We start from the raw sequence: 72,089 nt of genomic DNA, 5'->3' as shown, positions 1-72,089 counted from the left end.
TTATAAATGAGGCAGTAGATCTAGCTGGTCTGTCATAATACAATAGAGACAGTAGATCTAGCTGGTCTATCATAATATAATAGAGACAGTAGATCTAGCTGGTCTGTCATAATATTATAGAGACAGTAGATCTAGCTGGTCTGTCATAACATAATAGAGACAGTATATCTTGCTGGTCTGTCATAATATAATAGAGACAGTAGATCTAGCTGGTCTGTCATATTATAATTGAGGCAGTAGATCTAGCTGGTCTGTCATAATATAATAGAGACAGTAGATATAGCTGGTCTATCATAATATAATAGAGACAGTATATCTAGCTGGTCTGTCATAATATAATAGAGACAGTAGATCTATCTGGTCTGTCATAATATAATAGAGACAGTAGATCTAGCTGCTCTGTCAAAATATAATAGAGACAGGAGATCTAGCTGGTCTGTCATAATATAATAGAGACAGTAGATCTAGCTGGTCTGTCATAATATAATAGAGACAGTATATTGAGCTGGTTTGTCATTCTATAACAGAGACAGTAGATCTAGCTGGTCTGTCATAATATAATATAGACAGTATATTGAGCTGGTCTGTCATACTATAACAGAGACAGTAGATCTAGCTGGTCTGTTATATTATAATTGAGGCAGTAGATCTAGCTGGTCTCTCATAATATAATAGAGACAGGAGATCTAGCTGGTCTGTTATATTATAATTGAGGCAGTAGATCTAGCTGGTCTCTCATAATATAATAGAGACAGGAGATCTAGCTGGTCTGTCATAATATAATAGAGACAGTATATCTTGCTGGTCTGTCATAATATAATAGAGACAGTAGATCTAGTTGGTCTGCCATAAAATAATAGAGACAGTAGATATAGCTGCTCTGTCATAATATAATAGAGACAGGAGATCTAGCTGGTCTGTCATAATATAATAAAGACAGTAGATCTAGCTGGTCTGTCATAACATAATAGAGACAGTATATCTTGCTGGTCTGTCATAATATAATAGAGACAGTAAATCTAGCTAGTCTGTCATATTATAATTGAGGCAGTAGATAAAACTGGTCTGTCATAATATAATAGAGACAGTAGATCTAGATGGTCTGTCATAATGTAATAGAGACATAGAGACAGTAGATCTAGCTGGTCTGTCATAATATAATAGAGACAGTTGATCTTGCTGGTCACATCATAATATAATAGAGACAGTAGATCTAGCTGGTATGTCATAATATAATAGAGACAGTAGATCTAGCTGGTCTATCATAATATAATAGAGACAGTAGATATAGCTGGTCTGTCATAATAGAATAGAGACAGTAGATCTGGCTGGTCTGTCATATTATAATTGAGACAGTAGATCTAGCTGGTCTGTCATAATATAACCAGAGAGGTAGCACTCCTCACAACTTTACAGGGAGACCACCGGAAAGGCAGCATTTCGCTCCACACACCCAACCAGGACTACATTCAAGGCAAGTAAATTACATAGTACACCCTACTGTACATGTAGATATATATACATACATTTTTACTACTTTTTGCACCTATTATTTCAATTTGATTTTTATATTCTCCTCCCTGCTACCTGATGAGTAAGGCAGAAATGCGTTGTGGCTGGGACTCCTCTAGATCTGTAGTGTTGCTGTAAGGAAGGCAGGTTCCACACAGACGTCGGAGGAGTCTCCTTTTGGCTACTATTTTATTTGTTCACTTTTCTTTCCTTAAAAACTTCTTAAGCTTCCCCCCTACTTTTTCTGAAATTCTGTTAAAAATCGCGCAACATTTTGGCGTCCTGCTACTCAGGCCAGGAATATAGTATATGCATATGATTAGTATGTGTGGATAGAAAACACTCAGACGTTTCCAAAACTGTTTAAATCACGGCTGTGACTATAACAGAACGTCTGTTTCATCGAAAAGCGCAGGAAAATCTGATCACTGGAGATGGAAAAAAGTATCCATGCGCCACTCCCATGAATTGTTAAAGGTGAACCGTAATATATTTGGCCAAGCTTGCAGTACCTACAGCTACCACAGGATCTATAGAGTCTCCTCATTTGAATCTGAATTGATTCTTGGTAGATCCGCCCAAAGGGAACCGATTCTCTCCGACCACCGACCCGAGGCATTGTCTGCCTTTTTCTCCGGACATTTTTCCACACGGCAGGCTATCGAATTTACATCGCCTCCTGATGATTTTTATAGCTTATTAACGTGTAGTTATACCTAAAGTTGCATTAGAAAGGTATTTCGAAGTGTTTTGTAAAAGTTTATCGTCGAATTTTTAACTTTTAAAAAATGACGTTACGTTATGAAACGCTCTTTTTTTCCGTTTTCCACACAGTCTTCATAGATCGATATCTAGGCTATATATGGACCGATTTAATCCAAAAAAGACCCAGTATTGATTATGGGACATCAAGGTGTGCAAAGAAAGAAGATGGTCAAAGGTAATTAATGTTTTATATTTTATTGTGCGGTTTGTGTAGCGCCGACTATGCTAATTCTTTTGTTTACATGCCCTACGGGTCTTTTGGGGTGTTGCATGCTATCAGATAATAGCTTCTCATGCTTTCGCCGAAAAGCATTTTAAAAATCTGAAACGGTGGCTAGATTCACAATGACTGTAGCTTTATTTTAATACCAAACATGTGTATTTTAATGAACGTTTGCGTTTTAACTAATACCATTAGCATATAGCGTCGCGCATGTGCATTTCTAGAGCTCTAGGTGAGACGTCTGCGTCTCAAGTAAGCTCAAGAGGTTAATTTTTACACAGCTCTCATATATATGCACACACTAGGATGTAGTGGAGTGTGACGTTGTATGCTATTCCTCACACCACTTGTGGGGTTGTATTTGTATGCTTTTGTATATGTAAAAAATATGTGTATAGGCACATCCCCCTTTATGTTCATGTGTGTATGCATGTGTACCCCCACCCCATCCTTGGTCCCAACCCTACTGACAGACAGACACCAATACTTAGCCATCGCACCATAGGGCCTTTTTACCAGTATGCTCCCCTAAAAATATAAAGGTGGCCATTTGGACCGTAAAATAGATATTTTATAGTATTCCAGAGCTACAGTGACTACGGACTTTAAAATTCACTATATATTTATCCTTAATGATCCCTTGGATCTTGTAACAATAATCACTAGGGAACCAATTTATATTTAACAAAATATCAATATATTTTCTTCTCTTGGGGATACCATGACCATGGAGCCTTGATCGATAGGAAACAACTCAATTTAAAAATAAAAAAATAAAAGAATACAATAAAAAATAAAATTAAAAAATCATGCACATAAATATATATATTATTTTATTTTTTTAAAGTCTCTTGAACTCAGGGTTACCATGACCATGGTATAATAAAATAAAACACAAATAGACCAAATTTTTAACAAAAAACTTCACCAACCCACCATCCTTCTAAAACACTTTTTTGAAGATACCCACCAGCACCCCCAACGGACGACAACCTTTTTTCTCCAACTACTCTGGGGACCCCGACCTTGGCGACTCCCCCGCAGCGATTACACCCTAAGCAATTAGGCCCTTCCATACACCAAGCAAGAAGACAGGAGGATATGGATAGACCGGACTCCTTCGGGACCTCTCGGGGTTCTGTTGGCAGACCAATCGGCTCAACCCTCCCAGCCCCACAAAAACAGGAGACTCGTGTACCGCGCTGGACGACTATCTACCCCAGTTTAGAATTGGATTGGCAGTATGCTCAGTAGCGCGTGTTTCATCCTAGCGGGTTGGGGCAGTTAAGTCCTTGAAAAGTGGGGCTTTTGGGTCAGGCGCTGCGGCTGGAGGACTCGCATCAGCCGTGTAATTCCTGGGGTGCCCAGATAATGTTTGGCGGAGAATTGGATCCCACAGAACAATTTTTCACTGGGGGACCCCTTACCCCGACGTACTAAGTCTGGACAAACGAACCACTTTTTTACCTAGACTACGAAAAAAATTCACTGTCTTGGGTTGACATACCACTGAAACACTACGATCCTGGAAGGGAGTAGCTCCACGGGTCACTATCACCCAAACCACTGAATTACCTACGACTGAGATGGTTGGTATGGACACATGGCAATCAACTTCTACTACTGGCAGACGTATGATGCGAAAACCAGAGAAGATTTGCCTGATCCTAAACCCTCCATACACCTACCAAAACACAGGACGGAACTCCAAGGGCGGATGCATGACAACCGTAGAGAGGGCTCGCCTTCTGGGTTTTTGTCTGCTCAAACCACTGGTAGTTTAAAGACTAACCACTTGACAGGGACACATGGCAACCAACTGAGGTCCGGACCTGCACAAGGTACGCAACTCGATGGTTTTGCCTGATCCTACGCCGAGTATACCCATACAGACCAGCTGGATTCGACTAGACATGGGTTAATTCAGAGTTAGGATCCTGGAAGGGAATAACTCCTAATTACACACATGATTAAAAACATCCAGGACAAAAAGACTGACGAACACGGAAGTAAATATATAGACAACGTGGAGCTAAAAAAGAAGGATCCGAAAGAGAGTAAACTCATAGGTTGCACTATGCTTTCCACTTCCGTTGAAGTGCGGACCTAGACATCATGACCATACCACTCGACATGGACACATGGCAACCAACCGAGGACCAGACCTGCATAACGTACGCAACTCAAGGGTTTTGCCTGATCCTACGTCGAGTTGACAGGCCTACCTAAACCTAACCTTAACCATTCTAAAAAACTATACCTTACCCTAAACCTAACCCTAAGCTTAACCATTCTAAAAAACTATACCTTACCCTAACCTTAACCCTAACCAAATCAAATCAAATTTTATTTGTCACATACACATGGTTAGCAGATGTTAATGCGAGTGTAGCGAAATGCTTGTGCTTCTAGTTCCGACAATGCAGTAATAACCAACAAGTAATCTAACTAACAATTCCAAAAAACTACTGTCTTATACACAGTGTAAGGAGATAAAGAATATGTACATAAAGATATATGAATGGGTGATGGTACAGAGGAGCATAGGCAAGATACAGTAGATGGTATCGAGTACAGTATATACATATGAGATGAGTATGTAAACAAAGTGGCATAGTTAAAGTGGCTAGTCATACATGTATTACATAAGGATTGCAAACTCTCCTTCCAGACTCATATCAAACATCTCCAATCGAAAATCAAATCAAGAGTCGGCTTTCTATTCCGCAACAAAGCCTCCTTCACTCACGCCGCCAAGCTTACCCTAGTAAAACTGACTATCCTTCCGATCCTCGACTTCGGCGATGTCATCTACAAAATGGCTTCCAACACTCTACTCAGCAAACTGGATGCAGTCTATCACAGTGCCATCCGTTTTGTCACTAAAGCACCTTATACCACCCACCACTGCGACCTGTATGCTCTGGTCGGCTGGCCCTCGTTACATATTCGTCGCCAGACCCACTGGCCCTAAATTTTATCAGCATATTGATTGCGCAACCAGGGGTGGAAAGACCCTGGATCATTGTTACTCTAACTTCCGCGACGCATATAAGGCCCTGCCCCGCCCCCCTTTCGGAAAAGCTGACCACGACTCCATTTTGTTGATCCCTGCCTACAGACAGAAACTAAAACAAGTAGCTCCCACGCTGAGGTCTGTCCAACGCTGGTCCGACCAAGCTGACTCCACACTCCAAGACTGCTTCCATCACGTGGACTGGGAGATGTTTCGTATTGCGTCAGACAACAACATTGACGAATACGCTGATACGGTGTGCGAGTTCATTAGAACGTGCGTTGAAGATGTCGTTCCCATAGCAACGATTAAAACATTCCCTAACCAGAAACCATGGATTGATGGCAGCATTCGTGTGAAACTGAAGGCACGAACCACTGCTTTTAATCAGGGCAAGGTGTCTGGTAACATGACTGAATACAAACAGTGCAGCTATTCCCTCCGCAAGGCTATCAAACAAGCTAAGCGCCAGTACAGAGACAAAGTAGAATCTCAATTCAACGGCTCAGACACAAGAGGTATGTGGCAGGGTCTACAGTCAATCACGGACTACAGGAAGAAACCCAGCCCAGTCACGGACCAGGATGTCTTGCTCCCAGGCAGACTAAATAACTTTTTTGCCCGCTTTGAGGACAATACAGTGCCACTGACACGGCCTGCAACGGAATCATGCGGTCTCTCCTTCACTGCAGCCGAAGTGAGTAAGACATTTAAACGTGTTAACCCTCGCAAGGCTGCAGGCCCAGACGGCATCCCCAGCCGCGCCCTCAGAGCATGCGCAGACCAGCTGGCCGGTGTGTTTACGGACATATTCAACCAATCCCTATACCAGTCTGCTGTTCCCACATGCTTCAAGAGGGCCACCATTGTTCCTGTTCCCAAGAAAGCTAAGGTAACTGAGCTAAACGACTACCGCCCGTAGCACTCACATCCGTCATCATGAAGTGCTTTGAGAGACTAGTCAAGGACCATATCACCTCCACCCTACCTGACACCCTTGACCCACTCCAATTTGCTTACCGCCCAAATAGGTCCACAGACGATGCAATCTCAACCACACTGCACACTGCCCTAACCCATCTGGACAAGAGGAATACCTATGTGAGAATGCTGTTCATCGACTACAGCTCGGCATTCAACACCATAGTACCCTCCAAGCTCGTCATCAAGCTCGAGACCCTGGGTCTCGACCCCGCCCTGTGCAACTGGGTACTGGACTTCCTGACGGGCCGCCCCCAGGTGGTGAGGGTAGGCAACAACATCTCCTCCCCGCTGATCCTCAACACTGGGGCCCCACAAGGGTGCGTTCTGAGCCCCCTCCTGTACTCCCTGTTCACCCACGACTGCGTGGCCATGCACGCCTCCAACTCAATCATCAAGTTTGCGGACGACACAACAGTGGTAGGCTTGATCACCAACAACGACGAGACGGCCTACAGGGAGGAGGTGAGGGCCCTCGGAGTGTGGTGTCAGGAAAATAACCTCACACTCAACGTCAACAAAACTAAGGAGATGATTGTGGACTTCAGGAAACAGCAGAGGGAACACCCCCATCCACATCGATGGAACAGTAGTGGAGAGGGTAGCAAGTTTTAAGTTCCTCGGCATACACATCACAGACAAACTGAATTGGTCCACTCACACAGACAGCATCGTGAGGAAGGCGCAGCAGCGCCTCTTCAACCTCAGGAGGCTGAAGAAATTCGGCTTGTCACCAAAAGCACTCACAAACTTCTACAGATGCACAATCGAGAGCATCCTGGCGGGCTGTATCACCGCCTGGTATGGCAACTGCACCGCCCTCAACCGTAAGGCTCTCCAGAGGGTAGTGAGGTCTGCACAACGCATCACCGGGGCAAACTACCTGCCCTCCAGGACACCTACACCACCCGATGCTACAGGATGGCCATAAAGATCATCAAGGACATCAACCACCGAGCCACTGCCTGTTCACCCCGCTGTCATCCAGAAGGCGAGGTCAGTACAGGTGCATCAAAGCTGGGACCGAGAGACTGAAAAACAGCTTCTATCTCAAGGCCATCAGACTGTTAAACAGCCACCACTAACATTGAGTGGCTACTGCCAACACACTGTCAATGACACTGACTCTACTCCAGCCACTTTAATCATGGGAATTGATGGGAAATTATGTAAATATATCACTAGCCACTTTAAACAATGCTACCTTATATAATGTTACTTACCCTACATTGTTCATCTCATATGCATACGTTGATACTGTACTCTATATCATCGACTGCATCCTTATGTAATACATGTATCACTAGCCACTTTAACTATGCCACTTGGTTTACATACTTATCTCATATGTATATACTGTACTCGATATCATCTACTGTATCTTGCCTATGCTGCTCTGTACCATCACTCATTCATATATCCTTATGTACATATTCTTTATCCCCTTACACTGTGTATAAGACAGTAGTTTTTTTTTGGAATTGTTAGTTAGATTACTTGCTCGTTATTACTGCATTGTCGGAACTAGAAGCACAAGCATTTCGCTACACTCGCATTAACATCTGCTAACCATGTGTATGTGACAAATAAAATTTGATTTGATTTGATTTGATTTGATTTGATTTGATTTGATTTGATTTGAAGTCCATGCTAGGTAAAGCTCCGCCTTATCTCAGCTCACTGGTCACGATGGCAACACCCATCCGTAGCACGCGCTCCAGCAGGTGTATCTCACTGATCATCCCTAAAGCCAACACCTCATTTGGCCGCCTTTCGTTCCAGTACTCTGCTGCCTGTGACTGGAACGAATTGCAAAAATCGCTGAAGTTGGAGACTTTTATCTCCCTCACCAACTTCAAACATCAGCTATCTGAGCAGCTAACCGATCGCTGCTGCTGTACATAGTCTATTGGTAAATAGCCCACCCATTTTCACCTACCTCATCCCCATACTGTTTTTATTTATTTACTTGCTCTTTTGCACACCAATATCTCTACCTGTACATGACCATCTGATCATTTATCACTCCAGTGTTAATCTGCAAAATTGTAATTATTCGCCTACCTCCTCATGCCTTTTGCACACATTGTATATAGACTCCCCCCTTTGTTTTCTACTGTGTTATTGACTTGTTAATTGTTTATTCCATGTGTAACTCTGTGTTGTCTGCTCACACTGCTATGCTTTATCTTGGCCAGGTCGCAGTTGCAAATGAGAACTTGTTCTCGACTGGCCTACCTGGTTAAATAAAGGTGAAATAAAAAAATAAAAAAATAAAAAAGGATGCAGTCGATGATATAGAGTACAGTATATACGTATGCATATGAGATGAATAATGTAGGGTAAGTAACATTATATAAGGTAGCATTGTTTAAAGTGGCTAGTGATATATTTACATCATTTCCCATCAATTCCCATTATTAAAGTGGCTGGAGTTGAGTCAGTGTCAGTGTCAGTGTGTTGGCAGCAGCCACTCAATGTTAGTGGTGGCTGTTTAACAGTCTGATGGCCTTGAGATAGAAGCTGTTTTTCAGTCTCTCGGTCCCAGCTTTGATGCACCTGTACTGGCCTCGCCTTCTGGATGATAGCGGGGTGAACAGGCAGTGGCTCGGGTGGTTGATGTCCTTGATGATCTTTATGGCCTTCCTGTAACGTCGGGTGGTGTAGGTGTCCTGGAGGGCAGGTAGTTTGCCCCCGGTGATGCGTTGTGCAGACCTCACTACCCTCTGGAGAGCCTTACGGTTGTGGGCGGAGCAGTTGCCGTACCAGGCGGTGATACAGCCCGCCAGGATGCTCTCGATTGTGCATCTGTAGAAGTTTGTGAGTGCTTTTGGTGACAAGCCAAATTTCTTCAGCCTCCTGAGGTTGAAGAGGCGCTGCTGCGCCTTTTTCACGATGCTGTCTGTGTGGGTGGACCAATTCAGTTTGTCTGTGATGTGTATGCCGAGGAACTTAAAACTTGCTACCCTCTCCACTACTGTTCCATCGATGTGGATAGGGGGGTGTTCCCTCTGCTGTTTCCTGAAGTCCACAATCATCTCCTTAGTTTTGTTGACGTTGAGTGTGAGGTTATTTTCCTGACACCACACTCCGAGGGCCCTCACCTCCTCCCTGTAGGCCGTCTCGTCGTTGTTGGTATTCAAGCCTACCACTGTTGTGTCGTCCGCAAACTTGATGATTGAGTTGGAGGCGTGCGTGGCCACGCAGTCGTGGGTGAACAGGGAGTACAGGAGAGGGCTCAGAACGCACCCTTGTGTGGCCCCAGTGTTGAGGATCAGCGGGGTGGAGATGTTGTTGCCTACCCTCACCACCTGGGGGCGGCCCGTCAGGAAGTCCAGTACCCAGTGTCACAGGGCGGGGTCGAGAACAAGGGTCTCTAGCTTGATGATGAGCTTGGAGGGTACTATGGTGTTGAATGCCGGGGTGTAGTCGATGAACAGCATTCTCACATAGGTATTCCTCTTGTCCAGATGGGTTAGGGCAGTGTGCAGTGTGGTTGAGATTGCATCGTCTGTGGACCTATTTGGGCGGTAAGCAAATTGGAGTGGGTCTAGGGTGTCAGGTAGGGTGGAGGTGATATGGTCCTTGACTAGTCTCTCAAAGCACTTCATGATGACGGAAGTGAGTGCTACGGGGCGGTAGTCGTTTAGCTCAGTTACCTTAGCTTTCTTGGGAACAGGAACAATGGTGGCCCTCTTGAAGCATGTGCAAACAGCAGACTGGTATAGGGATTGATTGAATATGTCCGTAAACACACCGGCCAGCTGGTCTGCGCATGCTCTGAGGGCGCGGCTGGGGATGCCGTCTGGGCCTGCAGCCTTGCGAGGGTTAACACGTTTAAATGTCTTTACTCACCTCGGCTGGAGTGAAGGAGAGACCGCATGTTTTCGTTGCAGGCCGTGTCAGTGGCACTGTATTGTCCTCAAAGCGGGCAAAAAAGTTATTTAGTCTGCCTGGGAGCAAGACATCCTGGTCCGTGACTGGGCTGGATTTCTTCTTGTAGTCCGTGATTGACTGTAGACCCTGCCACATGCCTCTTGTGTCTGAGCCGTTGAATTGAGATTCTACTTTGTCTCTGTACTGACGCTTAGCTTGTTTGATAGCCTTGCGGAGGGAACAGCTGCACTGTTTGTATTCGGCAGTGGTTCGCGCTTTCAGTTTCACGCGAATGCTGCCATCAATCCACGGTTTCTGGTTAGGGAATGTTTTAATCGTTGCTATGGGAACGACATATTCAACGCACGTTCTAATGAACTCGCACACCGAATCAGCGTATTCGTCAATATTGTTATCTGACGCAATACGAAACATATCCCAGTCCACGTGATGGAAGCAGTCTTGGAGTGTGGAGTCAGCTTGGTCGGACCAGCGTTGGACAGACCTCAGCGTGGGAGCCTCTTGTTTTAGTTTCTGTCTGTAGGCAGGGATCAACAAAATGGAGTCGTGGTCAGCTTTTCCGAAAGGAGTTAGAAGTAACAATGATCCAAGGTTTTTCCACCCCTGGTTGCGCAACCGAAATGCTGATAAAATTTAGGGAGTCTTGTTTTCAGATTAGCCTTGTTAAAATCCCCAGCTACAATGAATGCAGCCTCCGGATAAATGGATTCCAGTTTGCAAAGAGTAATAAATAAATAAAGTTTGTTCAGAGCCATTGATGTGTCTGCTTGGGGGGGGGATATATACGGCTGTGATTATAATCGAAGAGAATTCTCTTGGTAGATAATGCAGTCTACATTTGATTGTGAGGAATTCTAAATCAGGTGAACAGAAGGATTTGAGTTCCTGTATGTTTCTTTCGTCACACCATGTCTCGTTAGCCATAAGGCATACGCCCCCGCCCCTCTTCTTACCAGAAAGATGTTTGTTTCTGTCAGCGCGATGCGTGGAGAAACCCGCTGGCTGCACCGCCTCGGATAGCGTCTCTCCAGTGAGCCATGTTTCCGTGAAGCAAAGAACGTTACAGTCTCTGATGTCCCTCTGGAATGCTACCCTTGCTCGGATTTCATCAACCTTGTTGTCAAGAGACTGGACATTGGCGAGAAGAATGCTAGGGAGTGGTGCACGATGTGCCCGTCTCTGGAGTCTGACCAGAAGACCGCCTCGTTTCCCTCTTTTTCTGAGTCGTTTTTTGGGGTCGCCGCATAGGATCCATTCTGTTGTCCCGGATGAAAGGCAGAACACAGGATCCGCGTCGCGAAAAACATATTCTTGGTCGTACTGATGGTGAGTTGACGCTGATCTTATATTCAGTAGTTCTTCTCGACTGTATGTAATGAAACCTAAGATGACCTGGGGTACTAATGTAAGAAATAACACGTAAAAAAACTAAACACTGCATAGCTTCCTCGGAACGCGAAGCGAGGCGGCCATCTCTGTTGGCGCCGGAACCATTCTAAAAACCATACCTAACCCTAACCCTACAGACAGAAAGTCTTTAAACCCAACCAACGGGTTAATCTACAAGTGGGCAACCATGGGGCCTACTACTTTGGCCGGCCGCGCCTGGACCCCTCCGGCCCGCGCGTATATGATGTGGAGTGCACACCCCTCCCTTCCCCCCCTTCGGCTTCCACGTGTCAGAGATGGAAGTGGATCAACCGACTCAAAACTAGAAACCTAACCCTAACCCTAACCCCTAACCCTAACCCTAACCCCCTAACCCTAACCTTAACCCATTAAAAGGGCACACCTACAAACGGAACTCATAACCCACTTCCAGGAGCACCCCATCACTCACCTTACCATATCAGGGTTACAGTCACATATAGGATCTGTGGGCAGCGAAAGAGGGTAGAACGGGAGTGGATCCAGCACCTACAGACAATAACGCCAAATGGCCTGAACGAGAGGTTTTAGAAAATGGGTTTTAACAGACAGGAAAATGGATGGAGAAGAACATAGTTTTATTCATATTTTATTTTTACTCTCTATATATTTATGGTTTGTTTGGTTTTAGTTTGGCACTTCCTCTTTTAGGTTTTTCCTTTCCTTTAACAAAACAATAAAACCATTTAAATGCACGTTTATGTTCATATTTAACAACACTATGGTTGAATGAATCTCTCACCACATTGACTTTGCACTGCCACCCAGAAAAAGAGGCAACTTGGAGCTTACCTCAGTTTAATTTATGATCCTAGGAGGACATCTACGGGCCTTTTTAAGTACTACACCTATTATATTAGATCATCAGAAATGGGAGGGATAAATAGGAGATAGGCCTGTGCACTGTAAAACAAACTAGTTGAAACGAAACACAATTAAATTCAAAACCTAACCCTAACCTTTCCCTTAACCTCACACCTAACCTTAACCTCAACCTTTCCCCAAACCCCACGCCTAACCCTAATGTGTACCATTACCCTAAACAGGGTTCTCATCGTAACTTAATCCCTATCTCCCTCCCTCACCCTAATCCTGACTCCCCTATGGAAAGTGATCTGCACCAATCACTCAACCGAAACACTTCCTATGTCTCTTCTCCCTTGTCATCAATACTCAATCAACAGACAATTATCATCCCCCTAGTAAACCACATTTTCACATAGAATTAGATCCCTACATCAATCAATCAAACACAACTTCTCTACAGTTCAGCACACTTATATACCACTTTTTTTAGGTTTCCTTTCCTTTAACAAAACAATAACACCAATTAAATGTACAATATGGCGTTTATGTTCATATTTAACAACACACACAACCACATTGACTTCTGCACTGTTTTTCCTTTCCTTTAACAAAACAATAAAACCATTTAAATGCACGTTTATGTTCATATTTAACAACACTATGGTTGAATGAATCTCTCACCACATTGACTTCTGCACTGCCACCCAGAAAAAGAGGCAACTTGGAGCTTACCTCAGTTTAATTTATGATCCTAGGAGGACATCTACGGGCCTTTTTAAGTACTACACCTAATATATCAGATCATCAGAAATGGGAGGGATAAACAGGAGATAGTTTTATGGTGCACAGGCCTAACTAGTTGAAACGAAACACAATTATATTCAAAACCTAACCCTAACCCAAACCCTAACCCAAACCCTTTTCCCTAACTGATTTGAAGAACACTGCAGAGCATGTCTCATTATTCTCTACAAACTCACGATGTGCACGCCGCAGGAAAGCACGGGCCTTACGCTCATGTACCTCAATAAGCTGAGCCTTGAGGATGGTAGCACACAATGTCCATTGAAGTAACGAGGTTGCCAGCCTCGTACTCGAGATCGAGAAAATGTAGAAGCTGCAGAGATACTGTGATGAGATCCTGAGGCCCACTTTCCTGCCATTCATCCGCCGCCATTCATCCGCTGCCACTCATCCGCCGCCACTCATCCGCCGCCATACATCCGCCGCCATCACCTCATGTTTCAGCATGATAATGCACTGCCCTGTAACGCGAGGAGCTGTACACAATTCCTGGAAGCTGAACGTGTCCCAGTTCTTCCATGGCCTGCGTACTCACCAGACATGTCACAGATTGAGCATGTTTGGGTTGCTCTGAATCGATGTGCGTGACAGCAGGTTCTAGTTCCCGCCAATTACTCAGAAACTTTGCACATCCATTGCAGAGGAGTGGGACAACATTCCACAGGCCACAATCAACAGCCGGATTAACTCTATGCGAAGATGATGTGTCACTGCATGAGACAAATGGTGGGCACACCAGATACGGGCTGGTTTTCTGATCCACGTCCCTACTATTTATTTAAGGTATCTGTGACCAGCAGATGCATATCTATATTCTCAGTCATGTGAAATCCATAGATTAGGGCCTAATGAATTGTATTTCAATTGATTGATTCCCTTATGTGAACTTATGTGAACTGTAACTCAATAAAATGTTTGAAATTGTTGCATGTTGTGTTTATTTTTGTTCAGTATATTTTAATGTGCAAAGATCTTGATATACGATCTGCATTTTTGTATTTGAGGGACATGTTTCTCTAAACTCCAAACTTATTCTGGGGGGGATTGATATTCTGATAACTGCCAGATTGTCATTAAGCAGTTGAGTAAACTGTTACTATAAAACCTTCATTGCACATTTTTGACGTATTTTGGCAGGGTCTTGGGAGGATTTGACAACAACACTTGATCCAATACATCTTATGGGTGCCTCGGTTCATCCAGATCTTTTTTATCCAGGTCACATATCTTGCTTTTACTCAATTACGCAGGCAAATGTTAGCAATGTGAGGACATCCTGGTTGACTAATAATGTCAAAATAGGTATCAGAAGAACCTGGGTTTCGGAAATACGCGGCGGTGCCAAATGCTAAAATAGAACTGGGTTCCATTTGAGATGATTGAAGCAAGTCCCATCTCTTCCATCTCCTCATTGGGTTTTCATTAGCCTATAAACCCATGTGGATGCTTGAAAGATGAATGAGGAGAGATTAATCAAAGATGCATGTCAAGTAAAATAACAACCCAATGTCATTCTCCCAGGACAAACTGGCTAGAAACAGTTAGCTAGCTATGGGGTTGTTTTTGGTACCTGGTTTTTATTTTGGGTACCTGTTTGGTGTTGTTGGGGGTTGTTTGGGGTGATTAGTAGGACCCTTCTGGCTGAAAGTTAATGCTCTGGCATTGACATGAGCAAAGGGCAGCTCCACTGACATTTCTCCAGCCTCATCCCTCAGCTGTTAACCCAAAAACATGGCTGCTGTAACGAGAGTGGATTCGGGAGATAACCACTTCAGTGGTGCCTCAGGTTATTAATGGTTGAATTGAGGCATGGTTTAATTCAATCACGCAATCAATTAAACGTTAGGTAATCAATTTGATAAAATAGCATGTCATATCATTTAATAATAGTAAGACACGACAACAGTCCAAAAAAAGTATATGTTGGCCAACATGTTTTTAATCAATGCTCACAATTTCACCATGAAAATCATATTTTATGCACCACAGTAAAATGTTAAGAGACTTTGATCTTGTTTATTCAGAAGCTTCTTTGCCCTGTAAGAAGGAAGAAAATAATGGATCAGTGTGAAATAATGAATATGCAAAATTAATGAACATCAAAATAATATAATCAATCAAGCATTTAAGGTAATAATACTAATAATAATAATAATAATAATTTAAGTAATAAGCTTGGATTTTTTATTTTGAATTTCAAAGTTCCATTTTAGTTTGAATTATACTGAAGCATAGGTGGAGTTGATGTGGCCATATTTGAACATGAGTCGGGTGTAGGTTTAGCAGCAGCTCTTTACCTTTCCACCGTCACGAGTCTTGGCTCTGAGCTTGTTGACTTGAGTCTCAGCAATGTCAGCACGCTCCTCAGCCTCCTCCAGCTCATGCTGCACCTTCCTGAACTTAGACATGTGCTGGTTGGCTGCTTCCTCCTGAGGGGGAGAGCATAACATCAGTATATTGTTTGAAGATTCAGGAAGCAAATTCATATTCTTTAAAAATAAGTATTTCAAATTTGTTTTTTTATCTTCAGATAGCAATGTGCTGTAAATAGGGAGCTAGATGATACAGCAGAGAAAGTGAAAATGGGGATCAAACCACTGCTTGCAGGGTGAACGGGGATCAAACCACTGCTTGCTGGCTGAACGGGGATCAAACCACTGCCTGGTGAACGGGGATCAAACCACTGCCTGCAGGGACATATCTGATCCAGGGGCACTGGCACTACCAGTAGACCAGCCACCAGGACAGAAAATTAATACTAACCCTATACTATGCACTGAGAAATGTGCATAATATCTTCAGCAATTACTTGCCATATCAATTGAGTCAATATTGACTAATGTGCAGAAGCACTTTAAGGTTGGAGTCCGTTAATACCACAACAACAAAGATGTTATTACAACAACAAAGATGTTATTACAACAACAAAGATGTTATTACAACAACAAAGATGTTATTACAACAACAAAGATGTTATTACAACAACAAAGATGTTATTACAACAACAAAGATGTTATTACAACAACAAAGATGTTATTACAACAACAAAGATGTTTCTCAAAACTACAAAAACTTGTTTTCTTTCACATCATTGACTTAAATTATCTAAAATGTTCTTCTTGTTTATGTCTCGTGTTAGGGTTATATATTTCTTTACCTTTTATTAGTTATACTATTATTGACTACTGCACTGTTGGGTAGGGGTGTCAAGTTTCACTAACTTGCACACAGAATAGATTTTATTTTACCACAACACTTCATACTCATCTCCTTTGTTTGATAAACAAAACAAAAACAATAACAAATGCGCCTGGGGCGACCAGTGTTTCAACTTTTGTTCATCTCAGCTGTAACTAAACTGTAGTTACATGAAGGTAACGAGGGAAAAATATGTTTTCGAAAGCATGCTTTCAGAGTATTTGACTAAGTACAGCAGGTGACTTACTGCTTCCTCAGCCTGCCTCTTGTAGGCCTTCACTTTCATCTGCAGCTTATCTACCAGGTCCTGAAGCCTTCCAACGTTCTTCTTATCCTCCTCAGTCTGTGGGACAAAATCAAAGATTCACTGCCTCAGTTTTATTCTCAAACCTGTTTGTGTTAGTGTAGATTTTGTGAAAAAGGCACTTCCTGTTACCTGGTAGGTGAGCTCCTTGACTCGGCGCTCATACTTGCGGACTCCCTTGACCGCGTCTACACCTCTTTTCTGCTCGGACTCCACCTCAGTCTCAAGCTCACGCACCTTTGTAGAAGAAATTAACATAGGCATTTGTTTGAGGTGGTGAAATCATACATAACAAATCTTTGTAAAACAGAGGTATAGTCTTCTACTCGGTCAAGGACGTACAGTAGCTGTCTGTTCATATACTTTTACAATTTTAATTGAAGGGATCTGTAATGTTAACAGCAGCTTTTCATTATCTAGGTGGGTTATTGAGAGAAAAAGTCATTACACAATGCCCAAGAAACAATGTCCAGAAATCTGTTTTTCAATCCACTCTAATCCACCCTGTTGTTAACTCACCCTGGACTCCAGTTTCTGGAGCTGCTTCTTGCCTCCCTTCATGGCCAGGTTCTCAGCCTCATCCAGGCGGTGCTGCAGGTCCTTGACTGTGACCTCCAGGTTCTTCTTCATCCTCTCCAGGTGAGAGCTGGTGTCCTGCTCCTTCTTCAGCTCCTCAGCCATCATGGCGGCCTGGAATGGTAGTTTGTTTAATGTATGTCTTTCTAGACCAGGGTTCTCCAACCCTTCTGTAGGTTTTTGCTCCAACCTCAGTTATAATTAACTGGATGCAGAATATCAACCAGCTCATTATTAGAATTTTCCTAATATCCTAACTCTTGGTGATGTCATTCGAAACCACAATTTCAACTCTCACTGCTATGTGGATGACATGCAGCTGTACATTTTGACAAAACATGGTGAAACTCCAAAATTGTCTACCCTGGAAGCCTGTGTTTCAGAAATAAGGAAGTGGATGGTGGCAAATGTTCTACTTTTAAACTCGGACAAAACAGAGATGCTTGTTCTAGGCCCCAAGAAACAAAGAGATCTGCTGTTTGATCTGACAAACAATATTGATGGTTGTACAGTCACCTCAAATAAAACTGAAGGACCTTGGCATTACTCTGGACCCTGATCTCTCATTTGATGAACATATCAAGAATATTTCAAGGGCAGCTTTTTTCCCACCATAATAACATTGCAAAAATCTAAAACTTATGCAAAAATTATGATGAAAATCTCATCCATATTTTTGTCACTTCTAGATTAGACTACTGCAATGCTCTACTCTCCGGCTACCCGGATAAAACATAAAATAAACTTCAGTTATTCAGTTACTTCAGAGTTCTGGCGACGGAGAAGAAATTCACAGAGAAGAAGGCAGACGGAGGAGAAGGCAAACGTTTTATGTGCCCCCAACCGATTGTGCTTTTTTTGTTAGTTTATTTGCAACGTATGTTTTTTACTTATTTTGTACATATTGTTGCCGCAACAGTCTCTCATGACGGAAAAGAACTTCTGGACATCAGGACTGCGATTACTCACCACGGACTGGCAGAATCCTTTTTTTCCTTTGACGAGTCTGATGAGGCCGACGCGAAAAATATACTTATTTTTCAAGAACAGGCCCAGATCCCAGTGATTTACGTGAAGAGGAGGCGGAGAAAAAGGGTCCGGAAGGCGGGCTGCCTTCTGAGAATTCGTAAGCGATCGAAAAAAAAACACTTCCTTCCATTCTGCAAGCAAACTTAAAATCTTTGGACAATAAAATAGATGACCTACGTGGAAGATTAAACTACCAACGGGACATTCAAAACTGTAATATCTTATGCTTCACAGAGTTGTGGCTGAATGACAACACTATCAACATACAGCTGGCTGGTTATATGCTGCACCGGCAGGATAGAACAGCGGCGTCTGGTAAGACAAGGGGCGGGGGGCTATGTATTTTTGTAAATAACAGCTGGCGCACAATATCTAAGGAAGTCTCAAGCTATTGCTCGCCTGAGGTAGAGTATCTCATCATAACCTGTAGACCACACTACCTACCTAGAGAGTTTTCATCTGTATGAAAAACAAGAAAACGCTCACCTAGAGGCGGCGCTTCTAGTAGCCAGGGACTTTAATGCAAGGAAACTTAAATCAGTTTTACCAAATTACTATCAGCATGTTAAATGTGCAACCAGAGGGAAAAAAAACTCTAGACCACCTTTACTCCACACACAGAGACGCATACAAAGTTCTCCTTCGCCCTCCATTCAGCAAATTCTATCCTCCTGATTCCTGCTTACAAGCAAACATTTAATTGGGAAGCACCAGTGACTAGATCAATAAAAAAGTGGTCAGATGAAGCAGATGCTAAGCTACAGGATTGTTTTGCTCGCACAGACTGGAATATGTTCCGGGATTCCTCCGATGGCATTGAGGAGTACATTACATCAGTCATTGGCTTCATCAATAAGTGCATACACCAACCAGAACCCATGGATTACAGGCAACATCCGCACTGAGATAAAGGCTGAGATAAAGGCTAGAGCAGCCACTTTCAAGGAGAGGGACTCTAACCCAGAAGCTTATTAGAAATCCCACTATGCCCTCTAACCCTAACCCTAACCATCAAACAGGCAAAGTGTCAATACAGGACTAAGATGGAATTGTATTACACCAACTCTGATGCTCATCGGATGTGGCAGGGCTTGCAAACCATTACCGACTACAGAGGGAAGCACAGCCAAGAACTGCCCAGTGACACAAGCCTACTAGACGAGCTAAACTGCTTCTATGCTCGCTTCGAGGCAAATAACACTGAAACATGCATGAGAGCACCAGCTGTTCTGGAAGACTGTGTGATCACGCTCTCCGCAGCCGATGTGAGTAAGACCTTTAAACAGGTCAACATTCACAAGGCCACAGGGCCAGACAGATTACCAGGATGTATACTGCGAGCATGCGCTGCCCTTTCCCACCTGGACAAATGTGAGAATGATATTCATTGACGACAGCTCAGCGTTCAACACCACAGTGCCCTCAAAGCTCATCAATAAGCTAAGGAACCTGGGACAAAACACCTCCCTCTGCAACTGGATCCTGGACTTCATGACGGGCCGCCCCCAGGTGTTAAGGGTATACCACCAACAAACTATCATGGTCCAAGCACACCAAGACAGTCGTGAAGTGGGCACATCAAAACCTATTCCCACTGAGTAGACTGAAAAGATTTGGCATGGGTTCTCAGATCCTCAAAGGGTTCTACAGCTGCACCATTGAGAGCATCACTGCCTGGTATGGTAACTGCAAGACACTATAGAGGGTAGTGCGAACGGCTCAGTTCATCACTGGAGCCAAACTTCCTGCCATCCAGGACCTCTATTACCGGGCAGTGTAAGAGGAAGGCCCTAAAAATTGTCAAAGACTCTAGCTACCCTGGTCATAGAATGTTCTCTCTACCGCACGGCAAGCGATACTGGAGCGCCAAGTCTCGGAGGCTTCTAAACAGCTTCTACCCCCAGGCCATAAGACTCCTGAACACCTAATCAAATGGCTACCCAGACTATTTGATTGCTGCTACTCTCTATTTTTATCATTTGTATATAGTCTTGATGTTGATATTTTACTGCTGCTCTTTAATTACTTGTTACTTTTATTTCTTAGTCTTATCCGTATTTTTTGTAACTGCAATTTTGGTTAGGGGCTCGTAAGTAAGCATTTCACTGTAAGGTCTACTACACTTGTTGTATTCGGCGCATGTGACTAATACAATTTGATTTGATTTGAAATACAGCTGCTAAAATCTTGATCATATTACTCCAGTGCTAGCCTCTTTCTGTTAAGGCTATCGCTGATTTTCAAGGTTTTACTGCTAACCTACAAAGCATTTCATGGACTTGTTCCTACCTATCTTTTCGATTTGGTCCTGCCGTACCTACCCACAAGTACGCTCGATCACAAGACGCAGGCCTCCTTATTGTCCCTAGAATTTCTAAGCAAACAGCTGGAGGCAGGGCTTTCTCCTATAGAGCTCCATTTTTATGGAATGGTCTGCCTGTCCATGTGAGAGACGCAGACTCGGTCTCAACCTTTAAGTCTTTACTGAAGACTAATCTCTTCAGTAGGTCCTATGATTGAGTGTAGTCTGGCCCAGGGGTGTGAAGGTGAATGGCAAGGCACTGGAGTGACTAACCACCCTTGCTGTGTCTACCTGGCTGGCTCAGCTCTCTCCACTGAGATTCTCTGCCTCTAACCCTATTACTGGGGCTGAGTCACTGGCTTACTAGTGCTCTTCCATGCCGTTCCTAGGAGGGGTGCGTCACTTGAGTGTTTTGCGGCCCCCTCGGGCTCGTGCATTGGAGGAGATCTTCGTGGGCTATACTCAGCCTTGTCTCAGGGTAAGTTGGTGATCTGTTGATATCCCTTTAGTAGTGAGGGGACTGTGCTTTGGCAAAGTGGGTGTGGTTATGTCCTAACTGGTTGGCCCTGTCCAGGATTATCGTCAGACGGGGCCACAGTGTCCCCGATCCCTCCCCCCTTCTCATCCTCCATTATCTATGCTGTACTATATGTACCGGGGAGCTAGGGTCACTCTGTGCTATCTGGTGTAATTCCCCTGTCTTATCTGTTGTCTGGTGTGAACTTAGGTATGCTCCCGCTAATTCTCCCACTGTGATTATTATTCGACCCGGCTGGTCATCTATGGAACATTTGAACACCTTAAAGAACGATCTGACCTTAATGGCCATGTACTTATAATCTCTGCCCAGTACATTCAGAAGAGGACTGGCCACCTCTCAGAGCCTGGTTCCTCTCTAGATTTCTTCCTAGGTTCCTGCCTTTCTAAGAGGTTTTTCCTAGCCACCATGTTTCTACATCTGCATTGCTTGCTGTTTGAGGTTTTAGGCTGGGTTTCTGTGTAAGCACTTTGTGACATCTGTTGATGTAAAAATGGCTTTATAAATACATTTGTTGGATAGATTTAGAGCAAAAACCTACAGGAAGGTAGCTCTAGACAGACAGGCTGCCTCCCATGATGTACCGATGTTCCAACATACATATCTACTAAACCAACGTCAGTTTGGCAGAGAGGAATCGAGACGTTGGGAGCCATAAGCGCCCTGCAGTAAAAATGCTAGCTTGATAGATCACTCCCAAAGGTGCTTCTACAAAGTATTGACTCAGGGGTGTGATACTTATGGAAATTACATCTGTATTTCATTTAACACATTTGAAAAATGTCCTAAAAACATGTTTTCACTTTGTCATTATGGGGTATTGTGTGTAGATTGGTGAGACAAAAATCTAATTAATCCATTTTGAATTCAAGCAGTACCACCACAAAATGTGGAATTAGTCAAGGGGTATAAATACTTTCTGAAGGCACTGTAGATTAAATGTATTTATTAGGCTGTTAGAATCGATGTTGCCTCAAACTGGGATGCCTCGAGGCTCAGCCAATACTAGTGTTAACCAGCCCTGTTATCATTGGGGCCAAATGAAGTTGATGTAATTCAATAGATCATAAGAACTCACATCAGTGATGGCCTTCTTGGCCTTCTCCTCTGCATTCCTGCTTTCCTGGACGATGTCCTCCACCTCTCCCTGCACCTGCACCAGGTCAGTCTCCAGCTTCTTCTTGGTGTTCAGAAGGCTGGTGTTCTGGAGGAAACAAGACAAATTGTTTGACTCTCAAGAGAATTTACATGTCATAAGGCAGAAGTTACGACATATAAAAGCAAGCACTGTGTAAATGGTATGTTTGGTTGAGTTTCATAAGAAATTGATTTTGACCTGTACCTGGGAGTGCAGCAGTCCAACACGCTCGCTGGCATCTACCAGCTCAGTCTCAGCCACTTTGCGGCCTCTCTCTGTCACCTCCAGGGCAACTCTCAGCTCCTCGATTTCAGCCACCATCAGACCGTTCCTGCGCTCCACCATGGCTGCCTGCTCCTTCATGTCCTCTGAGGCACGGACGGCGTCATCAAGGTGCAGTTGGGCATCCTGGGGTTCATAATGACAGGTTCATTAGGACATGTGGAAGTAGAGGTGATAGGATCGGTGATAAAAATGTTTATTGGTAAGAATTTCCTCAATATCCCTACATTTCTACAGTATATTAGTCCAATAGATTCAATATTTTAAATTGCATGGTTAAAGCCTGTTTTAAAGATTCACAAACAAATCCCTCCCCATTTTTAGATGTTTGAGCCAGCCTGATGTCCCATTCCCTTTACCTTTAGCTGTCCCTGGACGTTCCTCAGATGTTTCTGGGCCTCGGCCGCTTGGCGGTTGGCGTGGCTCAGCTGGATCTCCATCTCATTCAGGTCTCCCTCCATCTTCTTCTTCACCCTCAGGGCGTCATTCCTGCTCCTGACCTCAGAGTCCAGGGTGCTCTGCATGGAGTCAGTCAACCTCTGGCTGTTCCTCTTGATCTGCTCCATCTCCTCATCCTTCTCAGCAATCTTCCTGTCTACCTCACCCTTGACCTGGTTCAGCTCCAGTTGCACACGCAGAATCTTGGATTCCTCGTGCTCCAGTGTGCCCTGGACAGGGAGAAGCAGTCAGGTAATCTGTGTTCAATACATTTGGATGTGAATAACACCAGCAATTAAATATATATGACTACAATAAACACCATTACAGGGTCCATTGGACTGTAGCTAGCATTGGCTCGGGTAACACTGCTTTTCCCATCAAACAGCTGTAGTTTGTACCTCAGCCTCCTCCAGAGCCGTCTGGATCTCAGACTTCTCTGTCTCCACAGTCTTCTTGGCCTTCTCTAGCTCATGGATGCTCTTGCCAGTCTCTCCGATCTGCTCAGTCAGGTCAGAGATCTCCTCTGCACACACAAACAGAGGAGCAGTTTAGACTTGAGAGATAATTTTTGGTGGATATTACCAATGCACTGAAGTGCACATTGAATCATAATAACAGATAAATAATTAACAACACTTTATATGGTCTTGCAAATATAATTGCCCTTCACTTCCTTGGGTTGTTCATAGGAACGCTGATTACGAGTACAAAAAATATAATTTTATACTCAGATGGTGTAATAGTAATTTAATGTAAGTTTGATGGTTACAGCTCCCTCCATTTTTACAACACTAGTCAAACATGAGCAAAATATAACTGCTGTCAGATGCTCACGTTGCAGGTTCTTGTTCTCTCTCTTCAGAGTCTCCAGATGATCCAGAGCCTCCTCGTAGGAGTTCTTCATCTTGAAGAGTTCAGTGCTCATAGATCGAGCCTCCTTCTGAGCTCCTTCCAGCTCAGCCTGGCTTTCCTCATACTTCTGCTTCCACTCTGACAGAACCTAAGGAAATCCATAGGATTTTCATTAGAACTCATTGATGGAGTTTTGAATCAGGAATATGGTACAATTATACTACAACTGATCAAATAGCAGACAGAAAATATTACCCTAGAGTGAGGTTTATTCATTTTTACCTTGTCAAAGTTTCTCTGCTTCTTGTCAAGGTTGGAGGCCATTGTGTTAGCTCTCTCAATGTCAATCATGATGTCCTCCACCTCTCCCTGCAGCCTCTGCTTGGTCTTCTCCAGGGAGGCGCACTTGGCATTAACTGCCTCAATGGTCTCTTCAGCCTCCTGCAGACGCTGGGCCAGCTTCTTCCTGTTGGACGACAGAGGGTGGTTTTATTGTGAACAATTTGTTCCAAAACAAATGTTCCAATACTTATTGAGATTTTCTCAGAGCCCCCTACCACTAGTCTCTCTAGACATCTTGGTTGCCTCCCACAGTGTTCTAATGTTCTGGCTCCCCTCTGTACATAATAGAATGTCAGTTTGGTACTATGTCACGGCCTTTATAACTACCCACTGGGCACAAACTGGTTAAATCAACATTGTTTCAACATTTGTCAATGTATTGTTACATAAAATACATTGGATTTTTTTTTAAAAGGTATTAACAAACTGTGGTGAAAGGTGAAAATTAAACTACAGGATTACATCAACATGGTAACATTTTCAACACTGACAAATATTGCATAAAATTTGTTGAATTTGTACCTTTGAAACAACATCAGATCTTCAACGTAATAATCTCTATCAGAAAAAAACAATAGGCTGGACAGCACCTCCTACTGGAGAGTTGATCTATCTACAACTACCCTTTGGTCCTCCATCCAGGGTATTAACTGGGCTTCCATATTTGTCACAGGCTGTTACCAATCTGCTGTCGTGAGAAATCTCCACTTAATAGGTTCAGTGTTGCGTTGCTATCAAACTCATTCCAAAAGGTAGGTTTAACAGAGCAAATTAAATGGAACCATACTTTATCAATTATGTTATCAATGATGCTGTTGATGGGAAGTCATCAACAGCTATTGTTTAAATTTAACCCAGGATTAAACTAAAAACAGACAATACATATAGGCATTTTAAGCTTTGGTAGCTTTCAAATGGAATCTACAAGTTAGTAAATTAAAATGTTGGATTGATGTCTCCATCTCAAGTCCCTGAACCTAAAATCTAAGTTAAAAAATGACTAAATCAAACCATCCTTTAAAGTTTGATTTAGACCTATTAATTAACTTAACCCTCATTTTTGGTTGAAATGGAGATGTCAATGCAACATCAATTATTAATTTGTAGACAAACTGGAATTTAAGCAAGACTCACAATTTGATATGACTTTTGTAAAACAGCCGAACATTAAGTTATTAACAATCTTACAAACTAATGTACAAATATTTGTTATTGTACATTAGATTTCCACAGAGTAATGAGTAACACATACATGGCCACATTTTGAGGTTACTGTAACAATAAATGTCTTATGTAATCATAGAAAGCATTCAGGGTTGTCAGTCTGTGGAAATCTTACCATTGCTGTAATAATCTGCACAGAATCTCGAACGGCATTGATCACTTGCACTATATACTTTAATGTCATCTCAACTAGGTGAAATCCAGGTAATTTGGTTGTGTCATTTGATCGAGCACATTGATAACATTAAGGGTTCTATTCAATCAGATCCTCTTTAAATCGACATCCACATTGCGGTTGTTTTGGTTGTGTCAAAGGTGGAACTGCGTTAGAGCTGTCAAATCCACAAGTGGCACCTGGCATACACCTAAAACTGGCACTGTCATTGGCTGCACGGAGTCATATTAAGAGAAATCCCATGCAGCCTTGCTTACAAATTTGAACACTGGAATGTGAGATGCAATCTACTCCTCGAATAGGGTGATAGATGTAATCTACAGTCGTGGCCAAAGGTTTTGAGAATGACACAAATATTAATTTTCAACAAGTCTGCTGCCTCAGTTTGTATGATGGCAATTTGCATATACTCAAGAATGTTAAGAAGAGTGATCAGATGAATTGCAATTCTTGAAAAAGAAGAGTCAACAGTGCAAATATTGACTCTTTGCATCAACTTCATGGAATTTTCAGGAAAAGCCTTTGACACTTATGAAATGCTTGTAATTATACGTCAGTATTCCATAGTAACATCTGACAAAAATATCTAAAGACACGGAGGCAGCAGACTTTTTTGCGTAATTCTCACAACTTTTGGCCACGACTGTACACCTCCATTAGGATGATAGATGTAATCTACTCCTCCATTAGGATGACAGATGTAATCTACACCTACAGTACATTAGGATGATAGAAATCCTCATTGTTTCGTTTAATGATTTTCAATTTAATTTCTATACAGCTACACTTTCTTGGTCTGAATTTGTTACGCAAGTGGGATAGGTGTGGCTTGATGACAATGATCAAGAGTGGCTTCTTTGACAGTTCCAATGAAGTTACACCTTCGACATCACCAAAATATCAGCTATGTGGGTGACGGCTATTGCCGGTTAACGAATGATCTGATTGATTTTTTAAAATGTTTAATTATGTGTGAAAATGTGCTGGAATCTCATTGATCAATGTATGCCATCAGCATACCACCCTGCATACCACTGCTGTCTTGTTTCTGAAGCTAAGCAGGTCCTGGTCAGTCCCTGGATGGGAGACCAGATTCTGCTGGAAGTGGTGTTGGAGGGCCAGTAGGAGGCACTCTTTCCTCTCGTCTAAAAAAATGTCCCAATGCCCCAGGGCAGCGATTGGGGACGCTGCCCTGTGTAGGGTGCTGTCTTTTGGATGGGACGTTAAACGGGTGTCCTGACTCTCTGATGTCATTAAAGATCCCATGACACTTATTGTAAGAGTAGGGTTGTTAACCCCGGTGTCCTGGCTAAATTCCCAATCTGGCCCTCAAACCATTACGGTCACCTAATAATCCCCAGTTTACAATTGGCTCATTCATCCCCCTCCTCTCCCCTGTAACTATTCCCCAGGTCGTTGCTGCAAATGAGATTGTGTTCTCAGTCAACTTACCTGGTAAAATAACAGATAAATAAAACAATGGATATATCTACCAAATATGACCCAAATTCTCCACGTTGAAATGACATGGTGGGTACCGTATCTGTTTGAATAAAATACAGATAGCAGCTAGCAAGATGGCAGCTACTAAGATGGGGATCACAGGTTATTTTTAAGAGGACCCACCCCACATTCTTTTTCTTATTAAAGTTGCCAAGAAAGTGTCAAAATTGAAACCAGACCACACTGCTGTTGCCTAGGGTGTGGGTTTATGAGACTACTGTACCACCACAACGTCACCACCCACACCCTATATGTGAGTTTTTGCTGTTGCGTGCGACTCACTTGGCCTCCTCCAGCTCCTCTGTGCGCTGAATGGCATCAGTTTCATACTTAGTCCTCCATTGAGCCACCTCGCTGTTGGCCTTGGACATGCCGCGTTGCAGCTCTGCCTTTGCCTCCTGCTCCTCCTCAAACTGCTCCCTCAGTAGGTCACAGTCATGGCGGGCAGACTGGACACCATGGGCCAGTGCATTTTTTGCCTGTGAGAGAGAAAGGGAAAGATAAAGATAAATTAGAGAGATAGTAAAACAAATTACAGTAGATGGCGCTACAGTGGATAGTGGACATTTTACTCTGCTATAAAACATGTAAATAATGTATGCTGATCTTAACTTTTTGGCATGCAATGTCTCCACTATCATTTCCTTTGAACCAAAAACATCTTCTGGACATCAGAAGAGCGATCACTTGCCTCAATTTGGATGAAGATTTCTACCTCAACGAATCGGCCGCTCTGGGCATTCTGCTTACTCCGGACCAGGCCCTAATCCCTGGTACTCGAAAGAGGAAGTGGCGGCCAAAAAGAGGCAGGTGAGGCAGCCTCCTAATGAGATTACGTCAGCAAACAAATAAACCACCTTTTCCCTTTGTTCTATTGGCTAGCGTACAATCACTGGAGAACAAACTGGACGAACTCCTATCAACGGGACCTAAAGAACTGTAATATTCTGTTTCTCTGAATCTTGGCTGAACAAGGAGACACCCTGGACCCACTCCAACTCGCATACCTTCCCAACAGATCCACGGATGATGCAAACTCTATTGCACTCCGCCAATGCCCTCTCCCACCTGGACAAGAGGAACACCTGTGTGAGAATGCTGTTCATTGACTACAGCTAAGTATTTGGTATTTTATTAGGAACCCCATTGGCTGTTGCAAAAGCAGCAGCTACTCTTCCTGGTGTCCATTTAACACCATAGTGCCCTCCAAACTCATCAATAAGCTCAGGACCCTGTGACTTTCTGACGGGTCGCCCCCAGGTGGTGAGGCTAGGCAACAACACATCTGCCACACTCACCCTCAAAACAGGGGCCCCTCGGGTGCATGCTTAGTCCGCACCTGTACTCCTTGTTCGCCCCACATCAGCAAGACAAAGGAGCTGATCATGGATTACAGGAAACGGCGAGCCGAACACGCCCACATCCACATCGACACAGCTGTAGTGCAGCGAGTCGAGAGCTTCAAGGTCCTCTGTGTCCACAAGTAATTAACATGGTCTTCACACACACCAACACAGTCATGAAGAAGGCACGACAATGCCTCTTCCTCCTCAGGAAGCTGAAAAGATTTGGCCCTCAGATGGGCCCTCAGATCCTCAAAAAGTTCTACAGCTGCACCATCCAGAGCATCTTAACCGGCTGCATCCTGCATCATCGCTTGGCAACTTCTTGGCATCTAACCACAAGGTGCTACAGAGGGTAGTGCGTACGGAGCAGTACATCACTGGGGCCGAGCTCTCTGCCATCCAGAACTTCTGTTCTAGGCGATGTCAGAGAAAGGCCTTAAAAATTGTCAAAGACTCCAGCCACCCAAGTCATAGACTGTTCACTCTGCTTCCAAATGGCAAACTGTACCGGTGCACCCAGACTGGAAAAAACAGGACCCTGAACAGCTTCTACCCCCAAGCCATAAGAATGCTAAATAGTTAACCAAATAGCTACCCAGACTATCTGCATTGACCATCCTTTTTGCACTAACTCTTTTGACTCATCCCATTCACTGCTGCTACTTCTTATTATCTATCCTGTTGCTTAGTTACTTTACCCCTACCTTTATGTACATATCTACCTCAATTACCTCGTTCCCCTGCATATCGACACAGTACTGGTACCCCATGTATATAGCTAAGTTATCATTACTCAGTACTGGTACCCCGTGTATACAGCCAGGTTATCATTACTCAATACTGGTACCCTGTGTATATAGCCAAGTTATCATTACTCATTGTGTATTTATTCCTCCTGTTATTATTTTTCTATTATTTCTCTATGTTTCTCTCTGCATTGTTGGGAAGGGCCCATAAGTAAGCATTTCACTGTTAATCCACACCTGTTGTTTACCAAGCACGTGACAATTTGATTTGAAGTCTCTGAGGGTGGCGTATATTTCTCTACACTCTGTGGTTGGTGGAGTCCAGATTGGGTCCCTTACCTTGACCTCCTCCTCAATCTGCCTCTTCAGCTCCTCCACCTGCTGGGTGAAGGCCTGTTTGCCTCTGGTCAGCTGAGACACCAGTGCTTCCTTCTCTTCCAGCTGGCGGCCAAACTCACCTGCAGAGATAGAGGGACATCTTGTTAATGGGGTCTCTGTTCTCTATGATTGAAAATGTGTTGTAGGGCAATGTTAGATGGTGAATAGTAATTTCTCCAAATATTTGAATGTGGACTGGACTTCAAGCCCTCAACACATTTTATTGTGTACCACTTAAGGAAAGCATTGGTTTGTTGTTCATTGTTGATGGTACCATTTTCTGTCAGAAGTCTGGCCCTCTGTCCACTGATGTCAGTGACCTGGCGAAGATTCTCATCATTCTTCGTCTTGATCTCACTTAGCTGGTCCTCTAGAGTACGGCACATCTTCTCCAGATTGCCCTGTTAGTGAAACATGTACCATTATTACTTCAGTTCACATAAATGGAAATGTAGTTGACCCTCCTCAACACCGCTTGACCAAAACATCACTAATCACCTTAGCCTTGGCAATGGAGTCCATGTTACTGGAGAGGTCATCAATCTCCATCTTGTACTCACTCTTCTCCTTCTCCAGCTTCTGTTTGACACGCTGCAGGTTGTCGATCTGCTCCCCGAGCTCAGCCACACTGTCGGCCTGCTTCTTGCGCAGAGCGGCAGCTGTGGCTTCATGCTGCAGGGTGGACTCTTCAAGATCACGACGCAGCTTCTGGAACTCAGCCTCACGCTTCTTGTTCATCTCAATCTGAGCAGCAGTGGCACCTCCGGCCTCCTCCAGCCTCTCGCTGATCTCCTCAAGTTCCCTGGAGAGATCAGCCCTCTGCTTCTCAACTTTGGCCCTGGCAGCACGCTCAGCCTCAATTTCTTCTTCCAGCTCCTCAATACGGGCCTAAAGTAGGGGGCAGGAGCAGCGGGGAATGAACAATAAAGTTGAAACATTGGAACCTCACAAAATAATAAAAGGATGTGTATTTTACATTCTGAAATCTTGCTCTGATTTATCATCCCAAGGGTCCCATAGATAACATGAAGAGTCGTTTTGTTAGATAAAATCCTTTTTCATATCCTAAAAAGGTCCATATAGCATGCACGATCGATTTAGAATTTCCACTCGTTCAATTTACAAAGAAAGGATTCTGTGAAAATCTAACCCTAAACGTTGTTTCAACCAGTCAAATTACATTTGTATTTATTCCTCAGAGACGCTAGAACATAACAAAACTTCACTATATCATTAGAGCTGTAGTACATCCTGTAGGACACCAAATTTGGTCAGAGAGCGAAGCTTTCATGGCATGCCAATGACACGGGTGGCCTTCACTTGATTGACTAACTTTGTCAAATAAGCACCAATCGGGGGCAAACAAAACTAGCTAGATAACCAATGAGCTGGGCTTTACGGGAGTATCTGTCACACAATTTTTCTGCTAACATTGTGCGACAACAAGCCATTTCCTTTTGGACAAAAATTGCAAGAACATGGAGGGTTATGAAGTTATGAAAACTGGGTGTTTCACAAATGTTGAACTTACAATATGGCTACTAATACTGGAAAAGCTAAATCAAAGTCAAAGTATACAGATTTGATGATATTCTTGCAGAGAAATGTAATGTAAATGTGTCCTTCACAATTTGTCCAAATGTACCTGGGTGACTTCACACTAAATGTCTTGTGGCTTGCCCATACTTCAAGTTATCAGTCTGAAACATTGACATGCACTGCTGCCCTCTTGTAGACACTATCGGAATTACAACCAGAGTGATGGCTAGACTTGGGACCTTTCTGTTGCATTTCAAAGATCGTGGTAGAAAAAGACTTTACATTTTCTTCTACCAGATCTAGTGTTATTCTCCAACATTCAATTCACTTTTCCACAAACTTTAAAGTGTTTCCTTTCAAAAGGTACCAAGAATATTCATATGTTGAAACAAAGCCAGTTACACTAATATATTCAATAGACAGTGTCCCATGCAGGAACCAAACCCAAATCAGTAAAATCCACCCATAACGTTAGATAGAGGTCTCTAGATGGATATAAACCATTTTAGCATGGACATTGCCATTGAGAGCTTCCACCATTTTAAAGTAGTTAACTGGGCCAATGATTAGAGCATTGTCTTCTTCAAATTGTGTTGCCTATGGTTAGAAAATGGCTTTAAGCAATAACACTGCCATCTAGTCATGGCAATAAATAAATGACACGATTTTGATATGGCTCAGGACTCCAGCTCTGCAGGTGGTGGTAAATCACCAATATTAGGTTTACACTTGTTTCAAGCACAAAAGAAGAAGACGATTGACTGTATTAAAATGGAGCTGTCCATGCTATCACATAGGCCATAATGTCACCGATAAAGTATTTGTCCTCTATCTAACTCTATGAAAGCACCATCTTAACAACATCAGCAACATCAGAAACATCAACAAGAATGTTCCAACCTACTGAGCCACCAGAAGCCACCAGTAAAAATGTGTGCTACCAGAAGAAATACGTCACAGTTTTTGTCAGGAAATTATTCAGGTGTTTGCTTTCCTGTACAGGAGCTTAGATCCTGTACTGTACCTGGAGTTCCTTGATCTTCTTCTGCAGCTGAGCTCCCAGAGACTGCTCATCCTCAACCTTGCTGAGGAGCTGGGTGGCCTCAAAGTCCTTCCTAAGAAACACAAACACAATGATTGCATAGTTGGTTTTGGTTCGATAGTTTAAAGACAGAGAATTATACCATTAACATAGTTTATAAAAATCACATGCAAATGCTAATTCATAATTACAATAATTAGTCAAGAACAACCATTGTGTTGATCAACATAGTAGGTAATATTGTAGCCATTTGATTGTGTTTACTTCTTGATTTTCTCATCAGACTGCTGCTTGTCATTCTCCAGGTCCATTATGGATTCCTGGGCCAGTTTCAGATCTCCCTCCAGCTTTCTCTTGGATCTCTCAAGGTCCATACGGAGCTTTTTCTCTTGTTCCAGAGAACCCTCAAGCTACAACATAAAAATACACATATTGTTGAACTCTAAACAACTGAAGATAATGTCATCTTGCATACTATCATGGCCAAAATGACAAACTCCACTCACGTCGTCCACTTGCTGTTCCAGCTTGGTCTTGGCCTTGGTCAGAGTGTTGACTTTGTCCTCCTCTGCCTGCAGGTCATCCAGTGTCTGCTGGTGGGCCTCTTGGAGGGCTTTCTTCTCCTTGGTCAGCTTGGCAACACTCTCATCCATAGACGACATCTCCTCTGTCAGATTTTTAACCTGAAAATGGTCACAACAAAATGTGTCTTTGGTCACTACAAAGATTTAGTTTGAAATGTATTGCATTCATTTCATTCAGATTTGAAATGTATCAACAAGTAATGTATTATTGATTTAACACTAGATTTTTTACAATTTTACACCATTTTTACGCCAGTGTACAGAAAGGAAGTCATAAACAAAGGGGGAGCTGAACATTCAATGAATGTGAGGAGTACAATTTTTCCTGCACTGAATATGGCTTGAATTCCATTTCATTTTGTTTTGAGTTGATTATTGTTTGGATTATTGTTTGGTTAGACTGTCTGTTAGACTGTCTGTTAGACTGTCTATGGCATGAGACCTTGTTTTCAGTGGCGTGCTTCTCCTTCTCCACTTTGGCCAGGGTGAGTTCCAGGTCATCAATGTCCTTCTTCAGCTCAGAGCACTCGTCCTCCAGCTTCCTCTTCTTGGCAGTCAACTCAGAATTCATCTCCTCCTCATCCTCCAGCCTCTCAGTCGTCTCTTTGAGTTTGGCCTCCAGCTGGATCTTGCTCTTGATGAGCCCCTCACACCTTTCCTCAGCATCGTTCAGATTTTCTGATTCCTGTTTTCAGAACAGGATAAAAAATCTGCGTCCTCACTTTCTGTATGAAAATAGACTAACATTTGTCAAAGAGGTCAAAACAAATCAACATAACTTCAATATATACCATAATAATAATAATAACAATACCAGTAGAAAGTTTGGACCTACTCATTCCAGGGTTTTTCTTTATTTTGACTATTTTCTACATTGTAGAATAATAGTGAAGACATCAAAACTATGAAATCACACATATGGAATCATGTAGTAACAAAAGTGTTAAACAAATCAAAATATATTTTATATTTATGATTCTTCAAAGTAGTGCAGATGTGCATGCCTGATTAATCAATATTTATAAGGAGTCATATTTCGGAGTTCGGAGTGTGGAACTAAACGAGCATTTCCGCACTAGGATAGGAATTACATCGAAGTCGTGGCGGAAACCTCCTCTGGGGGGGGGTCCTTTATTTTGGCAGTTACAACTACTTCACAGTGTATGCGTGTGTTCATCGAATCAAATGTTATTTGTCATAAACGCCGAATGCAACAGGTGTAGACTTTACAGTGAAATGCTAACTTACGAGCCCTTTCCCAACAATGCACGGTTTTAAAAAATTGCTAAGAAAAATAGGAAATAGTAACACAATAAATAACAATAACAAGGCTATATACAGGGAGTACCAGTAACGAGTCAATGTGCAGGGGTACCAGGTAGTTGAGGTAATACATCATGCACCGTACATGTAGGTAAAAGTGACAAGGCAAACAGGAAAGATAATAAACAGCGTAGCAGCAGTGTGTGTGCAGATGAAAATGTGTGTATGTGTGTGAATGTGTGTGTGTTTATGTATTCATGTGTGTGAATGTGTGTGCCTGTCTGTCTGCCTGTCTGTCTGCCTGCCTGTCTGTCTGCCTGCATGTGTGTATTCATGTGTGTGTGTTTATGTATTCATGTGTGTGTGTATTCATGTGTGTAATCATGTGTGTGTATTCATGTGTGTAAATGTACCCTTACGAGGGTAGTGGCTCACTCACAGATGCGTTTTGGAGTGCCAGGTCATTCTTCTCCTGCAGCAGGGTCACCATCTTCTCCTCCAACTCTTTCTTCTTCGCCAGAGCCTTGGCCAAGTCTGCTGTCATCTTCTCATAGTTCTCCTTCATGTTGGCCATCTCCTTCTCAGTCTCAGCGCTCTTCAGCAGGGGCTTGATCTTGAAGTACACCTTCATCCATGGCCAGGTTTTCACATTCATGAATGAACGGATGTTGTACTGGATGGAGTAGACGGCATCTCTGGTCAACAGAAAGGATAGAGTGGTATGGTGACTGACAAGCTACATTCTGAGAGAGGAAGAACTACCAAATAGAGCCCCCCCGCCACATTATGTATACAGCTGAGGAAGGAGGCAAGGGGAAGGTAACCCCTCTTTAATTCATTGACAGCGCTCTAAACTCATGAGGCATTTTATATTCTTCCAGAATCAATAGGTAAATACAACACATTAAAATTACAATTGAACAGCTTTCCAAATCCTAAACTGCAGCTTTAAAAGAACATTATAAGGAGTACTTTCTCATTCTGAACAACTCGCAGCGTATACAGTATGGAATCATACTTTCTTACATTAAGGTGGTTCATAGGAAGTTGTGCGAAGATGTCTACTATTCCTCACCTCCTCTCCATCATCTTGGTGAACTCTCTCCTCATGAGGAATCCACGGCTGAGAGCCTGGACCATGCCGACCAGAGAGGCCAGCTTCTCATCTCTCATCTCCTCCAGGACCCCCAGCAGACCGGCTTTGAAGAACACCTGGGCCACAGGTAAACATGGTCAATGGAACCACAGTCAGACGGTAACAGATAGAAAGGGTTGGATCAACAGAGGGGAAATCACCACAGACCATGGGATAGTGTGTTCAGAAGTTGAAAGGTATTGGGCAGCGGTAGATGATTTAATGTAAACTGATACAGAACTGCAGCCATACCACTGTAACTCATGTGGTAGGAGAATCAGAATTCGCTAAGTAACATAGATAATCTGCATAATATGCGTATATGATTGAACTCTTATTTGAATGTATCCCTTCAGACTCTGGTGTTGGCAGATGCACGTCCTCTCTCAGTCACCTGGGGTCCAGAGAGGGGAGAAGTCAGGCTTGTCTACCACATGTCCCTGTTGCTATGTAGAATATCAGAAAGAGAATAGGGCAAAGGAGGTCAGGCGGAAACATTGTTTCCATAAGTGAATATATGAGTAACGGGGAACCAATCAGTTGTCTCCACAGTGTCTGTGCGTCAGTCACCCCCTCCTTTTAGCAAGGTGGAGACTAAGTAACGAAAGGTGTTCTTAGTACTGAACAAACAAGTTCTTTGTACTGGAGGCCAAGTGTGTTCAGAAGTTGAAAGGTTTTGTACAGTTGTAGATGAATAATGTAAAGTGATACAGATAACTGCAGCCATACCACTGTAACAATGCACAGGTTAATAAATGGAGTTTCTCTTCTTTACCTGGGATGTATGACTGAAAATAACAGTAGAATGTTTCTCCACCTTTTTTATATTAGCTTAATGAAGAAGAAGTAGTGGTTGATCAACTGGAGAGATTTTGAATGGTAAGGGTTTAAAATGTCATTTAAGTTGTGTTTTGTCAGCTTTTGTTGGGGGTATTTGACTGACCTTGGTGTGTCCAAACTTGTAGTCCTCGTGATTCACATCAATGGACCCCAGCAGCTTCTCAGAAGCCTTCTTGTTGTCCATGAACTGGCCTTCAGGGATGACACTGGCATTCAGTACTTTATACCTGAATGAGGAGACATGCTTAACATATGTCAAGTTGCAATAGGTTGGTTATATTACGTGAAAGGTAACATATTCTGACCCTTAGAGTTGATCTTTTCCATTGTTTTGTGTGTGCATGTGGGGGGACCAGTACAAAGAAGTATCAATTTTTCACCAGGTAAGTTGACTGAGAACACATTCTCATCAACAACCTGGAGAACAGATGGAGCCAATTGGAAGATGGGGATGATTTGGTGGCCATGACAGTATGAGTGCCAGATCAGACATTTAGCCAGGAGACCAGTTAATAACACCCTTACATTATACTCCATGTGATTTTTAATGACCTCAAAGAGTCAGGACATCTGTTTAACTGCCCTGGCACATTGGGATCACCTTAAATCAGAGGAAAGAGTGCCACCTACTGGCCCTCCAACACCACTTCCAGCAGCATCTGGTCTCCCATCCAGGGACCAACCCTGCTTAGCTTCAGAGACAAGCCAGCAGTGGGATGCAGGGTGGTATGCTGCTGGATAACACCATCTGTTAAATGACTCAAATGTACATGTAATGTGTATGTATGTATGTATGTGTGCATTTGTGTTTGTGTGTGTGAACCTCTGCTTGAAGTCTGCATAGATGATTCTGCTGGGGAATCCCTTTCTGCAGATCCTGATACCCTCCAGAACACCGTTACACCTGAGCTGGTGGATAACCAGGAAGTTCTCCATCAGACCTGGAAACACAAACCAAGTCTCTTTTAATACTCATAAACAGGTTAAAGATTGGGCTCGTTGATATTACTGATACTTTACTGACTACATAAAAATATATCACTCAATATTTCTTGTACCTGGAGTCTTTGACTCGTTGGGGATCAGGCAGCGCACAAAGTGAGGATGAGTGCTCCTCAAGTTGGTCATCAGTTTGCCCAAGTTCTCCTGTAAGAGGATTACAAACCAATTTTTAAATAAATAATTTGGGATAATCAATGCACCTTTTGAAGGACTGAATAAACACACAATAAACACAAAAGATCACCCTGAACTGCGAGGACACAGTCTGCATGGAACCACCCTTCTTCTTGCCTCCTTTCTTGCTTGTATCTGTTAAAATGGGCAAAAGTAAGAGATCCTTATAAACAAGACAATCTCGGGTTAACTTCACATTTATCTTAATGCAAATGTTGTTTGAGTAAATTAACCCAGGGAACAACCCTGGGAAATGTGATACATTCAAAGACTTTAAATAAAAAAATGTAGGCCTGAGGTCTAACTACCCACTGGGCACAAACAGTTTCAATCAATGTTGTTTCAAAGTCATTTGTCAATGTACTGTGACTTGGAATCTACATGGAACATACACTGGATTTGAAAAAAGTAATCAACAGTTGTTTTGAAGGTGAAATTTCAACCACAGCATTATGTCATCATTATAACCAATTTCAACATAGAAAAACATTGTATAAAATATGTTGAATTAATACCTTTGAAACAACATGATATCCTCTATCAGAAAAAAACAGTAGGCTGGGCAGCATGTCCTACTGGAGAGTTGATCTATCTACAGCTACCTTTGGTCCCTGATCCAGGGTTTTAACCAAGCCCAGTCCTGCTTGGCTTTCATATTTGTCACTGACTGTTACCAATGTGCTATCAGGAGAATGAGGATTGAGCTGTCTCTCAAAAACTGTTGCTATCAAAAATCATTCGAAATGGTAGGTTTAACAGAGCAAATGAAATGTAACAATACTTTGTGAGTCGTGTATCATCAATGATGCTACTTAGGCCTACATAGCATTAGGGAAGTCATCTACCCAGGCTTCAAATTCTACCCAGGGTTCTGCCCCGGGTTCAACTAAAAATAGACAATAAATAAAGGCCAAGGGTTTCAAGCTTTGGTGGATTTCAAATTTTATCTTCAAGTTAATTATTAAGATGTTGGATTCACGTCTCCATCTCAACCAAACATTGAAGTTAAATATTGTGACTAAACCAAATCAAACTTTATTTAAAGTGCATTTAGAGGTTAATTAGATTAGATTTAGTCCTATTCTTTAACATAGATTTTTTATTGAGCTGGAGACGTGAATTCAACATATCAATTATTAATTTGTAGACAAACTGCATATTGAATTGTGCTTGGTTGTCAGCGCAACCAAATATCAAAATTTGAAGGAGATGTTCTGCTTAATTCCATCTGTGATTTCTTCTCCTTTGACTCCAGTTAGTCTTCCAATTAAAAATTGATATGGTGGATTCACGTCTCCATCCAAACCAAAAATCGAATCAAGCTTTAAATGCACTTTCAATAAAGTTAGATTTGATTTAGTCCTATTCTTTAACTTTGATTCTTGGTTGCGATTGAGATGTCAATCCAACATATTACATTTGTTTTTTAATTACATTTTATTTCACATTTTATTTAACCAGGTAGGTCAGTTGAGAACAAGTTCTCATTTAGAACTGCAACCTGGCCAAGATAAAGCACAGCAGTGCGACATAAACAACACAGAGTTACACATGGAATAAACAAACTGGAATTAAAGCCAGACTAAGTCAGTGGCACAAAACATAAATCTCCTTCAAATGTTGATATTTGGTTGCGTTGACAACAAAACACAATTCAATATGCAGTTTGTCTACAGAACAAGTTCTCATTTACAACTGTGACCTGGCTAAGATTCAATACAGTAAATAGCCTATGAACTTGTTGAAAAGTTAAACTAATGATATGTTTGATTCACGTCTCCAACTAAACCAAAAACAAAAGTTAAAGAATACGATTAAGCCAGTGGTTCAGATGAAACTATCTGCATAAGATATCCTTTATATGTTGATATTTGGTTGAGTTGTCAAACAAACAATTCAACGAGACTTTTGCAATACAGTAAATTGCCTAAAGTTAAGGCTGTCTTACAAACTAATGTAACAGTATTTATTCAACCTTAAAATGAGGAACACATCCATGGCCACATGTTCTGGTTAGCCTATTGTAACTATCAATGTCTTCTTATGTAATCATAGAAAGCTCACATGTTCAAAATAGCAAAGGTCGGAGGTCTGTGAAGATCTTCACGTTTGCTTTAATGAGCAGAATCTTGAACAGTATTGATCAATGTACTTTTAATGTAATCTCAACTGCAGTCCAGATCATTTGGTTCTGCTATTAGATAGTGATAACACATTAAGTTGTTTAATTAATACAAAATATCTGACATTGTATTCCCATTGGAACTTTGTTTTTGAACTTTGCTTTTAAGTGGTTGAAAGCACAGTGAAATCACATTTAGATGAGAACTAAAACAAAAATCTGACATTTGTTTTTCCATTGGAATTTGGTTGTGCTTTAATATGGTTGAAAGCATATTGATAACACATTAGGATATCAATACAATTCTGGCTGTCTTTTTGAGTTGGTGAATAAAGGTTGGAATTTGGTTGATCAATGCGTCACGATGAAATGACGTGGTGTGCTCAGTGGGTATTGCTCAGTTAAATCTTTTGATGTGATGCTAGTCTTACCCTCAGGTGGGGCAGCAACATACAGGGTAGCCAACAGTTTCACTGAGGACTTCCCGTACAGCTGAAGAACAGAGTCGTTCAGGGGGTCCTTGTTTTTGTCCAACCAGCCAGTAATGTTGTAGTCCACAGTGCCGGCATAGTGCACCAGGGAGAAGTGGGCCTCTGCCTTGCCTTTGGCAGGCTTGGGCTTCTCAAACGCCTGGTTTTTGCCAAGATGCTGGTCATAAAGCTTGTTCTTGAAGGTAGTGTCTGAAGACTTGGGGAACATGCACTCCTCTTCAAGGATGGAGAAGATGCCCATTGGCTTCACGAAAAGAGATGTATATTAAATTATTGAAATGTACAATTAGGACCACATTTATTCCTTTACAAAACATGCTATTTTAGGATTATATTAATTTATGGGCATATCATAGGAAACATACTGAGTTCACAATAGTCAGATTCCTCGTACCACTGTGATAATCTCACACAGTTGTTGTTATTGCGGTCCATTTTAATTCTCACAGACAGCTTACCTTCTCAATCAGCTCAATGCAGGCAGCCAAGTCCATGCCGAAGTCGATGAAGGCCCAGACGATTCCCTCTTTCTTGTACTCCTCTTGTTCCAGGACGAACATGGTGTGGTTGAAAAACTGTTGCAGTTTCTCATTGGTGAAGTTGATGCACAGCTGCTCCATGCTGTTGTACTGTTGAAGGGATTTCAGAATCATTTCATCATACAAGGCTGTAATCCCTCTCAATCACAACTAATTGTCTTGCTCTGGTCTCACACTCACATCAAAAATCTCAAACCCGGCAATGTCGAGCACACCAATATAGTACTTCCTTGGATTCTTGGTGTCCAACATCTGGTTAATACGGATGACCATCCACAAGAACATCCTCTCGTAGATGGACTTGGCCAGGGCCGAGACTGAGTTATTGACCTGCAATAATAACAGCTCAAATGAATACATGAGATGTTGATCATGTCTAGTAATAAGGTAATAAAAGCTTGGGGGAAAACACATTACTATTCGCTTCTGGGGAGTTGCAGCGATGAGACAAGATAGTAATTGAAATTGGTAGAAAAGGGGGTAATGCACTCATCCCCAAAATAATTCCTGTGCTCCTAAGATGCTGTGATTTACCACCTTACCTGAGGCACAGTCTGTCCCTTGGTCACATACTCATTGCCGACCTTCACTCTGGGGTAGCAGAGAGCCTTTAACATCTCAGCTGAGTTCAGGCCCAGTAGGTAGCCGATTTTATCAGCCACTGGAGAGAGAACCAACAACAACAGACTCCGACTTGTTTCTGATGTCATAATGACAAAATAATTTGGCGAACACTTTGTAGGTTAGGTTTTGATTTTCAACCACATCTACCATTTCAAATCATTTCTGGGGGTAGGAATTTGGTCTCCTGCCTGACTTTCATGTGCCACTGTCTGTCTTAAGTGTTTTATTTCTATGTTTGGAAATGGGACTAATGCTTTCCATATTGTATATCAATGAATGGGTCTAATGCTTTCCATATTGTATATCAATGAGTGGGACTCACCTTCTGTGCCATCTGGCTCAGCCTGCTCCTCGCGTTGCTTCTGCTTGAAGTGCAAGTTGCCATGGTGCAGTACAGCTCCTGTCAGCTTGTAGATGCCCATTTTCTCCTCATTAGTGAACCCTAGGATTCCAATGGCATCCTGGCATTGGAGAGGACGTATAACAGTGATTAACTGACGGTAATTTGTTCAGTTACAGCACGATACAGTGCTCAGTCCAGAACAAATTGTATGAATGGAATTGACTGGCTTCTCTGTTCCACATGATTACTTAACACGCTAGTAGATGGGAGTTTTAACACAGTTCCACAGGGCACTTAGCGGCACTCTCTTGTGGATGTTTTAAATGCATGTGCCCCAAGGTGAAGTGTGAAGTCACATGCCTAACTAACACAAGGCATTTAGAATCAAACTAAAAACATATGACAATTCCCAGCTGCTACCAAGTTGAAATTGCTCAGTGCATTCAGTGTGTATGGTGGTTCTACCCATTCCCTATCTAGAGTTTGATTAACCCTTTGTATGACTCACATCTGTGGCATCCAGCTCTTCCTTGTCGTTGATGCTGGCCACAGTGATCTGACCCTGGCTGCACATGGGGAAGTCGTAGGGGTTGGTGGTGATGAGCGACATTTCTGTGAACAGCAGAGGATGGCTTGTCAGTTAAATCTTAGAATTCTGCTGTCCTACCTTTACAGTATCTCTCCCCCTTTACTCAATATCTTATAGTATCTCTCCCCCTTTGCTCTCCCACCAGAGAGGAAGGGGGCGAGAAGTGGGGCCGGTCCTAGGACTTTAACGACCGCTCTCTCTGCACTGCAATATGGAGAGGTCAAAAATACTTTGTGTGTAGATAGAGACTCCGCCCAAAACTTTAACATCAAAAGGTTGGACATTGAAACAACATTTCTAACGTAAATAATGAGGGAAGTGGTCATGAGGGACTTAAAGAATCATACTATGAAATATTAGAGTTTATTTCGATTTTAGAGTACCTGAGGATTAAATAGAAATGTCGTTTGACTTGTTTTAACTAAGTTTAGTGGTAGCTTTTTGGACTCCTTTGTCTGCATGTTGAACGAGTGGATTACTCAAATCAATGGCGCTAACTAAACAGACTTTTGGGGAATTAAAGAATAATTTCATCTAACAAAACAACCATTTATGTTGTAGCTGGGACCCTTGGGATTGCAAACAGAGGAAGATCTTCAAAAGTTGAAAAATATGTTCATGTGGGGCGTCATCCTCAAACAATCGCATGGTATGCTTTCGCCGTAAAGCATATTGTAAATCGGACAATGCAGTTATATTAACAAGAATTTAAGCTTTTAAATAATATAAGATACTTGTATGTTCATGAATGTTTAATATTACAATTATTTATTTGAATTGCACGCCCTCCAATTTCACCGGATGTTGTCGGCTGGTGTCCCGCTAGCGAGACACCCGCTAACAATCAGTGTATAATTTATCCTGTGTGTGTGTGTTTATGTAATTCTGTGTGATTATTTAGTTAGTTAGTGAATAAATAATTCAGCCAATTTGTGTATTGCTGACTCATCATGATGACTAGGGTTCGTGCAGATTTATAGGATATTATTATGTCCAGAATGAGACTGAAATAGGAGCAAATGATTGATGCATGACAGATAGTATATCGAGATATTCTGATATTCTTGAGTTAAGTCGGGAAACAGTAACTCATTAAATTATCTTTTCCTGTGGTGCCGCAGATTACTACTTAATGAATTGTTATATGATTAATTTAATTGCGTAATAATTGAAAGTGGTATGTAATTATTCAATGAATAGCTGTCATCACATGGTAGTCACGTCACAACAATAAATAGCATCAAAAGAGGGGACTGAGACACATGGACTAGTGCTTCACAGTTCATTCCTTGGTACCTTGAATGTACCCATTTTAATAGTATTAATAGTGTGGACCATTAACTATTTTTTATAAGTTCCACAGATAGGGGTGGGAATAATGTTCTCTGAAACTCTACATTTCCATACCAACTATCTCAGGTTTGTGGCCTGTCATCATTTGGAAGAAGATATGGTAGCCTCTCTCATCGGGCAGCTGGAATGACACTCTGGACTTCTCCAGCAGGTCTAAGAGAGAGAGAGATACAGAGAGATACAGAGAGAGAGAGAGATACAGAGAGAGAGAGAGAGAGAGAGAGAGAGAGATACAGAGACACAGAGAGATACAGAGAGAGAGAGAGATACAGAGACAGAGAGATACAGATTATATATATATATATATATATATATAGAGAGAGAGAGAGAGAGAGAGAGAGAGAGAGAGAGATATTACAAAAAATATCTTTAAAAAGTGTCTGTGTGAATTTAGGAAAGCATTGAGAAACAGTCAAAACCAACTCACAGGTCTCAATGTCAGCTTTAGCCAGTTTGCCTCCTTGGAAATGAATCCTAATGAATTTACCCTGTAGTGGAGCATGGGGGTTAGAAATAGGTCAACTATTTGATAGACCCCTTTAAATGTTACAGTTTGTAGGACATATATTGATAAAACAATTAGGGAACTACTAAAATAAATGTTTCCAATGCAAGGTAACTTCCACAGTATTCCCTTCAAACTTACAAAGCGAGACGAGTTGTCGTTCCTCACTGTCTTGGCATTACCGTAAGCCTCCAGCAGAGGGTTAGCTGCAATGATCTGATCCTCAAGAGACCCCTGATTGAGACAAACACAAGTAGCTCGGAAACTGATGAAGAGGTCAAGTTTGTTTTTGCTAAATAGCTTGAACACTTTCTTGAAACAGGATTCACCGCTGGAAAAAATAGTTTACACAGCCCATCAGACTGAAATGTGTTAAAAAGGCAAACACAAACACAACCTACCTGCATTTTGCCGGGCTCGTCCTTCTTCTTTTCACCACCAGATACCGCAATGGTGGCGAAGTACTGGATGACACGCTTGGTGTTGACAGTTTTTCCTGCACCGGATTCTCCGCTGGTTTATATGACAGGGAAATAGGGGTTTCAGTCACATGTTTGAGTATCAGATTGGGATTCACTAAAATAGCATTGAGAATACAACAAATATTCACAGTAATCGACTTATCATTACACGCAGCCTAATCCAAACATAATGTTGTGTATTTTCATCACACCCAAGTTACAGTAGAAAAACTTTGAAAAGTTTGTATACAACTTACGTAATCAGGACGGACTGGTTCTCATTATCTGGAACCAAAAACACATTGCTTATCATTTCGGGGCGACAGGTAGTCTACAGTAGTGGTTAGATTGTTGGGCAAATAACCAAAAGGTTGCTGGATCAAATCCCCGAGCTGACAAGTTAAAAATCTGTTGTTCTACCCCTGAACAAAGAATTTAACCCACTTTTCCCTGGTAGACTATCATCGTAAATAAGAATTTGTTCTTAACTCATTTGCCTAGTTAAATGAAGGTTAAATAAAAAAAATCATACTCAAACAACATTATGGAATTCATAGCAACATGTATGGAATTTACATAAATTACTGATGATTGACTTAGAGAAATGTATAATAAAGAGATTGTGGGGGCTGTTTTGTTAGACTTCAGTGCAGCTTTTGACATTATCTGCCGCTGGAAACGCACTTGTTATGGCTTTACGTCCTCTGCTATATTGTGGATTGAGTCATGGCTTTTTACGTCCTCTGCTATATTGTGGATTGAGTCATGGCTTTACATCCTCTGCTATATTGTGGATTGAGTCATGGCTTTACGTCCTCTGCTATATTGTGGATTGAGCCATGGCTTTACGTCCTCTGCTATATTGTGGATTGAGTCATGGCTTTACGTCCTCTGCTATATTGTGGATTGAGCCATGGCTTTACGTCCTCTGCTATATTGTGGATTGAGAGTTACTGGTCTAACAGAACACAGCGGGTGTTCTTTAATGGAATGCACTCCAACATAATCCAGGTTGTCAGGCAGCTGTTTGGGTCACTTACTTTTTTCATTCTTTACTAATGACCTGTAACTGAGTAAGTCAAATCAAACTTTATTTGTAACATGCGCCGAATACAAGTGTAGACCTTACCATGCAATGCTTACTTACAAGCCCTTAACCAACAGTGCAGTTCAAGAAAAGTTAAGAAAATATTGACCAAATAAACTAAAGTAAAAACATATAAAAAGCAACACAATAAAATAACAATAATGGGGTTATATACAGGAGGCACCAAGTCAGTGTGCAGGGGTACAGGTTAGTTGAGGTAATTTGCACATGTAGGTAGGGGTGAAGGGACTATGCATAGATAATAAACAGCGAGTAGCAGCTGTGTACAAAACAAATGGAAGGGGGTGTCAATCTAATAGTCCGGTGGCCATTTGATTAATTGTTCAGCAGTCTTATGGCTTGGGGGTAGAAGCTGTTAAGGAGCCTTTTGGTCATAGACATGGTGCTCTGGTACCGCTTGTCGTGCGGTAGCAGAGAGAACAGTCTATGACTTGGGTGACTGGAGTGTGACCCTGCCTGTGTGTCTATGTATGCTGATGCCTCAACACTACATGTCTGCTACAACAGCAAGTGAAATCACTGCAACACATAAAGAGCTGCAGTCAGTTTCAGAATGGGTGGCAAGAAATACATTAGTCCTAAATATTTAAAAAACTAAAAGCCTTGTATTTGGGACAAGTAATTTACTAAACCTTAAACCTCAACTCAATTTTGCAATAAATCATGTGGAAATTGAGCAATTTGAGGTTACTAAACTGCTTGGAGTAACCCTGGATTATAAACTGTCATGGTAAAACATATTGATATAGTAGCTATGAAATGTGCTATGTTTTTAATTGTATGTAACTGCCTTAATATTGCTGGACCCCAGGAAGAGTAGCTGCTGCCTTGGCAGGAACTAATGAGGATCCATAATAAACCCCAGGAAGAGTAGCTACTGCCTTGGCATTTCCATTCAAGGCTAGTGAAATCAGATATTCCCAGCAGACTGATCAAACCTAGACTAGAAAGCAGTAGATACCTCTAAAGCATATTTTAACTTCCTTCCATCCATTCAACCATCCATCCATCTGTGAGAGTTCATACCGATCTGCATGAACTGAAAGGCGTTGTCAGAGACAGAGAAGATATGGGGTGGAGCCTCCATCCTCTTCTTCCCTCTGTAGGCGTTAACAACCTCCATGTCGTACACAGGAAGCCACTTGTAGGGGTTCACCGTGGCACAGAACAGCCCAGAGTAGGTCTGGATGAAAGGGATTAAATTAAATTAGGGGATTAGCTAAATCTGACCTGGATTTAGCTAAATTAGCTAAATTTACCTGGATTTCTGTGAGGATGTGGGTCTCTGGTATACTGATGTAGACCTGCTGTTTTGGTATGTGTTCATTTCTACCATTCATTGATGTGTAGTATTGTGTGTGTGTGTTTGTTATGTTCATGTATGTGTGTCTGTGTTTATGCAGGCTTCTTACATAGATCATCCATGCTGCATAACGCTCTTTGAGGTTATACAACACAGAGGCTTCATTCAGGTAGGTCATCATGGCCATGTCCTCAATCTTATCGTATTTAGGGGGGTTCATCTGGAAGATGTCTGCGTCTTTGAACTCTTTTCCTTCCTGAAACAGTCAGAAATCTAGATTACATGCAGATCAACCTGGACATGACTGAAAACGTTTTGCTCATTAAATACAATTTTGTATTTGTATGTGCAGCCCTGTTGAATCCAACTACATTGTTATCACCCACTGACACATACATGGGGATTTTTGACTAGTCAATACAAAAAATTATTCAATTTTTAAATAGAGCTTTAAAAAGGTTAAAGGTTATATTCTGTTTACAGAAAACAAAGAAATCTTGTCTTTTGTTACAATTTCTTTTAAATCCTTTTTATACATGTTTTTCTTTAAGGTTGCTTTAAGGGGGAGATCAAGCCGATCCTAACTGTTATAGGCCTATTTCTATTTTGCCCTGTTTATCAAAAGTGTTGGAAAAACTGGTCAAAAATCAACTGACTGGCTTTCTTGTCGTCTATAGTATTCTCTCGGGGATGCAATCTGGTTTCTGCTCAGGTTATGGATGTGTCACTGCAACCTTAAAGGTTCTAAAATGTCACCATTGCCCTTGATTCTAAGCAATGTTATACTGCTATTTTTATTGACTTGGCCAAGGCTTTTGATATAGTAGACCATTCCATTCTTGTGGGCCAGGCTAAGGAGTATTGGTGTCTCTGAGGGGTCTTTGGCCTGGTTTGCTAACTACCTCTCTCAAAGAGTCCAGTGAATAAAGTCAGAACATCTGCTGCCTCAACCAATGCCTGTCACCAAGGGAGTACCCCAAGGCTCGATCCTAGGCCCCACACTCTTCTCAATTTACATCAACAACATAGCTCAAGCAGTAAGAAGCTCTCTCATCCATTTATACTCAGATTATACAGTACTCAGCTGGCGCCTCCCCGAACTTTGTGTTAAAAGCTCTACAGGAAAGCTTTCTTAGTGTTCAACAAGCTTTCTCTGCTATTGACCTTGTTCTGAACACCTCCAAAACAAAGGTCATGTGCTTTGGTAAGAAGAATGCCCCTCTCCCCACAGGTGTGATTACTTCCTCTGAGGGTTTAGAGCTTGAGGTAGTTACCTCATACAAGTACTTGGGAGTATGGCTAGACGGTACACTGTCCTCTCAGCACATATCAAAGCTGCAGGCTAAAGTTAAATCTAGACTTGGTTTCCTCTATCATAATCGCTCCTCTTTCACCCCAGCTGCCAAACTAACCCTGATTCAGATGACCATCCTACTCGTGCTAGATTACGGAGATGTAATTTATAGATCGGCAGGTAAGGGTGCTCTCGAGCGGCTAGATGTTCTTTACCATTTGGCCATCAGATTTGCCACCAATGCTTCTTATAGGACACATCACTGCACTCTATACTCCTCTGTAAACTGGTCATCTCTGTATACCCATCGCAAGACCCACTGGTTGATGCCTATTTATAAAACCCTCTTAGGCCTCACACCCCCCTAACTGAGATACCTACTGCAGCCCTCATCCTCCACATACAACACCCGGTCCCCAAAGCACACACATCCCTGGGTCACTCCACTTTTCAGTTCGCTGCAGCTAGCGACTGGAACGAGCTGCAACAAACACTCAAACTGGACAAATTTATCTCAATTACTTGACTCAATCATGGACACTCTTAATGACAGTTGTGGCTGCTTTGCGTGATGTATTGTTGTCTCTACCTTCTTGCCTTTTGTGCTGTTGTCTGTGCCCAATAATGTTTGTACCATATTGTGCTGCAGCAATGTTGTGTTGCTTCCATGTTGTTGTCATGTTGTGTTACTACCATGATGTCTTGTCATTTGTTGCTGCCATGCTGTGTTGTTGTCTTAGGTCTCTTTATTGTTGTGCTGTCTCTCTTGTCGTGATGTGTGTTTTGTCCTATATTCTTTTTACATTAAAAAAATATATATATATTTCCCAGCCCTCGTCCCCAAGGGAGGTATTGTGCCTTTTAGTAGGCCGTCATTGTAAATAAGAATTAGTTCTTAACTGACTTGCCTAGTTAAGTTTGAAAAAAATAGAGTAATTCCACAAACTTCAACAAATCAGGCTTACCTCCTTAGTGCCGTCAGGATTTGTGACTGTCACAGTACACTTTCCTTCGGCCCTGCCAGTAATTAAACCCTTAAGGTAAAGCTCCTTGGTATCTGATACATAGCAGGAATTCTTTGAATCAAAGGGTGCTGTTTGTGCCTCAATCCTCTCCCTCTCAGGCTTACGGAGGTATATGGCAGCCTTGCCGTAGATGGCCATCTCCGCGTCCGTGCTCATGGTGACGGATCACTAGGAAAGAGATTAAATAAGAAAAAGTAACAGGATTGACTGTGGCGCTTCCTCACTAGTCAACAGAGTTAGATGAGCGATCTCTCTATAATATTTTTGTCACTTTTAATGTGAAGACTAAAACCATGTCTCACCTTCTTTCCCTCCTCCTACAGATTACTTTGTACTTCTTGGAGGACGCTGTTAAACAGTAAGGTGTCATGAATATTCACAAGTCCAAAGCCTTATCATTTAGCCCTCGAAGGGATAGAACAGTTTTTGAATGGCATCTTTCAACTCAGTCATTACAGCCATTTCCAGTTCAACTACAGGTGCAACTGGTGACTTTCATTTTCCTGGCAACTCACTTTACTACACATTATGTAAAGAATTCAAATATACACCCCTGAAAACTCAGTTACATTCTAGACCACCCACTCAAATTCCAAACAAGTGCAGGAGCATCACTTTAGACAGTAAATGAAAGTTACAGATTTTAAGTAAAACACATTTAAAGTAATACACATTCCTTAAAGCAACATTTTAAATCAAAGTCACTTGATTGCATGTTGTAACATCTTTCAATAGACACGTCAAAAAAAATGCAGAACTCAATTTAACCAGTGCAGTTAGTTACTGTCGCTGACTACAAATATGAGACAACGGTAAACATGTGAGGAGATGAGACAGCCTTACCACAGAGGAAGAAGGTATCTGACTTGTGGATGCTGGTGCCTCAGCCTCCTTATATCTGGTTGAAAGTGCCCACCAAGCACAAGTTAATTATGGACCACTCTGGTTAAGGAAATGGATTGGAGGAGAGGCCTCTGTATTTCACTGTCTTACCAGCGTCACCACTTCCAGGAGCACCACACTACATGACTTTGGAATTTAATATTAGTCTCAATTTATTTTCACTGAATTTATATCAATGATAGTTGCCATTACCAAAAAATATGACATTATCAAATACCACTGGGACTCAAATATGGAGAGGATCCACTCTATTAAATACATTTTAAACACTTTAACAAATGTTTATATATTTAAGTAGACAGAAGATATTTTTTGGCCGGTTTGTGGGTGGAGAGAACATTAGCACCCTGCAGACAAAGAGTTTATGACTAGTTATTTTAAAGATATTGCATGATATGTGACCTTTGTTTTTGTATTTGAGGGACATGTTTCTCTAAGCTCCAAACGTGGTCTGGGCAGGGATGGGGTAGAGGGGGACACTGATATACTGTTAACAAAGTTTAGGAGGGGTTGTGGGGAGGTGGAGGGGGACACTGATATCATGTTAACGAAGTTACGCCCGGGATAGTTGGATTATTCATTAGAGTTGGGTTGAAGCATTAGGTTGCAAAGAGAAGGACAAACTGAATTGCTTTCAAGGAGGACTGGCTTGAATAGTGAGTATGACCACACAATGTACTTTCATCATGAGCTAAAGCTATTGGTTTTCTTCTCAAAGTTGCAAAGAAAAGGTTGTGATCCATTTAATAAACACAAGAGACCACTAAATTAGATAAAAGGGTGTGGTGGCAGTAGTAGGACTAGCGGCATCTCGTGGGGCAAATGTGGTATTTTCACACTAATTTATGATAAAGAATGCTTGTCAGACAGAGAACTGATACTGTATACTGGTTGTTGGAGTGGGATTGGGTGGGAGCTTATTTTCTCAGAGATCAAATTATATTTCAACAAAATAATGTTTCAGGAGTGCTAATCATATCTGTTCATAACTACATAAATGATTTCAGCACAATCTGAGGCGACGGGTGTCAAGACTCTTTCTTGTGCTTTTTGAGGATGGAAAGAACCATCAAACTTTATTGAAGTAGAACATGGGGAAGCCCTTGCTGAATACTGCAGTGATTCCCCGTTTCCTAAAACAATAACACATGTTGGCTATAAATAGGCTAGCCAACAAACTGTCAGGGGAAGCCCACAATACATGCTGACTCACAGACAGTCAGGTGGAGATGTAAAGTGTGGTTATTTGACTAGGTTAACTATGGTTATTTATTATTGAGTGGCTATGGTTATTTGACTAGGTTAACTATGGTTATGTATTATGGAGTGGCTGTCGTTATTTAATTAGGTTAACTGTGGTTATTTGACTAGGTTAACTATGGTTATTTAATATGGAGTGGCTGTGGTTATTTGACTAGGTTAACTATGGTTATTTATTATGGAGTGGCTGTGGTTATTTGACTAGGTTAACTATGGTTATTTATTATGGAGTGGCTGTGGTTATTTGACTAGGTTAACTATGGTTATTTATTATGGAGTGGCTGTGGTTATTTAACTAGGTTAACTGTGTGTCACATTCTGACCTCCTTTGTTTTGTCTTTTGTTTTAGTATGGTCAGGGCATGAGTTGGGTGGGTTGTCTATGTTAGTTTTTCTATTTCTGTGTTTGGCCTGGTATGGTTCTCAATCAGAGGCAGCTGTCAATCGTTGTCCCTGATTGAGAACCATATTTAGGTAGCCTGTTTTTGATTGTGTTTTGTGGGGGGTTGTTTTCAGTCTTTGTTTGTCTACACCAGACAGAACTGTTCCGGTTGTTTCTTTGTTGATTTGTTATTCAGTTTAGTTTATTAAAAAGATGAACATGTACCACGCTGCGCATTGGTCCTCACCTTCTTCCCACGACAGCCGTTACATTGTGGTTATTTATTATGGAGTGGCTGTGGTTATTTGACTAGGTTAACTATGGTTATTTATTATGGAGTGGCTGTGGTTATTTGACTAGGTTAAGTGTGGTTATTTGACTAGGTTAACTATAGTTATTTATTATTGAGTGGCTGTGGTTATTTGACTAGGTTAACTATGGTTATTTATTATGGAGTGGCTGTGGTTATTTGACTAGGTTAACTATGGTTATGTATTATAGAGTGGCTGTCGTTATTTAATTAGGTTAACTGTGGTTATTTGACTAGGTTAACTATGATTATTTATTATGGAGTGGCTGTGGTTATTTGACTAGGTTAATATATATATATATATATATATATTTATTGTGGAATGGCTGTGGTTATCTAACTAGATTAACTGTGGTTATTGTGGTTAATTTTACAAAAATACTTCAATAGTCATATGGAAAAGTCCACAGACCCTCTCCAGAAGGCTTTCGAAGCCATCATTGGCTAAATCAGTTTTGTCCAACTCATCTCCGAACCTACACATTTGCCACAGTCACACCCTGGATCTAGTTTAGTTCTCTAGTAATCCTGTTCTATCGGACCACCATCTTATTACGTTTGCAATCACAGAAAATAATCTGCTCAGACCTCAACCAAGGATTATCAAAAGCCGCACTATAAATTCTCAGACAACCCAAAGATTCCTAGATGCCCTTCCAGGTCCCGGGACCTGCTGTTTTCTACTCTCCCTCTCTGTCTCCCTCTACTGCACCTGCTGTCTCAACCTCTGAATGTTCAGGCTATGAAAAGCCAACTGACATTTACTCCTGAGGTGCTGGCCTGTTGCACCCTCTACAACCACTGTGATTATTATTTGACCCTGCTGGTCATCTATGAACAGTTGAACATATTAAAGAACAATCTGGCCTTAATGGCCATGTACTCTTATAATTTCCACCCGGCACAGTCAGAAGAGGACTGGCCACCCCTCAGAGCATGATTCCTCTCTAGGTTTATTCCTAGGTTCCTGCCTTCATAGGAATTTTTTCCTTGCCACTGTGCTTCTACATCTGCATTGCTCGCTGTTTGCGGTTTTAGGCTGGGTTTCTGTATAAACACTTTGTGACATCTGCTGATGTAAAAAAAGGCTTTATAAGTACATTTGATTTGAAATCCTTGTTGAACATCTCATTCCAAAATCATGGGCATTAATATGGAGTTGGTCCCCCCTTTGCTGCTATAACAGCCTCCACTCTTCTGGGAAGGCTTTCCAATAGATGTTGGAACATTGCTGCAGGGGCTTGCGTCAATTCAGCCACAAGAGCATTAGTGAGGTCGGCCACTGATGTTGGGAGATTAGGCCTGTCTCGCAGTCGGCGTTCCAATTCATTCCAAAGGTGTTCCATGGGGTTGAGGTCAGGGCTCTGTGCAGGCCAGTCAAGTTCTTCCACACCGATCTCGAAAAACCATTTCTGTATGGACCTCGCTTTGTGTATTGGGGAACTGTCATGCTGAAACAGGAAAGGTCCTCCCCCAAACTGTTGCCACAAAGTGTGAAGCAAAGAATCGTCTAGAATGTTATTGTATGCTGTAGCATTAAGATTTCCCTTCACGTGAACTAAGAGGACCAAACCATGAAAAAGCCCCAGACCATCCTCCACTAAACTAAACCCTAACCCTACATTTGGCACTATGCAATGGGGCAGGTAGCATTCTCCTGGCATCCGCCAAACCCATATTCATCCATCGGGCTGCCAGATGGTGAAGCATGATGTATCACTCCAGAAAACACATTTCCACTGCTCCAGAGTCCAATGGCGGCGAGCTTTACACCACTCCAGCCGACGCTTGGCATAAAACATGGTGATCTTAGGCTTGAGTTTCCATGGCTGCTCGGCCATGGAAACTAATTTCATGAAGATCCTGGCAAACAGTTCTGATGTTGCTTCCAGAGGCTGTTTCGAACTCGGTAGTAAGTGTTGCAACTGAGGACAGACATTTTTTTATGCGCTACGTGATTCAGCCCTCAGCGATCCCATTCTGTGAGCTTGTGTGGCCTACCACTTCGCGGCTGAGCTGTTGTTGCTCCTAGACGTTTACACTTCACAATAACAGCACTTATAGTTGACCAGAGCTGCTCTACCAGGACAGAAATGTGACGAACTGAAGGAAAGGTGGCATCCTATGACGGTGCTACATTGAAATTCACTGAGCTCTTCAGTAAGGCCCATTCTACTGCCAATGTTTGTCTACGGAGATTGCACGGCTGTGTGCTCAATTTTATACACCTGTCAGCACTAATTTGAAGGGGTATCTACATACGTTTGTATATATAGTGTACTACTTATATATAGTGTACTTGAACTGTGTGTCTGAGAATGCTGGGAATCCACCTGCCTTCTGGAAGGTAGTGGAATCTCTGAAATGAAAATCCACCCCCTCAATACCCCAGCAGATTAGGACAACCTCTAACAGATAAGATAGTCATTTATGTTGTGTTTAGAACCACTTTGCCAAAGATGGCACCTTATTGGACAGAATAGTTGCAGAGAACGATACATTTCCAGATACACATTCCTCATTTCTCATTTCAACCATTTGATGTCTATGTACTAAGTGCCTTATTGAAGATCGATGTAAAACAATCCACTGGGGCGATTGCGAGTTGAAGTTGAATTAGTAACTGACCAGGTCCAGATCTCCTAACAGTTTCTAGGGTCAATTTCAGATCAATGCCATGCATTTTCAGCCATTCCGGAACCTGAGACCAGAAACAGGCTACCTGAGGTCAATACCTAAATAAATGGTCAATTGATTCTGTATCCTCACAACAAAATCTGCAGTGCTTCGATGATTTCATGCCCCAAATATTCAACATTTTGTTGGTGGCAAGAATTCTATATAATAATTTTAGCTGAAAAGCACAAAGTCTTGAATGTTGTGTTGTTTTATAGATCAACTCATACACCCTGTACCATGGAATCAGTACATCAAACATCTCTTCCCAACCATTTTGCAATCTTTATGCCACAGTTGTCAACATCCTGGTCCTCAAATGAAACTGGTATACTTTCCTATTTATGCTATTTTTATTATTTTTATTGTTTTGATCCTTTATATTGGGCAGACAGACCAGTTCCCTACCTCCTCCCGCTGCCACCTGCCTCCGCCAGTTTTGATCCTTTATATTGGGCAGATAGACCAGTTCCCTACCTCCTCCCGCTGCCACCTGCCTCCTCCATTTTTGGGGCAATGCTGTAATCAATTGGTTGTACTCTTGGATTGAGCAGACCTTTCCGTACAATTTTGATAACTCCATGAAGGACATAACTCTACCATTCCAATTTACAATATAATTTAAGAACAAAATACCTTTTTCAAACATCTTTCCCATAAATACAGGTATTTTATCAACCAGCCCAGTTGAGTTCAGTCATAATATTTGTTCTATCTTTTCAGGGGGATGAAATTGAAATTGTAGCCAGCTCTGCTATGCTTGTTTGAAAAAGGAGAGATACTTTGAAAAAAGTATAATTTTCAATTAATCTAAAATGAGACGTGGCAATCGGCACAAAGGCAAAAAGGCCATTTTTAAACAATGGATGCGCTTTTCTTATTAAAATACTTGAGAACCATTTAGGGTTCAAATAAAACTTTTGAATGAGTGAAGCTTTTAGAGACAGGATTAGTGCTTTTATATTTAATAATCTCAACCCACCCAGTTCATATTCATTATATAGATAGGCACGTTTTATCTTGTCTGGTTTATTTTTGGCTCATAGGATTTGAAAAACAAATCATCAGGAGTAGGCAGCGCCATAAGTATGTGACTAAACTAAGATATGACTAAGGAGTTAATCAGGGCCTTTTGTTCCATAAATACATTATTTTTACCCATTTTATAAGAGAATTACCGAAATTGAAAAAAATCCAGGTATTTATAAATCAAATCCAGTCTTACTTTATCAAATGCCTTTTCAAAATCTGCTATAAATACCATTCCTGGCTGCTTATGTTTCATGATGTTCTATTATTTCTAGTAGTTGTCGTATATTATCTCCAATGTATCGTCCATGTAAAAAACCTGTCTGATCAGGATGAACAATGAGTTATTTAGTTGTCTTTTTGTCTGGTGAACGAACTGAGGAATTGAGAGACAACTAAACCACCCTGTCTCACTGCTCTTGATCATTTCAAACTGTCTGACTTGCGTCCATTGTTTATGATTGTTGCAGAGACCTGGTATAATACAGTACCTTTCACAATTTTATGAGGGACCTGCAAAGTTAAAGTACTGTATTTTAGACATTCATATAAGATGTCCCAGCTGATCTTATTAAATGATCCCATGATGATCTTTTATAGTGGACATTATAGTGGACATTATATCTGATTTCCATAAAGAATAAGAACCCCTCTTTTGTACAACCTCCCCAATCACTAACCCTTTCTTCCATTTTGAAAAAAATCTACCCAATCACTAACCCTAGACCTTTCCTCCATATTGGTAAAATACAACCTCGCCAATCACTAACCCTTTCTTCATTTTGCTTCATCCTTAGCTGTAGAGTGTGTCTCTAGTCAGCAAATTATATGATGCTTTTTTGTAATTTAGCAAGTTGAATAACTCTTTTCATTTAGAGTAATTTGCTAGGTCATTACAGTAGTAACTAGCAATGCCTAATCCTGACATACTCATCTAATATTCATCTAAGACACTTAATAACAAATCAGAAAACAGCAAGTTGTTAGAGACTGTAGATCAAAAATGTTTTGTTCAGAGTGAGGGCTGGTATAACTACTGATAATTGCCAGATGTCATTAAGCAGTTGAGTAAACTGTCACTATAAAACTGTCATTGCATATATTTGAAGTATTTTGGCAGGGACTTGGGAGGACGATCGGATAGTAACACTTGATCCAATACATTTAAGAGTGCTTTAAACTACTGTCTGTGCTCGCAAAGTAGTTTTATCACCACAGAGAGGAGTTTATCTGACATCCAATGCCTTGGCTCATGTCAGGATTTGTTACACGATACCAATACAGCTAACAGCCAGTTAAAATCTAAAACTAAATGTGAAAATGATAATTAATGTCACATGCTCTGGCATGGATCCACTCAACAGACGAGCTCTGCTTATTTTCCAGGTCACATATCTGGCTGCAGATCTATTATAGGGGCCAATGTCAGCAATACCAGGACATCCTGGTCGACTAATAAGGTCAAAATAATGTGCTGGCCTGCATAAGATCTCTCTGTGGTCCACAGTATAGATTATCAGGTCCTCACTTTTCAGCGTGCAGTGTGAAGTCAATGGAGGGCTAAATGTAATATTAATGTCATACATTTACAAGGATAAACACTTGCATCCAATGGGCAGCTGGTGCGTTTTTCAGCAAGCTTTGCAAATCTTTTTTTGAGAACCTTGTGGTCAACTAATAAGGTCAAGAGAATATGCTGTCCAATACCGGATCTGTGGCTTTACAGATTTCAGCAAGCTTTGCTTTGTTGGCAGGTCTGCTGCCATCTGAGCCATACACCAGAGGATATGACTAGGGCTGCAGCGGTCATGACATTTTGTCAGACAGTTATTGTCACGCAAAAGGCTGCCGGTCTCACAGTAATTAACCATTAATTAGCATAAACATGTTTAGCTTCGCCAGGACTCCACACATACAAGCCTTTGGAACATCTACATTATAAAAAGTCTAATAAATAAATAAAAATATACACCATCACAATAAATCCATGATGTATTTTAGGTCTAAAGAAACATTATGAAGAAAATGTATTTCAGATTAACAGAATATGAATTGGCCTACTGTCTGTTATCTGGCTATGCTCCATGCCTTAGGCTGTAACTAGTTCATTTAGCAACAAGATATGTCCTGTGCCATTATTTTATATCAAATGATTTTATAGTAAGAAGAATATAATTGAACTAAAATAGTAAAATATAAAAAATATTTTCCCTTTCTGGAGAGAGTGCGTATATGAAGTGGCTATGTTGAGCGTAAAAGTGATCATTTGAAATGGGTTCTATACGCTAGATTTAGAGTTATTGGGCAACTTCAGTTGTGAATGATACAAACCTTAGAATGTCTTAGAAATCAAAACATATAATGAACAAAAATATATAAGCAACATGCAACAAATCAAAGATTTTACAGTTATAGGAAAGCATATAAGGAAATCAGTTAATTGAAATAAATTCATTAGGACCTAATCTATGGATTTCACATGACTGGGAATACAGATATGCATCTGTTGGTCACAGATACCTTAAAAGAAAAAGTAGTGGTGTGGATCAGAAAACCAATCAGTATCGGGTGTCAGCAACATTTGCCTCATGCAGCGCGACACATCTCCTTCACATAGAGTTGATCCAGCTGTTGTTTGTGGCCTGTAGTTGTCCCAACTCCTCTTCAATGGATGTGCGAAGTTGCTGAATATTGTCGGGAACTGGAACACGCTGTCCTACACATCGATGCAGAGCATTCCAAACATTCTCAATGGGTGACATGTCTGGTGAGTACGCAGGCCATGGAAAAACTGGCACATTTTCAACTTCCAGGAATTGTGTACAGATCCTTGCGACATGAGGCCAGGCATTATCATGCTGAAACATGAGGTGATGGCGGCGGATGAATGGCACGACAATGGGCCTTAGGATCTCGTCATTGTATCACTGTGCATTCAAACATCGATAAAATGCAATTGGGTTCGTTGTCCGAAGCTTATGCCTGCCCATACCATAACCCCACCACCATGGGGTACTCTGTTCACAATGTTGACATTAGTAAACTGCTCACCGACAACGGTTGGGGTTGTTAGGCCGATTGGACGTACTGTCAAATTCTCTAAAACGACGTGGATTTAGAATAGAGAAAATAACATTAAATTCAAATGACTATATATGAAACCTGATATGACCATGAAACGGATCAGTCAAATACCTGTGTTAAATGTGAAAGACACATTTCAGTAGAAGGTATTCAGTTGTACGACTGACTAGGTATCCCCCTTCCCCTTCCCCTTTCCAACTGACTAGGTATCCCCCTTCCCCTTCCCCTTTACAACTGACTAGGTATCCCCCTTCCCCTTTACAACTGACTAGGTATCCCCAACTCCCTTTCCAACTGACTAGGTATCCCCCTTTCCCTTTCCAACTGACTAGGTATCCCCCTTTCCCTTTCCCTTTCCAACTGACTAGGTATCCCCCTTCCCCTTTCCCTTTACAACTGACTAGGTATCCCCCTTTCCCTTTCCAACTGACTAGGTATCCCCTTCCCCTTTACAACTGACTAGGTATCCCCCTTCCCCTTTACAACTGACTAGGTATCCCCTTTACAACTGACTAGGTATCCCCTTTCCCTTTACAACTGACTAGGTATCCCCCTTTCCAACTGACTAGGTATCCCCTTTCACACTGACTAGGTATCCCCCTTTCCCTTTCCAACTGACTAAGTATCCCCCTTTCCCTTTACAACTGACTAGGTATCCCCTTCCCCATTCCAACTGACTAGGTATCCCCCGTCCCCTTTCCCTTTCCAACTGACTAGGTATCCCCTTTCCCTATCCAATTGACTAGGTATCCCCCGTCCCCTTTCCCTTTCCGACTGACTAGGTATCCCCCTTTTCCCTTTCCAACTGACTAGGTATCCCCATTTCCTTTCCCTTTCCAATTGACTAGGTATCCCCTTTCCCTTTACAGCTGACTAGGTATCCCCTTTCCCTTTACAACTGACTAGGTATCCCACTTCCCTTTCCAACTGACTAGGTATCCCCTTTCCCTTTCCAACTGACTAGGTATCCCCTTCCCCTTTCCAACTGACTAGGTATCCCCTTTCCCTTACCCTTTACAACTGACTAGGTATCCCCTTTCCCTTTACAACTGACTAGGTATCCCCCTTTCCCTTTCCAACTGACTAGGTATCCCCTTCCCCTTTACAACTGACTAGGTATCCCCTTCCCAACTGACTAGGTATCCCCTTCCACTTTCCAACTGACTAGGTATCCCCCTTTCCAACTGACTAGGTATCCCCCTTTCCCTTTCCAACTGACTAGGTATCCCCCTTCCCTTTACAACTGACTAGATATCCCCCTTCACAACTGACTAGGTATCCCCCTTTCCTTTCCCTTTCCAACTGACTAGGTATCCCCTTTCCTTTCCAACTGACTAGGTATCCCCCTTCCCTTTCCAACTGACTAGGTATCCCCTTTCCTTTACAACTGACTAGGTATCCCCTTTCCCTTTAAAACTGACAAGGTATCCCCCTTTCAACTGACTAGGTATCCCCTTTCCCTTTACAACTGACTAGGTATCCCCCTTTCCTTTACAACTGACTAGGTATCCCCTTTCCAACTGACTAGGTATTCCCTTCCCCTTTCCAACTGACTAGGTATCCCCTTCCCTTTCCAACTGACTAGGTATCCCCTTTTTCTTTCCAACTGACTAGGTATCCCCCTTTTTCTTTCCAACTGACTAGGTATCCCCCTTTCCAACTGACTAGGTATCCCCTTCCCTTTCCAACTGACTAGGTATCCCCTTTCCCTTTCCAACTGACTAGGTATCCCCTTTCCAACTGACTAGGTATCCCCCTTTCCCTTTACAACTGACTAGGTATCCCCTTTCCCTTTACAACTGACTAGGTATCCCCCGTTCCCTTTACAACTGACTAGGTATCCCCGTTCCCTTTACAACTGACTAGGTATCCCCCGTTCCCAACTGACTAGGTATCCCCCATTCCCAACTGACTAGGTATCCCCCTTTCCCTTTCCAACTGACTAGGTATCCCCCTTTCCCTTTAAAACTGACAAGGTATCCCCTTTCCCTTTACAACTGACTAGGTATCCCCCTTTCCATTTCCAACTGACTAGGTATCCCCTTTCCCTTTCCAACTGACTAGGTATCCCCTTTCCTTTCCAACTGACTAGGTATCCCCCTTTCCTTTCCAACTGACTAGGTATCCCCTTTCCTTTCCAACTGACTAGGTATCCCCTTTCCTTTCCCTTTCCAACTGACTAGGTATCCCCTTTCCCTTTCCAACTGACTAGGTATCCCCTTTCCCTTTCCAACTGACTAGGTATCCCCTTTCCCTTTCCAACTGACTAGGTATCCCACTTCCCCTTTCCAACTGACTAGGTATCCCCTTTCCCTTTCCAACTGACTAGGTATCCCCTTCCCTTTACAACTGACTAGGTATCCCCTTCCCAACTGACTAGGTATCCCCTTCCACTTTCCAACTGACTAGGTATCCCCTTTCCAACTGACTAGGGATCCCCTTTCCCTTTCCAACTGACTAGGTATCCCCTTTCCCTTTCCAACTGACTAGGTATCCCCTTTCCCTTTCCAACTGACTAGGTATCCCCCTTCCCCTTTACAACTGACTAGATATCCCCTTCACAACTGACTAGGTATCCCCTTTCCCTTTCCCTTTCCAACTGACTAGGTATCCCCTTTCCCTTTCCAACTGACTAGGTATCCCTTGCCCTTTCCAACTGACTAGGTATCCCCTTTCCCTTTACAACTGACTAGGTATCCCCCTTTCCCTTTAAAACTGACAAGGTATCCCCTTTCCCTTTACAACTGACTAGGTATCCCCTTTCCCTTTACAACTGACTAGGTATCCCCTTTCCTTTACAACTGACTAGGTATCCCCCTTTCCTTTACAACTGACTAGGTATCCCCTTTCCAACTGACTAGGTATTCCCCTTCCCCTTTCCAACTGACTAGGTATCCCCTTCCCCTTTCCAACTGACTAGGTATCCCCTTTTTCTTTCCAACTGACTAGGTATCCCCCTTTTTCTTTCCAACTGACTAGGTATCCCCCTTTCCAACTGACTAGGTATCCCCTTCCCTTTCCAACTGACTAGGTATCCCCCTTTCCCTTTCCAACTGACTAGGTATCCCCTTTCCAACTGACTAGGTATCCCCCTTCCCCTTTCCAACTGACTAGGTATCCCCTTTCCCTTTACAACTGACTAGGTATCCCCCTTTCCCTTTACAACTGACTAGGTATCCCCCGTTCCCTTTACAACTGACTAGGTATCCCCCGTTCCCAACTGACTAGGTATCCCCCATTCCCAACTGACTAGGTATCCCCTTTCCCTTTCCCTTTCCAACTGACTAGGTATCCCCTTTCCCTTTAAAACTGACAAGGTATCCCCTTTCCCTTTACAACTGACTAGGTATCCCCCTTTCCATTTCCAACTGACTAGGTATCCCCTTTCCCTTTCCAACTGACTAGGTATCCCCTTTCCCTTTCCAACTGACTAGGTATCCCCTTTCCCTTTCCAACTGACTAGGTATCCCCCTTTCCCTTTCCAACTGACTAGGTATCCCCTTTCCTTTCCCTTTCCAACTGACTAGGTATCCCCCTTTTCCTTTCCAATTGACTAGGTATCCCCTTTCCCTTTCCAACTGACTAGGTATCCCCTTTCCCTTTCCAACTGACTAGGTATCCCCTTTCCCTTTCCCTTTCCAACTGACTAGGTATCCCCTTTCCCTTTCCAACTGACTAGGTATCCCCTTTTTCTTTCCACCTGACTAGGTATCCCCTTTTTCTTTTCAACTGACTAGGTATCCCCTTTCCAACTGACTAGGTATCCCCTTTCCTTTCCAACTGATGAGGTATCCCCTTTCCCTTTCCCTTTCCAACTTACTAGGTATCCCCCTTTCCTTTCTCTTTCCAACTGACTAGTTATCCTCCTTTCCCTTTCCCTTTCCATCTGACTAGGTATCCCCTTTCCTTTCCCTTTCCCTTTCCCTTTCCAACTGACTAGGTATCCCCTTTCCCTTTCCAACTGACTAGGTATCCCCCTTCTTCTTTCCACCTGACTAGGTATCCCCCTTTCCAACTGACTAGGTATCCCCATTCCCTTTCTCTTTCCAACTGACTAGTTATCCTCCTTTCCTTTCCTTTCCATCTGACGAGGTATCCCCCTTTCCTTTCCTTTCCAATTGACTAGGTATCCCCTTTCCCTTTACAGCTGACTAGGTATCCCCTTTCCCTTTACAACTGACTAGGTATCCCACTTCCCCTTTCCAACTGACTAGGTATCCCCCTTTCCCTTTCCAACTGACTAGGTATCCCCCTTCCCTTTCCAACTGACTAGGTATCCCCTTTCCAACTGACTAGGGATCCCCCTTTCCCTTTCCAACTGACTAGGTATCCCCTTTCCCTTTCCAACTGACTAGGTATCCCCTTTCCCTTTCCAACTGACTAGGTATCCCCCTTCCCTTTACAACTGACTAGATATCCCCTTCACAACTGACTAGGTATCCCCTTTCCTTTCCCTTTCCAACTGACTAGGTATCCCCTTTCCCTTTCCAACTGACTAGGTATCCCCTTGCCCTTTCCAACTGACTAGGTATCCCCTTTCCCTTTACAACTGACTAGGTATCCCCTTTCCCTTTAAAACTGACAAGGTATCCCCTTTCCTTTACAACTGACTAGGTATCCCCTTTCCCTTTACAACTGACTAGGTATCCCCTTTCCCTTTACAACTGACTAGGTATCCCCTTTCCTTTACAACTGACTAGGTATCCCCTTTCCAACTGACTAGGTATTCCCTTCCCTTTCCAACTGACTAGGTATCCCCCTTCCCTTTCCAACTGACTAGGTATCCCCTTTTTCTTTCCAACTGACTAGGTATCCCCCTTTTCTTTCCAACTGACTAGGTATCCCCTTTCCAACTTACTAGGTATCCCCTTCCTTTCCAACTGACTAGGTATCCCCTTTCCCTTTCCAACTGACTAGGTATCCCCCTTTCCAACTGACTAGGTATCCCCTTCCCTTTCCAACTGACTAGGTATCCCCTTTCCCTTTACAACTGACTAGGTATCCCCTTTCCCTTTACAACTGACTAGGTATCCCCCGTTCCCTTTACAACTGACTAGGTATCCCCCGTTCCCAACTGACTAGGTATCCCCTTTCCAACTGACTAGGTATCCCCCTTCCCTTTCCAACTGACTAGGTATCCCCTTTCCCTTTACAACTGACTAGGTATCCCCTTTCCCTTTACAACTGACTAGGTATCCCCTTTCCATTTCCAACTGACTAGGTATCCCCTTTCCCTTTCCAACTGACTAGGTATCCCCTTTCCTTTCCAACTGACTAGGTATCCCCTTTCCCTTTCCAACTGACTAGGTATCCCCTTTCCCTTTCCAACTGACTAGGTATCCCCTTTCCCTTTCCCTTTCCAACTGACTAGGTATCCCCTTTCCTTTCCAACTGACTAGGTATCCCCTTTCCCTTTCCAACTGACTAGGTATCCCCTTTCCTTTCCAACTGACTAGGTATCCCCCTTTCCTTTCCAACTGACTAGGTATCCCCCTTTCCTTTCCAACTGACTAGGTATCCCCTTTTCTTTCCACCTGACTAGGTATCCCCTTTTCTTTCCAACTGACTAGGTATCCCCTTTCCAACTGACTAGGTATCCCCCTTTCCTTTCCAACTGATGAGGTATCCCCTTTCCTTTCCCTTTCCAACTTACTAGGTATCCTCCTTTCCCTTTCCTTTCCATCTGACTAGGTATCCCCCTTTCCCTTTCCCTTTCCCTTTCCAACTGACTAGGTATCCCCTTTCCCTTTCCAACTGACTAGGTATCCCCTTTTTCTTTCCACCTGACTAGGTATCCCCTTTCCAACTGACTAGATATCCCCCATTCCCTTTCTCTTTCCAACTGACTAGTTATCCTCCTTTCCTTTCCCTTTCCATCTGACGAGGTATCCCCTTTCCCTTTCCCTTTCCAATTGACTAGGTATCCCCTTTCCCTTTACAGCTGACTAGGTATCCCCCTTTCCCTTTACAACTGACTAGGTATCCCACTTCCCCTTTCCAACTGACTAGGTATCCCCCTTTCCTTTCCAACTGACTAGGTATCCCCCTTCCCCTTTCCAACTGACTAGGTATCCCCTTTCCCTTACCCTTTACAACTGACTAGGTATCCCCTTCCCTTTCCCTTTACAACTGACTAGGTATCCCCTTTCCCTTTCCAACTGACTAGGTATCCCCTTCCCTTTACAACTGACTAGGTATCCCCTTCCCAACTGACTAGGTATCCCCTTCCACTTTCCAACTGACTAGGTATCCCCTTTCCAACTGACTAGGTATCCCCTTTCCTTTCCAACTGACTAGGTATCCCCTTTCCCTTTCCAACTGACTAGGTATCCCCTTTCCTTTCCAACTGATTAGGTATCCCCTTCCCTTTACAACTGACTAGATATCCCCCTTCACAACTGACTAGGTATCCCCCTTTCCCTTTCCCTTTCCAACTGACTAGGTATCCCCTTTCCCTTTCCAACTGACTAGGTATCCCCTTCCCCTTTCCAACTGACTAGGTATCCCCTTTCCCTTTACAACTGACTAGGTATCCCCTTTCCTTTACAACTGACTAGGTATCCCCTTTCCCTTTACAACTGACTAGGTATCCCCCTTCCCCTTTACAACTGACTAGGTATCCCCTTCCCAACTGACTAGGTATCCCCTTCCACTTTCCAACTGACTAGGTATCCCCTTTCCAACTGACTAGGTATCCCCCTTTCCCTTTCCAACTGACTAGGTATCCCCCTTTCCTTTCCAACTGACTAGGTATCCCCTTTCCCTTTCCAACTGATTAGGTATCCCCTTCCCTTTACAACTGACTAGATATCCCCTTCACAACTGACTAGGTATCCCCTTTCCCTTTCCCTTTCCAACTGACTAGGTATCCCCCTTTCCCTTTCCAACTGACTAGGTATCCCCTTTCCCTTTACAACTGACTAGGTATCCCCTTTCCCTTTAAAACTGACAAGGTATCCCCTTTCCTTTACAACTGACTAGGTATCCCCTTTCCCTTTACAACTGACTAGGTATCCCCTTTCCCTTTACAACTGACTAGGTATCCCCTTTCCAACTGACTAGGTATTCCCTTTCCCTTTTCAACTGACTAGGTATCCCCTTCCCTTTCCAACTGACTAGGTATCCCCCTTTTTCTTTCCAACTGACTAGGTATCCCCTTTTCTTTCCAACTGACTAGGTATCCCCTTTCCAACTGACTAGGTATCCCCCTTCCCTTTCCAACTGACTAGGTATCCCCTTTCCCTTTCCAACTGACTAGGTATCCCCTTTCCAACTGACTAGGTATCCCCTTCCCCTTTCCAACTGACTAGGTATCCCCTTTCCCTTTACAACTGACTAGGTATCCCCTTTCCCTTTACAACTGACTAGGTATCCCCCGTTCCCTTTACAACTGACTAGGTATCCCCCGTTCCCAACTGACTAGGTATCCCCCATTCCCAACTGACTAGGTATCCCCCTTTCCTTTCCCTTTCCAACTGACTAGGTATCCCCTTTCCCTTTAAAACTGACAAGGTATCCCCCTTTCCCTTTACAACTGACTAGGTATCCCCTTTCCATTTCCAACTGACTAGGTATCCCCTTTCCTTTCCAACTGACTAGGTATCCCCCTTTCCTTTCCAACTGACTAGGTATCCCCTTTCCCTTTCCAACTGACTAGGTATCCCCTTTCCTTTCCAACTGACTAGGTATCCCCCCTTTCCCTTTCCAACTGACTAGGTATCCCCTTTCCTTTCCTTTCCAACTGACTAGGTATCCCCTTTCCTTTCCAACTGACTAGGTATCCCCTTTCCTTTCCAACTGACTAGGTATCCCCCTTTCCCTTTACAACTGACTAGGTATCCCCCTTTCCCTTTCCAACTGACTAGGTATCCCCCTTTCCTTTCCAACTGACTAGGTATCCCCTTTCCCTTTCCAACTGACTAGGTATCCCACTTCCCTTTCCAACTGACTAGGTATCCCCTTTCCCTTTCCAACTGACTAGGTATCCCCTTCCCCTTTACAACTGACTAGGTATCCCCTTCCCAACTGACTAGGTATCCCCTTCCACTTTCCAACTGACTAGGTATCCCCCTTTCCAACTGACTAGGTATCCCCTTTCCCTTTCCAACTGACTAGGTATCCCCTTTCCCTTTCCAACTGACTAGGTATCCCCCTTTCCTTTCCAACTGACTAGGTATCCCCTTCCCTTTACAACTGACTAGATATCCCCTTCACAACTGACTAGGTATCCCCCTTTCCCTTTCCCTTTCCAACTGACTAGGTATCCCCTTTCCTTTCCAACTGACTAGGTATCCCCTTGCCCTTTCCAACTGACTAGGTATCCCCCTTTCCCTTTACAACTGACTAGGTATCCCCTTTCCTTTAAAACTGACAAGGTATCCCCTTTCCCTTTACAACTGACTAGGTATCCCCCTTTCCCTTTACAACTGACTAGGTATCCCCTTTCCCTTTACAACTGACTAGGTATCCCCTTTCCCTTTACAACTGACTAGGTATCCCCTTTCCAACTGACTAGGTATTCCCCTTCCCCTTTCCAACTGACTAGGTATCCCCTTCCCCTTTCCAACTGACTAGGTATCCCCCTTTTTCTTTCCAACTGACTAGGTATCCCCCTTTTTCTTTCCAACTGACTAGGTATCCCCTTTCCAACTGACTAGGTATCCCCTTCCCTTTCCAACTGACTAGGTATCCCCCTTTCCCTTTCCAACTGACTAGGTATCCCCCTTTCCAACTGACTAGGTATCCCCTTCCCTTTCCAACTGACTAGGTATCCCCTTTCCCTTTACAACTGACTAGGTATCCCCCTTTCCTTTACAACTGACTAGGTATCCCCCGTTCCCTTTACAACTGACTAGGTATCCCCGTTCCCAACTGACTAGGTATCCCCCATTCCCAACTGACTAGGTATCCCCTTTCCCTTTCCCTTTCCAACTGACTAGGTATCCCCTTTCCCTTTAAAACTGACAGGGTATCCCCCTTTCACCTTTACAACTGACTAGGTATCCCCCTTTCCATTTCCAACTGACTAGGTATCCCCTTTCCTTTCCAACTGACTAGGTATCCCCCTTTCCCTTTCCAACTGACTAGGTATCCCCTTTCCTTTCCAACTGACTAGGTATCCCCTTTCCTTTCCAACTGACTAGGTATCCCCTTTCCTTTCCCTTTCCAACTGACTAGGTATCCCCTTTCCCTTTCCAACTGATCCCCTTTCCCTTTCCAACTGACTAGGTATCCCCTTTCCTTTCCAACTGACTAGGTATCCCCCTTTCCCTTTCCAACTGACTAGGTATCCCCTTTTCCTTTCCTTTCCAACTGACTAGGTATCCCCTTTTCCCTTTCCAACTGACTAGGTATCCCCCTTTTTCTTTCCACCTGACTAGGTATCCCCTTTTTCTTTCCAACTGACTAGGTATCCCCTTTCCAACTGACTAGGTATCCCCTTTCCCTTTCCAACTGATGAGGTATCCCCTTTCCTTTCCTTTCCAACTTACTAGGTATCCTCCTTTCCTTTCTCTTTCCAACTGACTAGTTATCCTCCTTTCCCTTTCCCTTTCCATCTGACTAGGTATCCCCTTTCCTTTCCCTTTCCTTTCCAACTGACTAGGTATCCCCTTTCCCTTTCCAACTGACTAGGTATCCCCCTTTTTCTTTCCACCTGACTAGGTATCCCCTTTCCAACTGACTAGGTATCCCCCTTTCCTTTCTTCTTTCCAACTGACTAGTTATCCTCCTTTCCCTTTCCCTTTCCATCTGACGAGGTATCCCCTTTCCTTTCCTTTCCAATTGACTAGGTATCCCCTTTCCTTTACAGCTGACTAGGTATCCCCCTTTCCTTTACAACTGACTAGGTATCCCACTTCCCTTTCCAACTGACTAGGTATCCCCCTTTCCAACTGACTAGGTATCCCCCTTCCCTTTCCAACTGACTAGGTATCCCCCTTTCCCTTACCCTTTACAACTGACTAGGTATCCCCCTTCCCCTTTCCCTTTACAACTGACTAGGTATCCCCCTTTCCTTTCCAACTGACTAGGTATCCCCTTCCTTTACAACTGACTAGGTATCCCCTTTCCAACTGACTAGGTATCCCCTTTCCCTTTCCAACTGACTAGGTATCCCCCTTTCCCTTTCCAACTGACTAGGTATCCCCCTTTCCTTTCCAACTGATTAGGTATCCCCTTCCCTTTACAACTGACTAGATATCCCCCTTCACAACTGACTAGGTATCCCCTTTCCTTTCCCTTTCCAACTGACTAGGTATCCCCTTTCCTTTCCAACTGACTAGGTATCCCCTTCCCCTTTCCAACTGACTAGGTATCCCCTTTCCCTTTACAACTGACTAGGTATTCCCCTTTCCTTTAAAACTGACAAGGTATCCCCTTTCCTTTACAACTGACTAGGTATCCCCTTTCCCTTTACAACTGACTAGGTATCCCCTTTCCTTTACAACTGACTAGGTATCCCCTTTCCCTTTAAAACTGACTAGGTATCCCCCTTTCCAACTGACTAGGTATTTCCCTTCCCTTTCCAACTGACTAGGTAACCCCTTTTTCTTTCCAACTGACTAGGTATCCCCCTTTTTCTTTCCAACTGACTAGGTATCCCCTTTCCAACTGACTAGGTATCCCCTTCCCCTTTCCAACTGACTAGGTATCCCCCCCTTTCCTTTCCAACTGACTAGGTATCCCCTTTCCTTTCCAACTGACTAGGTATCCCCTTTCCAACTGACTAGGTATCCCCTTCCCCTTTCCAACTGACTAGGTATCCCCTTTCCCTTTAAAACTGACTAGGTATCCCCTTTCCAACTGACTAGGTATTTCCTTCCCTTTCCAACTGACTAGGTATCCCCCTTTTCTTTCCAACTGACTAGGTATCCCCTTTTTCTTTCCAACTGACTAGGTATCCCCTTTCCAACTGACTAGGTATCCCCTTCCCTTTCCAACTGACTAGGTATCCCCCTTTCCTTTCCAACTGACTAGGTATCCCCCTTTCCCTTTCCAACTGACTAGGTATCCCCTTTCCAACTGACTAGGTATCCCCTTCCCCTTTCCAACTGACTAGGTATCCCCCTTTCCCTTTACAACTGACTAGGTATCCCCCTTTCCCTTTACAACTGACTAGGTATCCCCGTTCCCTTTACAACTGACTAGGTATCCCCCGTTCCCAACTGACTAGGTATCCCCCATTCCCAACTGACTAGGTATCCCCCTTTCCCTTTCCCTTTCCCTTTCCAACTGACTAGGTATCCCCTTTCCCTTTAAAACTGACAAGGTATCCCCTTTCCCTTTACAACTGACTAGGTATCCCCCTTTCCATTTCCAACTGACTAGGTATCCCCTTTCCATTTCCAACTGACTAGGTATCCTTTCCTTTCCAACTGACTAGGTATCCCCTTTCCCTTTCCAACTGACTAGGTATCCCCTTTCCCTTTCCAACTGACTAGGTATCCCCTTTCCCTTTCCAACTGACTAGGTATCCCCCTTTCCTTTCCCTTTCCAACTGACTAGGTATCCCCCTTTCCCTTTCCAACTGACTAGGTATCCCCTTTCCTTTCCAACTGACTAGGTATCCCCTTTCCCTTTCCAACTGACTAGGTATCCCCTTTCCTTTCCTTTCCAACTGACTAGGTATCCCCCTTTTCCTTTCCAACTGACTAGGTATCCCCCTTTTTCTTTCCACCTGACTAGGTATCCCCCTTTTTCTTTCCAACTGACTAGGTATCCCCCTTTCCAACTGACTAGGTATCCCCCTTTCCCTTTCCAACTGATGAGGTATCCCCTTTCCTTTCCCTTTCCAACTTACTAGGTATCCTCCTTTCCCTTTCTCTTTCCAACTGACTAGTTATCCTCCTTTCCCTTTCCCTTTCCATCTGACTAGGTATCCCCCTTTCCCTTTCCTTTCCCTTTCCAACTGACTAGGTATCCCCTTTCCCTTTCCAACTGACTAGGTATCCCCTTTTTCTTTCCACCTGACTAGGTATCCCCCTTTCCAACTGACTAGGTATCCCCTTTCCCTTTCTCTTTCCAACTGACTAGTTATCCTCCTTTCCTTTCCCTTTCCATCTGACGAGGTATCCCCTTTCCTTTCCCTTTCCAATTGACTAGGTATCCCCCTTTCCCTTTACAGCTGACTAGGTATCCCCTTTCCCTTTACAACTGACTAGGTATCCCACTTCCCTTTCCAACTGACTAGGTATCCCCTTTCCAACTGACTAGGTATCCCCTTCCCCTTTCCAACTGACTAGGTATCCCCTTTCCTTACCCTTTACAACTGACTAGGTATCCCCTTCCCCTTTCCTTTACAACTGACTAGGTATCCCCTTTCCTTTCCAACTGACTAGGTATCCCCTTCCCCTTTACAACTGACTAGGTATCCCCCTTTCCAACTGACTAGGTATCCCCTTTCCTTTCCAACTGACTAGGTATCCCCTTTCCTTTCCAACTGACTAGGTATCCCCCTTTCCTTTCCAACTGATTAGGTATCCCCTTCCCCTTTACAACTGACTAGATATCCCCCTTCACAACTGACTAGGTATCCCCTTTCCCTTTCCCTTTCCAACTGACTAGGTATCCCCTTTCCCTTTCCAACTGACTAGGTATCCCCTTCCCCTTTCCAACTGACTAGGTATCCCCCTTTCCTTTACAACTGACTAGGTATTCCCTTTCCTTTAAAACTGACAAGGTATCCCCTTTCCCTTTACAACTGACTAGGTATCCCCTTTCCTTTACAACTGACTAGGTATCCCCTTTCCCTTTACAACTGACTAGGTATCCCCTTTCCCTTTAAAACTGACTAGGTATCCCCTTTCCAACTGACTAGGTATTTCCTTCCCTTTCCAACTGACTAGGTAACCCCTTTTTCTTTCCAACTGACTAGGTATCCCCTTTTCTTTCCAACTGACTAGGTATCCCCCTTTCCAACTGACTAGGTATCCCCTTCCTTTCCAACCTAGGTATTTCCAACTGACTAGGTATCCCCTTTCCTTTCAACCTAGGTATTTCCAACTGACTAGGTATCCCCCTTTTTCCCTTTCCAACTGACTAGGTATCCCCTTTCCAACTGACTAGGTATTTCCCTTCCCCTTTCCAACTGACTAGGTATCCCCCCTTTTCTTTCCAACTGACTAGGTATCCCCCTTTTTCTTTCCAACTGACTAGGTATCCCCTTTCCAACTGACTAGGTATCCCCCCTTCCTTTCCAACTGACTAGGTATCCCCCTTTCCCTTTCCAACTGACTAGGTATCCCCCTTTCCTTTCCAACTGACTAGGTATCCCCTTTCCAACTGACTAGGTATCCCCTTCCCC

The 72,089-nt window shown here is 42.8% G+C and overlaps 1 protein-coding gene across 1 annotated transcript; it reads right to left on the bottom strand.

The window, feature by feature from the left end:
* Nucleotides 1–15,352: 15,352 nt before the first annotated feature.
* On the bottom strand, nt 15,353–50,024 carry LOC112245814 (myosin heavy chain, fast skeletal muscle-like). Its single transcript, XM_024413979.2, has 41 exons — nt 49,987–50,024; nt 49,446–49,491; nt 49,084–49,311; nt 46,934–47,080; nt 46,548–46,704; nt 44,671–44,698; nt 44,354–44,465; nt 44,094–44,186; nt 43,875–43,935; nt 43,502–43,600; nt 42,014–42,117; nt 41,485–41,623; nt 41,081–41,199; nt 40,719–40,868; nt 40,458–40,628; nt 39,940–40,243; nt 37,457–37,521; nt 37,269–37,356; nt 37,034–37,151; nt 36,314–36,437; nt 35,311–35,447; nt 34,675–34,930; nt 33,415–33,657; nt 32,895–33,071; nt 32,653–32,798; nt 32,371–32,461; nt 30,306–30,695; nt 30,082–30,208; nt 29,769–29,887; nt 27,620–27,816; nt 24,376–24,559; nt 24,076–24,241; nt 23,640–23,764; nt 23,160–23,468; nt 22,723–22,926; nt 22,459–22,584; nt 17,455–17,625; nt 17,068–17,172; nt 16,879–16,974; nt 15,731–15,862; nt 15,353–15,470 (listed from the first exon to the last, which is right to left on the bottom strand). Exons 3-41 carry the CDS (start codon nt 49,297–49,299, stop codon nt 15,450–15,452), a joined length of 5,817 nt encoding a protein of 1,938 aa, XP_024269747.2. The 5' UTR covers nt 49,300–49,311; nt 49,446–49,491; nt 49,987–50,024; the 3' UTR covers nt 15,353–15,449.
* Between the last annotated feature and the right edge of the window lie 22,065 nt (nt 50,025–72,089).

Source organism: Oncorhynchus tshawytscha, linkage group LG24, assembly GCF_018296145.1.
Source record: "Oncorhynchus tshawytscha isolate Ot180627B linkage group LG24, Otsh_v2.0, whole genome shotgun sequence".
Taxonomy (NCBI): Eukaryota; Metazoa; Chordata; class Actinopteri; order Salmoniformes; family Salmonidae; genus Oncorhynchus; species Oncorhynchus tshawytscha.
The sequence above is the reverse complement of the archived record's forward strand: the minus strand, read 5'-3'. Positions and strand labels throughout refer to the sequence as shown.

Coding starts and splice junctions, on each gene's coding strand:
- LOC112245814 (XM_024413979.2), bottom strand. CDS start 49,299: ATGAGCACGGACGCGGAGATGGCCATCTACGGCAAGGCTGCCATATAC. Junction 40,244..40,457: donor GCATTGAGCTGATTGAGAAG/GTAAGCTGTCTG, acceptor CTTTTCGTGAAG/CCAATGGGCATCTTCTCCAT. Junction 33,658..34,674: donor TGGCACTCCAAAACGCATCT/GTGAGTGAGCCA, acceptor TTCTGAAAACAG/GAATCAGAAAATCTGAACGA.